The 64,459-nt window shown below is 38.3% G+C and overlaps 4 protein-coding genes and 1 pseudogene across 5 annotated transcripts; 4 read left to right on the top strand and 1 right to left on the bottom strand.

The window, feature by feature from the left end:
• Nucleotides 1–12,805: 12,805 nt before the first annotated feature.
• On the top strand, nucleotides 12,806–18,921 carry LOC144989065 (uncharacterized). The gene is made up of 5 exons (XM_078940937.1): nucleotides 12,806–12,994; nucleotides 15,006–15,610; nucleotides 16,677–17,007; nucleotides 17,090–17,265; nucleotides 18,532–18,921. The coding sequence occupies exons 1-5, from the start codon at nucleotides 12,887–12,889 to the stop codon at nucleotides 18,764–18,766; spliced, it is 1,455 nt and encodes a 484-aa protein (XP_078797063.1). The 5' UTR covers nucleotides 12,806–12,886; the 3' UTR covers nucleotides 18,767–18,921.
• A 334-nt stretch (nucleotides 18,922–19,255) lies between these two features.
• On the bottom strand, nucleotides 19,256–22,323 carry LOC144989100 (uncharacterized; annotated as a pseudogene).
• Nucleotides 22,324–25,449: 3,126 nt separating this feature from the next.
• LOC111946857 (uncharacterized) lies at nucleotides 25,450–32,222 on the top strand. The gene is made up of 5 exons (XM_023951843.2): nucleotides 25,450–25,580; nucleotides 28,259–28,861; nucleotides 28,947–29,277; nucleotides 29,362–29,537; nucleotides 30,492–32,222. The coding sequence occupies exons 2-5, from the start codon at nucleotides 28,281–28,283 to the stop codon at nucleotides 30,712–30,714; spliced, it is 1,311 nt and encodes a 436-aa protein (XP_023807611.2). The 5' UTR covers nucleotides 25,450–25,580; nucleotides 28,259–28,280; the 3' UTR covers nucleotides 30,715–32,222.
• A 1,841-nt stretch (nucleotides 32,223–34,063) lies between these two features.
• On the top strand, nucleotides 34,064–46,759 carry LOC111946856 (glycosyltransferase family 92 protein F13G3.3-like). Of its 2 annotated transcripts, XM_023951842.2 has the most exons (5): nucleotides 34,064–34,378; nucleotides 44,238–44,852; nucleotides 44,938–45,268; nucleotides 45,353–45,528; nucleotides 46,099–46,759. In XM_023951842.2, the coding sequence occupies exons 2-5, from the start codon at nucleotides 44,260–44,262 to the stop codon at nucleotides 46,319–46,321; spliced, it is 1,323 nt and encodes a 440-aa protein (XP_023807610.1). In that variant the 5' UTR covers nucleotides 34,064–34,378; nucleotides 44,238–44,259; the 3' UTR covers nucleotides 46,322–46,759. The 2 variants fall into 2 exon arrangements, with proteins under 2 accessions (XP_023807610.1, XP_078797064.1); XM_078940938.1 differs by lacking the exon at nucleotides 44,238–44,852 and having other exon boundaries at nucleotides 34,137–34,378.
• A 5,283-nt stretch (nucleotides 46,760–52,042) lies between these two features.
• Nucleotides 52,043–61,193, top strand: LOC101167664 (uncharacterized). The gene is made up of 5 exons (XM_023951840.2): nucleotides 52,043–52,335; nucleotides 56,175–56,789; nucleotides 56,872–57,202; nucleotides 57,279–57,454; nucleotides 60,757–61,193. Exons 2-5 carry the CDS (start codon nucleotides 56,182–56,184, stop codon nucleotides 60,986–60,988), a joined length of 1,347 nt encoding a protein of 448 aa, XP_023807608.1. The 5' UTR covers nucleotides 52,043–52,335; nucleotides 56,175–56,181; the 3' UTR covers nucleotides 60,989–61,193.
• Nucleotides 61,194–64,459: the final 3,266 nt, after the last annotated feature.

Raw genomic sequence — 64,459 nt, 5'->3', positions numbered from 1 at the left:
TGTGGCCCCCCCATTGCATTTGCTCCGCCAACAAATATGATCTTTTTCAAACCGAACTTTTTCATCTGCTCCTGATTCACAACATTTTGAATAAAGAAATACTCAAAAATCTTAAACCTAATCATCTTTGTACATGTCCTCTGTCACAAGTAAAATACCTCAAGAACATATTAAAAACACACAAAAAGAAAAAAACCCATTATATCTGTGTTTCTCTTTAAGCTGCTATCATTTTATTTTGCTGGCTTGTTTGTTTTCTATATGATCCACTTTGAAAGAGGAGCATGGTAAAGTTTTATATTTGAGCTTTTTGCTCTTAAAGTTTTTTGTTTTGATATTAAAGTCAAATATTCCTTTTCAGGTCAAATCCATTCTTGAAGTAAATCGATCAAATGATGAGATACATAAATTTTCTTCGAGAAGTGTGTCTGGTGGGGTCACACTGAAGCCTTCCTGCCCAACACTCAACATTCAGGCATTATATTGTGTTTGCTTGTTTGTTTGTTTGTGTGTTTGGCGGTGGGTGGGAATTTACAGCCCCTGCTACAGAGTTAGGATTCAGAGCTTGATTGATCAGCAAAAACCACGACAGAGGAGTTGACCTGTCCTCCTTATGTGCAGGGGTCAAACAAGTACCAGAGCTGCTTTAACAGCAACAAAACAGCTCTGACTATAGGAAAATCATAACACTGTGACTGAGGGCTGTTTCTATTTTTGCAAAAAGCTCTTAAACAGCAAAGTAAAAAAAAAAGAAATTTCTGGTTTTTCACATGTTTAAAAAACGTGTCTAAAACATTGGAAAACATTTTGAAGGTAAATAGAGGCTGAACCCATCTAGTGGCTGTTTTATGTTTCTGCATCTAATCACATGCAGAACTTTAGCATCACAAAACACAACCAATATTTAAATCCACAAACATGATGCCTTAGCAATGATAAATGAGCGAGAGTATCTTAGATAGATCTTTTGCTGGAACTAAACAGCCAATCTTTAAAATCATAATGTTTAGCATAAATGGTTAACCTTCATAAAGTAAACATACTTTCATTAACTAAACCTGTGGGCCTGTGAGACTGGAAACTCTTTGGTTGGATTCCTTGGTATGTTTGATTATTTAGTTTTAGAAAACTGTTGCATAGGAAAGTGCAAAAGGTAAGAATAAATGTCACTTTCGTTTTGTTTGTATGCATAAAACAGGTGATCACAGGAACACTCACTCCATGGAAACAAAAATTAGACAGGACAGAAACAGACTGATGCCATCTGGTGGCTGTAACCTTTCTCTGCATCTCATCAACACAGAAACTTCAGCAACATACAAAACGCAGTCAGTGAAACGCACAAACATGATGCATTTCCAGCTAATCTGATTAAACTCTGATACTGCAGAGACCAAATCCTGCATTTTACCTGCACCAAAATCTCTAAACAGATTCAAGGTGGATAACACAGAAACTGGAAACCACAACAAATCATAGTACGGTAAATCTAAGAGGAAACCACAAAAATCATACTAATGTTTTCGAAAAAGAACAGAAAAGACAAAAGTTCCCTCTGTGACACCTCAGTTATTCAAAAGAATTTTATCCTTTGCCATCAAACATATGGAAGAAATTTTATAAAATGTTTTGTTTAGACCACATCGTGGTCTTATTTAAAAATGTGAACTACTTAAATAAAATTAAAAAAATAGTAAACCTATCATTCTGGAAAAATGTGGTGGTGGTTACTATGGTTACACACCATCTTAAAACTTATCTGAAGCTGGTTTATTATAGCAGGTTCATGTTTAATTTTCAGAATGCAGAGTTTAGCCTGACATACACAGTACTACTGTGAAAAAACATTTAAAACATTTCCAAATTATTTAAAATAATTCAAAAAAGTAATCCGAGTAATCCTTTAAATGCACATGCAATTCAGTGATAAAAATACATAAGTTTAATATCAAAACACTAATTTCAAAAAAAAACTTTTTGAAGTTGTAAACAGGCATCTTAAACGTCGGTTTGCATAGATGTTTGGGTTTCATTTTTAGGTAGGCTGCTGCAGGTAAAAAAATAATAATAATGAAATACATCATTGCTGCTTCTGCTGCAGTTTTAGGGGACAGATTTTAAAAGTTTTACAAAATACTTCTCAAATTAAGATTATGTAATTTGTTGTTTTTTTTTTCTTTTTGTAAACATGTTTACTCTTTGATGCATGTTATTGCTGCAGAAATACAAATTATAGTACTGTAAAGTTTGTGATTAATTCTTGTGAATTTTTAGATTTATTCTTGTGTGTGATTTTCTTTTTTACGCTGTTTTTCAAAATACAACGAGAATTTCTTTGGTAATGAAACTGAACGGTCTTTACTTTTTTAAGTTACAGAAAGGCCTTTTGAAAAAGTTTTATTTATACCTTCAGAAACATTCAACAACCATTGTTAACCAAGGCAAACGACTCATCCAGCTTCCACAGAAATTTACTTTCCACATCTATAAGAACACAAAATAATCAGATAAGATACTCTACCTCCGGGTCACTGTCCGGGATCTTTCACCGTCTGCCCCCCCAGAGGCAAACAATGGAAAAAACCCAGATACAATCATCATGGCAAACACATCCATCAGGTGTCCCTCATAACCACGCCCATTTAATTATCCCAAATGTGGACACTTGCATGTGTGCATACGAATTATGTCTGGATTTGGATTTTTTTAATGTATTTATTTCTTGTTCCTAATTTTGTTTGGTAACTTCATCATCTTATTGAAGAATGAAAATAGTCGTGTTTTTTTTGTGTGGCATTCTCGCATCATTTTTCTCACATTGGAGGATTTATATAATGATAAAATACAATTGGCAGTACACAAGCTCACTGCTCCACTCCATTTCAATGCATCCACTTGTAGACAAATATAGATCAATGTACGTCTTCATTTTCCTCATCTCAGCCGGCGGCTAGATAGCTCCAATCTGGTTGTGAGAGGTTGTAAGCTAGAGGGAGACAGTGTGAACAAAGGTATCATGGGAACACTCCCGACAACAATTCAGAGGTGAATTTCTAATAAACTACTGCTGCTCTTCAGAAACAATGTTCTAGAAAACATCAGTTTTTTTGTTTGTTTTTTGCCAAAAACAGTATAATCATAATTGAAAGACCACTAATAAAACATTAAAAATAAATGAAAAGATGATCAAAGTTGGACTTTCAGACAAATATGAGGGATTCTCTTGAGAACTTTAAAAGAAAATGTATTATTAATCCAGATTTTCACTATTAGATTTTATTGTATTTTTCCTTTAATATTGATGAAATTGTTTGAAGTACATCAATAAATCAATCAAATAAGTGATAATGTGAAATGTTATTTGTAATGTAAAAAAGTGTAATTGTAATGTAAATTGTATTGTATAACTGAAATGTAAAAAACACAATATTAATAGTAAGTCCTACTTCAGTCCCCCTCCCTCTGTTATTCCTGCCCTGGGAGTCTAAGCCAGACCACCCAGGCCAACATTCATTTTTATGCTTTATTTGAATTTAATTTAAATCTGCTCCTAAATTTAAAGGTGGTGTAAACCTCCAACAGGAAGTTAGTTTCATAAAAGAGGATCCTTTAGCCTGAGGGCTCTGTACCCCCTAGATTAGAAAGTTCTAACAGACAGAACATTTCTGTTCGGTAAACATGGAGCTGTGGATCTGTACAAGACAAGATCCATCTTGAACATTTACAGCTTTCATGCTGGTGAAATGCTTTTAAAACTAATTCCCCATGGCAGAAAAAAAAAACAGAACTGAAACTGGAGAAATGTATGTAATCCTGAACTCTGGCTGCAACATTTAAGGTCAGCCTGTGAGCAAAGGATGTGAAAAATACTTTTTAGAACATCCTCTTTATAAAAACTTACAGTTGTCTAATACTGAAGAAACAAATGCCAACACATCACTGTCACTCTGAGACACAATGTTTTAGAAGTTCTGCAGAGGTGAAAAGATGATGTTCCAGGAAATGAATTTAATTCTTAAAACTGCTCCTGGATCAGTGAGAGCTTGATTGTTTCGTTCAAGATGATAAAACAGAAGAATTTTCCAGTAATTGATTTGACTCAGTGATGAAGGAGAAAAAAAGGAAAAAGGTGTTTAACGTAATCATAAGGTTCATAGATTGATGAAAGATTTCACACTAGTTGGTTTAAAGGCATAGGTATGCGTTCGTTAAACACTATCGGTTTTGTGTACATGTTGACATGTGAACATTTTTTGCTAGCAGGTGTGTTGATAACATTTGAGTGTGTGCGAACAGGCCCCGCCCTTTTTGTACTACATTTGAACCGTACCGTAATGATAAACAACCAGTAAACCTGTCTGCTTTATGCTGCTTCATGGTCTTACCCCCCCTCTCACTATCCCCCCCCCCCCCCCCCCCTCTCTAACATCCCTCTCTCTTCTTCCCTTCTTTCCTTTTCCGTCCGGTCCAACACCAAAGATTTTCAAACGTGGTTGAAATTAATAAAGTTTGGCCTCAATTACAAAAGGGGTTTATTCAGTCATACCTTTGGTATTGTCTGAAGATTAATAACCCCTCTTGTTAAAGTAAAATATGTCCAACACAAGAGGCCCTCAGCTCTCATCTGCCTGCCTAGCTGTTGGACAGGACAAGTTAAAAACAAGAAAAGATGAACGAACATCATCCAATCAGTGATGTCCCATAATGCCTAAAAAAAAAAAAAAAAAATCCACAAAAGGTGCTGCAAGTGGAAACTGACAAAGCAATAAAGGTAAAAAAAACAACTGAAAATAAATGAATAAAATTCAGACCTTGCTTTTATGAAAAAGGGCTTTGACAAAATTTTGTACATTAGGAACGCACTAAATTATTGTGTGGTATTTATTTAGCATTACAAGTGCCTTTAGTCATTCTGCCAAATGAATAAGCATAGACTGTATATGAGGATTGGACAGAGTGTGATGTCACCATAAAAAATGGCTTACTTCCAGTTCCAACAAAATGAAGTCAATTCAGTCGCCAATTTTTCGAGATATGACCGCCGCCATGCTGGAGCCAGATGATGTTACTAATCAGCAATTGGGCAGAAATCTGTCAATCAAGCGTTTTGAACCTTGGATATCGGGACCACATACTTTTATTGAGGCATCTGATTGGTCAGTTGGACTACAATGATTGGAGTAGGGCTTTAAGGTTGAAGAAGAAATATTTTAAAATGTACTTTCTTTTGTGTTTGAGCCAAAATGGACTTAATTAGAAACAACCAAGAATGACATCACAGCTGAAATTAAGTCATAGAGAAAGAAAGACTGGAATCAGTCATGATTATTAATGATAAATCACAAAGCTCATGGAAAATGTCTTTTGGACATTCGATTTTTGACAAGACACATCCGCTCTAAGTTCATAAATTCAAAAAAATAAGCTAACTAATAAAACATGACTATTCCTACTGTGAAACATGGCGGCTTGTTCCAAACTGCATCCCACACATAGTACCTTTAATCTGTTCAGAGTTCAATTAAACCTGAAGACAAAACATTATTGAGGGCAAAGTGCTGCCCAGTGTCCAAGTTTGGTATTAGTCGCAGGTCATGGGTCTTTCAACAGGATATTGTGTTTCTACAAAGACTGTATGTTTCAAATTAGATTATTTTAATAATTAATAGACTACATTAGGAGAATATGACAACTGCATCAAGCAGTTTATTACAAAGTTTAGGGTGAGGGAATGAATTAAATTTGGCTTCAAAGAAGTTTTACATTTCACTTTTTATTTAGCAAATATAGATGTTAAGTTGTGATAGTACTCTTTTTTTTACATGTGTAACTGCTATAAGAGTTTCTCATTTTTTATGTTTTTAATTTACAAACTTCCTTTCTTCAGATTTTCCATTTCAGATTTCTCTGTTGCTCACGTGTGTGAAGCTACTGTTATTTTGACTTCTGTTAAAGGCTGAAAACCCTCTCAGGATCAAAAGGTCAACCCAAAGCTAAGGCTTGCCTGGCAGCCAGCTGTTCCTGTAGTTTTGACCTTCTAACAACACCAAGCACTTCCTGGTGTCAGCTTTCAAGAACCAGAGACTGAAGGGTTTTGACATCCGCATCATTGGAGCAATCAGCAGAAGCTCCATGCATCCTGTGGACATGATGGTAATCACCAGCTGTGGTCCTGTACTTGACCGGTTCCCGAAGGGCTGAAGACTTTGTTGAAATGTTTTGCTGCTCCTCATTGCATGCCTTGATGTGAACAGAGAGCATAGAGTAAATTTCTCTCAAAAATGTTCATGGAATGACTTACATTTGGATGCTGTGGTTGCGACGTAGCCATTATAGAGGTCAGGTTGTCATGTTGCTGCAGGGTTCCTCCATGTACTGGAAATCTCCATCCTCTGGATAAATTTGGATACTTGCTGACAGGCAATGGAACCATCTCCCCCAAGAAATATTTGGAAGCCAAGTGGAAGATTTAATCTTCTGAAGAACATCTATAGAGAAGACCCAGATAGGAGGATACATATTTATTGCAAGATGTTAGTTCAGCCAAGGTTACCTGACTTTTTCCTTGTTCAGAACGGGGCGGCCTAATGAAACTGCGAAAGTAACTGCATAAACACTAGATAAAAGGTTATTGTAGTAATGAAAAGGTGCAGTTGAAACTTAAAAATAATTATCTTTTCAAATATCAATGCATCTATCCACTTTCTAAACCCACTGGATCCTTTCTAGTCACAGGAGATGCCACCATTGGGCAAAGGTATGGTTCACCCTGACCAAGGTCAAACAATCACACAGGGACAATTTTTAGAGTAATCAATATACAAATACAGAAAGGTCCTGGCTGGGATTTGAACCATAACTGCCTTGCTGTGAGACATAAGCACTAACCACTATCCCACCACAAGTAGCTCTGTTTCCTGGATGTCAGAAGTGAGGTTTAAACACGTGCCTCATCATGAGGCTGCAACCTTATGCACTCCATGTCTTATGGTGCATTTTCTTTTCTTTAAGATGCAAAAACAAAACATATTCAAATGTTTTCCATACATTAAAATAATATCATATATAGCAGTCAACACGTCTTGAATAATAAAATTGCCAAAATTGAGCTGCTTTGTTCTGGGCCTCCTGCAGGTGGAACACATTCATATATCAAGTATAGGCTCTAAGACACCACAGGAAAACGTCACAAATACCAGGGGCACAGAAAAGCTACAATTGGAGGGGCAAGCAAAGGAGGAAGTGTGAGATCTTTCAAAAAAGATTAATATTGTCAAAGAATCCGAATAATGCGCTGAAATTGCTAAATTCTTGATAAACAAGGAAAACTTGTCCTTGATCATTAAATAAGTTACTGAAAAATGCAGAGCATTGTTGCAAATACTAACATTTACTCTAAAACACATTCAAACAAGTTACTTTTAGTCCATAAATCTAAGGAAGCTGTCTCTATCACTGTTTAAAACTTTTTCATTTATTGTGTCATTTAAAACTAAAACTAAAAGTCTACAAATTAGCTACACAATGCTCTATCTATATGGGTTTTACCTGATCTGAGGCTGAAACCTCCTGATATTTATGCGCTGACCTGCAGCTCTCCGCTGATTAAACTGAGTCATTGCTGTTCAACTGTGTACCTATACCCATGTGCAGACCTTTTAGCAATCCACTCAGAATAGCAGTTGGTAAAAATGTGAAGGTGAGGTTTGTCTGACATTTGGCAGAATAAAAGAAAACAACACACAGTACAGTGTAAAGTTTTTTTGGTCTTTTGTGGCTATGGCATGCGAAAGTGAAGTGTGAGAAGGCAGGTTAGACATTGCTGACTTTCTGGATTGTGACAGGTTAGCAGCAACAGATATTGACCTCTGCAGGTTAAATATATTTCATGTTAGTCAAAGCAGGACAGTGTAAAGCTGTAATCAGTGCTTCACCTGCATGAGAATACAGACATGCAAAAAAAGCGGTTTTACAACAAAGAAATTGCAGTAGGTGAGTCAAACGAACAGGTTAACCTGTCAGTGAAACTGATCATTTATGCCATCGGGGTAACATGAGCAACTGCTTCTGCATTCAATACAGCTCAGAAAGTCCACAGCAAGTCACAAAAATCCCTCTAAGTGTCAGATAGTTGCACAGAATGTTCATAAGAAGGTCCCTCTGGCAAAACTTGAGGGAAGGGGTGCAGGTGAGGGTTCGTACACAACATTTTCAGAAACAATGTGGGGCAAAAAAGTACTTAGTAAAGCCACCAATTGTGCAAGTTCTCCCAGTTAAAAAGATGAGAGAGGCCTGTCATTTTCATCATAGGTATACTGTATTTCAACTATGAGAAAAAGTTTGAAAAAATCCAAAAAATCACATTGTCTGATTTTTAATGAATATATTGGCAATTTATGGCTCTCACTCAACTGTAACTTCTTCTGTAAGAGGATCCTCTGTCCTCCATTCGTTACCTGTATTAATGGTACCTGTTTGAATTTGTTATCTATATAAAAGACACCTGTCCACAACCTCAAACAGTCACACTCCGTCACTATGGCCAAGACCAAAGAGCTGTCTAAGGACACCAGAAACAAAATTGTTGACCTGCAGCGGGCTGGGAAGACTGAATCTGCAATCTGGCTGCATAGAAATCAACTGTGGGAGCAAATATTAGGAAATGGAAGACATACAAGACCACTGAAAATCTCCCTCCATCTGGGGCTCCCCCGCATGAGGGTCAAAATGATCAAAAGAATGGCGAGCAAAAATCCCAGAACCACACGGGGGGCCCGAGTGACTGACCTGCAGAGAGCTGGGACCAAAGTCACAATGGGTACCATCAGTAACACACTAAGCCGCCAGGGATTCAAATCCAGCAGTGCTAGACTGTCAAGAATGAAAACGTTTGACTGCTGTCATTGCCAACAAAGAGTATATAACAAAGTATTGCGGTGAACTTTTTCTATTGACCAAATACTTATTTTCCACCACAATTTGAAAATAAATTATTTTAAAAATCAGACAATGTGATTTTCTGGATTTTTTCCTCATTTTGTCACTGATACTGATACTTGAGGTAAAATTACAGGCCACTCTCATCTTTATAAGTGGGAGAACTTGCACAATTGGTGGTTGACTATATACATTTTTGCTCCACTGTATGCACAATGCTGTTGTCAGTTTTACTGCAGGAGATCCTGCTGTTACTGGTAATTATGGTGTACTCCAGTATTCTCTTGTCTCCTGCGGTTGTGCTGAAGGCCTAATGACTCAACAAAAGGCCTTCATGTTTTGTTTAACTGATGTGTGCTGAACAGGATCAAGCATTTTCAGAAAAGTGCGCATTATAAGAAATTAACACACGCTGTGAAAACCTGAACCGTCTGTCGCAAAGTGCGTTAATTTCTGATAATGCACACTTCGAAGGTCATTATCCTGTTTTTATCATGGTCTCTTCCAAAAGAAATAATTATTCCATTAGTTTTTAGTTCTTTATTCTTGTTTTTTTATAGAACATTTAAGCCATATAACCGGAAATTATTTTTTAGGCGTGCATTATCACTTTTTAATCCACACCCAGCAGTCAATCAGAATCGAGTATTTACCCACAAAGGACCTTTTTATCATGAACAAAAAGTGAATTGCTTTGAGTGAAGTGACTTTGATGCACCTACTTAGTATGTTCACAGAGTTCACAAAAAAAGTTAGCAACTGTTGGTTCAACAGTTGCAAAACCAGAACCAAAATGTTTCAAATTTCACAAAGTTGCAAAAACTAAAACTACATTTTAACCCCAAGACCTCCTAAATCTGTCTCAACCTGCTAGACCAGGGCTTTGCAACCTGAGGCGCTGGAGCCACATGTGGCTGTTTTACCAGTCCATTGTGGCTACAAAGTTGTTAATTTAATTTAAAGTAACTGTAAAATAAAAAGTGAGTAGTAAAGTAAAAAGGAAAAGTAAATTAAACTAAAACTTTATTCATTTCATTCACAAACAGCTGAAACAGCTTTTGTTTGTTCCTTTGGTAACATGTAGAAAAAACTTTACAAATGGCTGGATGCTAAACTGGTAACGAAAGTTATAAAGGAAACTGTGAAATGTGTTTTAAGTTCCACTGGAAATAGTTAAAACAGGTTGATACAGTTTATTTCATGTTAAATTCTTGACGATATAAGTTTTTTTCCTTCCCATCAGTTTCAAACAAACAAAAAAAAACCTCTGGGAACTAAAACTCAGTGCAGCGGCGTCAGTTTTCAGTATAGTAGTTCCATCATGACAGAGTACAAAGTATATCCAGAAAGACACGGATGAACCAGTTTGACTGATCTGCACAATTCTGACTTCAGCCACAAAGAACAAATTTGCATGATTTAGGGTAAAGGCTTTGAGCCAAGCCTTCTTCTCCTGCATAAGTGTCCAACATCACAAATGATCTTCTGGAAAAACAGTCAAACAGTCTCATTACTCCTTAACCTGAGAAAATTCTTTACAGAAGATCTGAAACTTTTTTATCTGCAAGGGAGGTGCAAATCCTATGAAACCCCATTGATTATGCATAGAATTAAACTTAATTTATCTCAAATGCCAAAAAAAATGCTTTTGAGATATTTTCATTCATGACATTGTGTCACAGTAAAAGATCAAAATACAACCCAAAAAGTGGCTTTATGGAGTATTTCTATTATAACAGACTTCCAACCTTTACTTTTATACTAAAAATGGGGATTCTGGAACATTTAAGAGCAAACAAAACGAAACACAAGAACAAAACATGAGGTCCAGAGTGCTCAAATGTAAAGAAGGTTGCTTCCGCGGTAATTTCTGATAATGCATACTTCGTCGACCACTATCCCTTACATAATAAACACCTCCTACCACCTGTATCTCTAATAATACATAATAGCTGTGGCGTTGTGGGCTTGTATGTGTTATTTCATTAAGTTATGTTCATGAAATCCCTTTAAAATATAAAACTGTCAAACGATCTGTGTTTAAATACCATTGCAGTTTAGAGAAATGCCGCAATTATCAAAAATCCAGTTGCACAAAAATTATGAAAATGTACTGTTTTATTTCTGTCACGTTTAGGCAAGAGAGAAAACCCAGATGCAGGGAAGGACCACAAGCACATTCAATTTTCAATTTTTTTTCAATTTTATTTGTATAGCCCAAAATCACAACAACAGTCGTCTCAATGGGCTTCGAAGTAAAACATGAAATCAAAAGGATCACAAATACAAAGAGTTCAATAGAAAACATTAAAATGAACTAACAAACTGACTAAGCTATACTGGCATCCTTGCCCTTAGACCCCCCTTCGCGGTAAGGAAAAACTCCCAAAAAAAACGGATTCCGGAAAAAACGAAGAAACCTCAGGGGTGCCCACATGAAGGAGGGATCCTCCCCCAGGACAGACAGGCGATTTACCAGAACTCTTAGAGAAGAATTAACTTATCTAAATCTACAACTACATATATAAAAGTCCAGCAGACGAGCTTCATCCAGCCGTGGTTGTGGGGACAGTCAAAGGCGCGAGTCGAGCCGGAGACAGGAACCACAGCCAGGTGTAGGAGCAGGAGCAGAGACGAGGTACTCGGTCAGGTACAGAGCAGAGACGAGCCAGAGATGAGCCAGAGGCAGGATCCACAGCCAGGTGTAGGAGCGGGAGCAAAGGCGAGGTAAACGGTCAGGAACTGGAGCACGGATGAAACAACTGGAGTCTGGAAGCACTCCCACTCCCCAGGAGGGGAAAGGAAAAGAGAGACAATACATGAATCGCACTGTACCAGACAGAGGCATGGAGAACTAAATGATAAATTATGATCAAGAATAGAGGAGAGGAAGGGTAGAAGTAGAAAAGAAAAGAGGACAGAACCCCAGTGCACCATAGTTACCCCAGCTTCAACTTCTAGCAGCTAGTCTGACAATAAGTCTGTCCAAAGAGGAATGTTTTCAGTCTAACTTTGAATGTAGAAACTGAGTCGGCCTCTCTTACATGAGCTGGGAGTTTATTCCATAAGACAGGGGCGTGGTGGCTAAACGCTCTACCTCCAACCGTACTTTTACTAATTCTAGGAACCACAAACAGTCCTGCATTTTGCGAGCGAAGTGTTCTCAATGGATGGTAAGGGACTATGAGGTCCTTAATATAGGACGGGGCCATTCCATGTAAGGCCTTATAGGTTAACAGGAGGATCTTGAACTTGATTCTGGATTGAAGTGCCCTAACCCCAAAGATAAACTTAGGTAACATAAACTCAGGGGACCGGAAACCACACAAGACAAGCCGACACTAAGGGCTCAGAGAGAGTTCCTTGGATGCAGTCAGTGCTGAATAACATAGTGCAGGCAGCTGTGACTGCTCCAAGAATCACCAGGAGAATGGGTGGAGTCACAGTCAGCCTGTGCAAAAACCAGAGAAAGCAAAAATGAGCAATAACAAAACCAAACCAGAAAATCATCACTATTTCCAACACTAGATATATCCAAAACATTTTTTTTCCAATATATACTGTACTTAAAAAATTGAATGTTTTTTTACATGACAGCTTCATTTGAACATCAACAACATATAAGTCACTCTAATGGTCACTTATAGCGTTCTGCTTTGTTCTGACAGATAGCAGAAACGATCTTTGGACCACATCCTAAGGCTCCTACAGAAAAACTGATCATCAGTTTAACATGATGCAACACAAAGAGGCATTAAAAGTGTTATTTTTCCTTTAAAAAAAAACACAAAATCAATATTTTAAAGACAAATTCAAATGGGTGTTACTTTTTTTCATTTTTTATTTGTTCATTTCAACCATTTTCCTTTGACATTTTACCTTTAAGACAAAAAAAAATAGTTAAATTGGTGGCCCTATTCAGAATAAAAACCAACCACTGAAAAATTTGATGACTCATGAAAACTGTAAATTCAACCAGGGAGACGCTTGTTTTCTTCGCCTCTTGTTCTCAGAAAAAAGAAGCTGCAAGTTACACGTCAGCCTCCAGCAAACCTTTGTAAGTTTATCATTTTCATTCTAATTTTTACAGATAAATAACCAAAATTGACTTTATTCCAAAAATGAAATAAAATGTTTAGATTGTTTAAATATATTTTATTTGTGCTCATTGAATTTTTATGAATTGTTTTAAACAAGGCAGACAAAAACAAATAACTTAAAACTATTTAAAAACATTTTTTTACTTGATTTCTGTTAAAGTCTTGTTGATTGTCTTACTTCAAACTTTCATCTAATATTCCTTCCTACCATTTTGTTATGACTTGTAACTTTTTAAAGTATTTGGATCATAACAGATTTGTGTCGAGTAAAGACTTGTCAATGAAATGCAACAAAAGTTTGTTTTAGTTGTATTTTAAAAGAAAATATAACACCCAAAGGTCTTTCAAAGACTGGATGCCATTATTTTTAACAAAAATGATGAACCTATTTCAGACATGTAGGAAAGAATATCTCCTTTTTTTGTGAGGTTTTGTCTCAGCGATTAGATGAAATGTCAGTGCACAAAAAAATGTCTATGATTTCACAAGTGAAACAAATCTTGGTGTTTAAAGGGGATTGTTGGTTCCTTCACAATTTATAAGTTCGGTTTCTGTAAAGGAACACACAAATCCAAGCAAAACAATAAAGAAAACTCACACTTTTTATTTCTGTATTATTGTACATTTATGAAAAATTGATTGTGTTCTTTAAGCTGGCATGACAGCTAAAGATGTTGAAAATGTAACTTTTCAACATAGTTATGAAATTAATGTTCAGGAGGAATCTACCTCTCTGGAAACAGTGAGGAATGAAGATGTTTGAAGAGCCGATAGGCCCTCAAGCATGATTTGTTGCATAACAAGAACACGCTGAAATCCATTTTTGTACATTTAATTCGTTTGAAGGAGAACAGACACAACCTCCATTGTTGGGACCATAGTGCTGTGTAAGAAGAGGAAACATAAGAGACCTATTCCCTTTTTAATTTGAAATGCCACAATTGATGGAAAAGCGTGTGCACTGAAAAAAGAAAATAGTGAATTCAATTTAAATGAGTTGCTTAAATGAATCTCTGTGCCACCATTCTAAAAAACATACCTTCTGTCTTTCACAGTTGAAGTGTTCAGATGAACATTACAGACTGTTCTCATTCTTTTAATGGAGCAGCTAACAGCCAAATACTTGTATGCCCTACTGTGGCAGAACCCTGTATGTATAAAAAAAATCTGTCTGACTTGGAGGCACTCAGTTTGTTTTTCTCTGCTGATCTACACTACAATGTCTGCTAAACTCAAATTTATCATTCAGTTATAATGAGCTGAGACATTAAAGATCCACTCCAATGAAAATTGCGTATTTGTGGAGGACAGATATTACAAAAATTTAGCCCAAATACATCAAGTTTCAGCACGTTCCTTTATTCAAATTCTGCTGAATTTGGAGCAGACAAACTTAAAAAGAACTCATTTGTCACATAGAAAATACCATAAGCTTTTTGCTCCAAGCTCTCAGCAACGGGGAGTGGGGGTGGGGTTGCTCCATGCCAACGCTCCCACAACTCAGAGGCAAATTTCTACAGAACTACTGCCGCTCTGCAGAAACTGTGTCCTAGAAAATGACACGTTTTTTGATTTTGGCTAAAAGTAGCATAATCATGATAAAAGGTCCCTGCAAACTCTTACTATATATCAAAAAAAGGATTGAAGCGGATTTTTAACCACATCCATTTATTTTTCAAGGGTCACACAAATGGGCATGGCATTTCCTTGGACTTCCTTGTTTAGCAGGTTTCAATTGGGAAACCAATTCTGGTTAGGGAATTCTGGAGGCCCCATAAAAGCAAGGATACTTAATTGCTTGCAAGTAAACTGAAAATATCGTTGACTGAATGAATGTTGGCTAGTTTTTGAAATGATAAAACAAACGAATGATTCAATGAAAGCCTTGTTTTTTATCAGACAGGAAGCACCAACGTTAAAATCAAAACTAGATATTTAACTGCATGTTCATTCCTGATTTTGTTACAGGTTGGAAACATTCTCAGTATGAAAAAGACAAAAAGCACAATTGTGATTCTTCTCTTCATTGTTGCATACTTCTTAATTTTCATAAACATATTGCCACCTAAATCTAGATGGGTATTCCCAGAAGTAAAGCTTGTCCTGCAGCCAGTTCCTGCAGTTTTGACGTCCCAGCAGAGCATCACTCCCCTCACCAACACCAAACACTTTTTGGTATCAGCTTTCATGGATCAGAGAAGGACGGGTTTTGACGCCCGCATCATTGGAATATTCAGGAGAGACTCCATCCATCCTCTTCACTGTATTTTCTTCTGTGCTGGATTCTTTAGTAAAACCACATCCGCCTCTGTTCTAGTGCACTCAGATCACTTTGGTTTTCCCTTTGGAGCTACAGATGTTCTGTGTCGCATACCTGAAAGCTGTAATGCAACTCACGTGACACTTCTGACCAAACAAAATCCTGTTAATATATCTGACCAACTTTGGCTGCCAATAAGAAACAGAAAGACCCACAACAAGGAGACCAGACTGAACTTCACTGTCTGCATTTCTACCCTCTTTGGAGATTACAATAATGTGCTTCAGTTTACACAAAGTCTGGAGATGTACAAGTAAGTAATTTTTAAACTAATCCACAATCTTTAGCTCAAGTAGGACTTGATCTTTTGGTCCAGCTGTGATTGTCTCTTTGTTTGAGTCTTAACTGCCTCTTCACAAAGCTCCTACAGCCTGCTTTTTGCTGTCTGCTGTTTCGAAACTAGCGGTTTCATAAATCCTCTGGTTCCAAGAGGCAGAATTCTGATTATCAAACATCCAAATAGGTATACGTCTTTAATTTTTTATGCTACGTTCAAATCAGGCATTTGAGAGACTACTTCCAATAGAAAACTCAATGTAAGGGTGCATTTTGGCCTTCTGCATTCAAAATTCTCAAGTTCACGTGGCACTACAAAAGTTTTGAAGTCAGTTTTCAGGCTCCATGTACAAAACACGTGACCAATCATGGACTCGATTTCGGTAGTGACCTATGCAGAGTTTTTTTTTAACCACAGAAGTGCCAACCATTTGAAAATCGATCAAGAGGGAGTTTGTGCCCAGACGGAATCATATGACAACAAGTCTTTTATATATTGGAATAAAGCTGTGAGAGAAAAATCCAAGAGGAAAATTTGTGAGATTTGTCCCGCTTTGACTTTTGCACCAAGCCTCTTTCAACTGTGAGTACATGTACTAGTATCAAGTAGCAATAGACCTGTGTGAACACCATTTGTTAAAATGCACGTTTAGCAGCCTATTGAGCGCGCCACACATGCCTGGTAGCTTTACAAGGACTAGTGAGATAAAAACCACCAGCCTCCTCTTGCGTCATGGATAGTTGATGTGTCCAGCTGCAAAAGGTCTGGCCGGGCAAAACACCTTCCTGTTCCTTAGAATGAAAAAAATATCAACCAAATTCAAAGACCAGTTAATCAATTTCCTTTTCAGACTATATAGTACACAGGAATGGGAGAAAGACAGGACAAACATCCTGGGAGTGACATAGATGGAGAGAGATGAAGTGTGTCTGACTCTAACAAGACCAAAAGGAGGGTCTTGTCAAATTAAAGCATTTTAAATGATCACGCAAAAATGTAATTCCTCTCAAAATGATGACAAAGCTTGAATCATTTATCCCAGGTTGCTCGGGGTGAACAGAGTGGTGATCTACAACACCAACTGTGGTCCTGATCTGGACCGTCTTCTGAAGAGCTATAGCCAGGAAGGTTTTGTTGAAATTGTTCCATGGCCCATCAATCAGTACCTGAATCCATCCAGAGGCTGGAACTTCAAAGAACATGGAGGAGACCTGCACTATTTTGGTCAGATCATCACCCTCAATGACTGCATCTATAGATCCATGGAGCGTTCACGCTACGTCCTGCTGAATGACATAGATGAGATCATAATGCCATACCAACATGACAACCTGAACTCTATGATGGATATGCTGCAATCACAGCATTCAAATGTAAGTCATTCAATATATGTATGTAAATGTAAAAGACAACATTACTACTATCAATTCATGGCAAACTCTTGCTGTTCTGTAGGTAGCAGAGTTTCTCATTGAAAACCACATCTTTTCCAAGAAACACTTTGAACCAAGTGGAAGATTTCATCTTCCTAGGTGGAACAAGGTGCCAGGAGTTAACATTTTGGAGCACATCTACAGAGAAGACCCAGACAGGAATTTTTATCACCCACTTAAGATAATAGTTCAGCCAAGGTAAGCTTTGTTTATTTATAGATATGAAGTCTATTTTCTTTGGTGATAAGTAAGTGATAACCATATATTATAAGCAGACGCAAAAAAAATGTCTAGAATGTGTAAAATATGTTAATGTATAAATACATTGGTTGCGTACACCAAGTACTGCAAAAAACTGTATCCAGAATTGTGGGGCTGTCTGGTCAATCTTTAACCTTGTCCTTTGGGGAATCTGGAGATATTATTCTTTAGCTCAACCAATACAGCCAGACTTTTTTCAGATTTACTATGAAAGATACTATCTCCCGGATTGGCATCCGTGCTTCAGTCTATAGAAGAAGCCAGAATGGGGCACATACAAATGGACAGCAAAAAGAATGAGATACAGTTTATTGTGTGAAAATTGTGTCCTGCAAACCTGATCAACTCTACGCGAAGGAAATGTGCATGAGGCACATGGTGGTCACACTTAATAAAACAAAATGGCACGTTTCAGAGTGGCCTTTTATTGTGGCCATTCTAAGACAGACCTGTGCAATAATCATGCTGTCTAATCAGCATCTGGACATGGCACACCTGTGAGGTGGAAGAAATTATCTCAGCAAGGGAGAAGTGCTCACTATCACAGATTTAGAGACATTTGTGAACAATATTTGAGAAGAATTGTGATTTTATGTTTATAGAAAATGTTTCAGATCTTTGCGTTACTCTCATTGCAAATGGGAGCATAAACAAAAGTTTGTTCAGTTTGTTCACCACTTAAAAAACAAGACAGACAAACTGAGCAGATTGAAACCTTGGCCAAGTATAAAATAAGACAGGGAAGCAACTGTCCTGGAATCAGACGCCCCTTGCCAAAAGCGGTCTCACCAAATCCAAACTGAAGAACAAATGAAGCTCACAAATCAAGACTGCTGAAGCCCAACCCCAAGCTATCATATGCATAATAAAGAAAATGCTCTCTTCAGGAGCCACATGCAAAAAAGTCTAATTAAGATTGAATGAGTTTCTTTTTTTCCCGATTTTTTTCACATTGAACAAAAGAAACAAAATTTGTATCTAGATCTTCATCTTTTGATTGTTATTACTTCAGTCTAGAGTTGTCTGAATAATATTTGAGGGTATTCTTTGCTTCAAAAGATAACGATGGTGTCCCTGTGTGGGGCTAGTTTATCAATACAACATGTAAAGAATTAATAACATTTTAAGCAGGTTCGATTGAAGTCAGTTCTTTAGATGCACTCATACAATTTCATTTTTATGTGACTGTTTCTTGTCTAACAGGTTGGTGGAACAGACATCAGTGCATGAAGTCTTAAAAAAGTTTGGACAGCGGTTCAAAGTTCCAATGGGGGTTTGTCGCATCATTTACATCCGTGTGGCCCTGCGAGGATCCCTGAAGCTGGAGCAACTTCATGAGGACAAACGACTGTGGGACTTCCAGGAAAAACTGATTCCTAACGTGGATAAGGCTCTGCGGAGAGCAGGACTGCTGAGGGAGGAGGAGGAGCAGAGTTGAGGGAACAGACAAAAAACGTTGTGCTTTTCCGATTCGTACTCATGGATAGCTCTTCTGTTTCATTTTAAATATGGTTGTGGGGAAAAAGTGTGTTAAACTGCAAGGCAGGGGTTATGGCTTAATAAATATAACAAATAAAGGAAACATAAACTGAAGAACTTCTCTGCATCTGAATGTGTGCAAAACATTTTTACAACTGCAAACATGATAGTCATCTGAAAGGTCAAGAGTAGTAAAGTTTCCTAAATAATCATTACAAACTTTTGAGCTACAAAACAAAAGGGATTTGTAATGACACTCTTGATTAAACAATAACTGTTTACTCCTGTTGTGAGTTCATTCTGTAAATATCTATTTAGAGTAACTAAGTAACTAAATACACCAACTGGTGCAGCTCGGACACATCCTCAGTGATGAACCCAGGGTCTTGGGGTGTTTCGGGTCTTAGATCATCATACACCCTCACCTGGGCGACCCAGCTGGGGGTGATCAGTCCCCAGCTTGTGTCCGAGCAGCACTACACCACGAATCTGCCCTCTTGATCCACAGCCACCTAGAGGCTCTTTCTGCTGCCTCACTGATGGTTTTGGTGGCTTTTCTCTCCTGCAACCCTCGGGTGCCCAGGAGCTTGAGTACTCGGTGCAGGGATTGCCCTGGGAAACCCCTGCAGCCCACTTCAAATGGCTCACAACGTGCCCTCCAGGCACTCATCTTACAAGCCTCCACCAGTTCCAAGTATTTGGCCCTCTTCCTCTCGTTAGCCTCGCACATCCGATCTTCTGTGAGTTCCAGCAGCACCACTTGCTTTGTGGCGTCCGATGTTAAAACCAAGTCTGGCCTGAGGGAAGTCTCTGCAATGTGCTCTGGAAACTTAAGCTTTCTCCCCAGGTCCACCTGTAAACTCCAGTCATAAGCTGAGGCTAGCAGCCCAGTTGAGGTCTTACGCTCTGCTTGTGGTTTCTCTCCTGCCCTGACAAAAGTAATGTTGTGCTTCTCTGGGAGCTGGTGTTTGCTTTGCTGAATTCCTGTACAGATGGTGGCAGCCACTGCCCTCAAAACCTGGTCATGTGCATTGCTACTGCTTTGTTGTAACGTTCTTCTTCCACCTCTGTACGGATCTCTTCCTGCACCAGCTGCCGTCTGTCCCTCCCTTTGGCTCTGTCGAATTTTGGTCTTGTGTGGCTTCCAAGACCTGCTCTACCCACTGCCACGTTGCCAAGCAATACACTGTGTCTCAGCCTGGCTTCTGCGCAAGCAACTGCATCTTGAGCCTGCCACTTCCTTCCTGTTCGCACCATGATGCCTGCAGAGGAGACTCTGGTGTCCTTCGAGTCTCTATACAGTAGCACCTCTCTGGCTCTGGTGACTTTGAATTCTTCTATCAGGCTGGTGAAGGGGAGTTGCCGCTTGTTGGAACGGCCATAAAGAGTTATACTGCTTAAACTCCTTGGCAGACCCAGCCATCTGCGCAGAAACTGTGTGATGCTACGTTCAAAGCTCTCCACGCTGGAAATTGGAACTCCATATATCAGTAATGGCCACAAGAGTCTCGGTAGAATTCCATACTGATATATCCATGCTTTGAACTTTCCTGGAAGAACTGACTTATCCACTACTAATAGCCAGTTTTTCAGCTCCTTGTGGGTTGACTCTACTGCTGCCTTATCCTTCAGTGTAGCGTCAAAGACTCTCCCCAGGCTCTTCACCGGTTGTTCTGACACTGAGGGAATTAGGACTCCATCCAAGCGGAAACGGAACTTCTCCACCACTTTTCCTTTCCTCAGAACAAGGGACCTTGATTTAGCTGGCTTAAACATCATTCTTGCCCAAGCCATAAGCCTCTCGAGCCCTTGGAGGAGCCAACGACATCCTGCCACTGATGTGGATGTGACAGTCAAATCATCCATGAAGGCACGAATTGGTGGTTGGCGTGTGCCTGATCTGGATAGTGGACCCCGACATTCTGTTTCAGCTGCTTTGACCGGCATGTTAATCGCAAGGGCAAACAGCACCCCGGATATGGTACAACCCGTGATGATGCCTTTCTGCAGACAGTGCCATGCGGATGTTACTGAGCCTGAGGTGAATCGCAGACAAAAACTGCTATAGTAATCCTGTACCAGATCTCTGATCTTCTCTGGAACATGATATGTCAACAGGGCCATTGCCACCACCTTGTGCGGAATGGATCCATAGGCATTAGCAAGATCAAGCTAAATGACTGACAGATCTCCTTGATTTTCTCTTGCCTCTCGGACCAACTGGGTAACAACTCCTGTATGCTCTAAGCAGCCTGGCATGCCTGGAACCCCACCCTTCTGCACTGTGGTGTCAATGTACTGATTTCTCAGGAGGAACTCAGTCAGCCTGCTTGCAAAAACCTTAAAGAAAACCTTGCCTTCCACACTGAGCAAAGAAATGGTGCGGAACTGTGTGATGTCACTATCATTCTCTTCCTTCGGAATCCAGACACCTTCTGCATGTCTCCAACGCCTGGGTATCTTTCCTCTCCGCCACACTGATCTGATGATTCTCCACAGCCTTGCCAATAGTTTTGGGCGGCTTTTATACACTCTGTATGGCACTCCGCTGGGCCCAGGGGCCGCACCAGCCCGCGCCGCTTTAATTGATTCTCTCACTTCGGCCATGGTGGGTTCTTTGGTGTTAAAATGGATAGAAGGCTCTTGAGGTCTGATAAGCTCCCTACAGGGTGGGAGATTTTCCTCCCTTCTCTCGTCCCTGTAGGTATCAATAAGGTGCTGGTTAATTTCCTCCTCTGAGCACACAAGACTCCCGCTGTCCTTCTGTCCTAGCAGCTTTTTGGTAAATCCAAATGGATTTGCTATAAAAGCAGTCCGCTTGCGAGCTTTCTCTCTGGCTCTTCTCCTATGACATTCAGCACGTCTTAGGGAGATGAGCTTCTCAAGATGACCCGGAGCTCAGTCAGGGCGGGTTTCTCCTCCTCTCTTGCATTCATAAACTGTTGCTTTAGGGCCTTCAGCTCTTTCCTTAGCTTGCCAATCTCAGCCTCACGCCGGTTTGGGCGAGTCGGGTGCCTCACCTTCGGTTGTTTGATGCCAAACCTCTCTGCACCAATGTTGATAATCAGCGTACACATCCACTGTAGACGCTGATCAACTCCTCCTCTCGTCGTTGCTTCTAGGGCTGCATCCACGTCGTCATCAAACTGCCGCCACTCAGTCTCCTTGTTTGCGGCAGGCCATAAGACTCGACGGTGTTCAGATGGTCTGCTAGATGCAGGATGCAGGGCTTGGAGGTTCTGGTCGCTGTGGGGTGATTCCGGGACCTGCTCCTCCTCCGCCTTACCAGAAGTAGTGCTATGCACTGTCTCTGTGCGTTGCCTTGCTTTCTTACCCCTTGTGCAGCCCATCTTGGCCTGGTGAATCTTCAGACCCCTCAAGTTCTTACAGGACTTGCCGCAAAAGCAGGTTGCTCTCATTGTCGATAATCCAATGCTAGTATCTTGTACCGGGAAATCCGTCCGTGTGAGGAGCTCATCCTCCCCCCCTCTCGGGCACCTCTGGGGGTTTCTTTCTTTAGGGTTATTCGTAGCTTAGTGTGGGTGCTCCCTCACGGGAGCTGCAGCTCGGGATGCTACCCCTAACTGCCCCTGTTGCCGTCTCTCCGTGCTGTCCACTGTCTCTCCAGTTGTCTCCACCCTATTTGTGGTCGTCATCCAGCCTTTCCTGGACGTCACTGGTCAGGCCAGATAAAAGTAACTAAATACACCAACTGGTGCAGCTCGGACACATCCTCAGTGATGAACCCATGGTCTTGGGGTGTTTCGGGTCTTAGATCATCATACACCCTCACCTGGGCGACCCAGCTGGGGGTGATCAGTCCCCAGCTTGTGTCCGAGCAGCGCTACGCCACGAATCCTCCCTCTTGATCCATAGCCACCTAGAGGCTCTTTCTGCTGCCTCACTGATGGTTTTGGTGGCTTTTCTCTCCTGCAACCCTCGGATGCCCAGGAGCTTGAGTACTCGGTGCAGGGATTGCCCTGGGAAACCCCTGCAGCCCACTTCAAATGGCTCACAACGTGCCCTCCGGAATCAGAGAATGTAACACCTCAAATGCTGAGTTGGACCAGAATGTCTCTAGGTTCAGAGGAGCAGTAGAATAGACTAAAGAAAATAAATAACCACAGACCACAATAATGATTTTTAACTTTTAACTTATTTATAAATGGATGATAATTAACAAAAATACATTTTGCTTGTTGTTAACAATCTACAGCAACCACAAAATAAAGGGATTTTAAAACAGAAACGTCTCGGCGTTGGTAGAACCGACGTGCGTCTCTGCGTGGTGCGTTCACTGAGCTTCGGACATTAGCGAAACCCAAACAGCGCAACTCAGTGCGATTCTATATGGTTGTGTCAGTTTTCTACAGACCGCAGCAAAAACAAAGCAGTTTGTCAGAGAAATGTTGTAAATGTCGAATTAAATTAAATTAAATTAAATGAATTATAAATTGATAGGTTTTTCTAGTGTTCTGCAGGCAGAGACGCTCGTCGGCCCTGGGTCTGTTGTGCGCGGCTTTAAGGAAATAAAGGGAGGGAGGGCTGGAGCACGAGACGGAATTAAGGCGTTTGAGAAGCTTAGATCCACTAACAAAAAGTTAACTAAAAAAAACACCTTTGGGGAATGTTTTCTTCTGCTGTTTTTAACCACCAAATAAAGTGGTAGAAACAGTCCCTTTCTCGTCTCAGTGCAGGAAAGGGAGAGAGCGACGCTCCAGTATTTTCTTCATTACTATCTTGTAATCACGAGAAAACATTAAAATAAAGTAGTGCAGGCCGTTTTCGGCTCCCGTAATTAAAACATAACATCGTGCGTTTAACCAGATAGCCACAAAGGAGGGGTCAAAGAGCCGCATGTGGCTGCGGAACCTCAGATCCTTGCAGATCCTTGTTAGACCTTCTCAGCGCTGAATATTTTAATTTTAAAAATGTTTGTGAAAAATGCAGAATCAGCGAGCTTCTGCAGCAAGGATTCCCCATGTATGTTGATGGATGCAAAAATCCTGGAAATCCTGGAACATATTGAAAAGTTCAAGGAGCTGATGGACCAAAAGTCATAGGTGGAAAAAGCTGAAAACGCGGAACATTTTAATAGTTGAATGGTTAAAATAGATGAAAATTTGTTTTTGTTAAGCAGCAAAAAATGGCGAAAGATTCTATAACAAACAAATAAATAAATAAATAAATAAATAAATAAATAAATAAATAAATAAATAAATAAATAAATAAATAAATAAATAGAAACAGGAAAACAACTGGTGGAATGCTTTATAGTATTAAATTAATGCTTTGTAGCATTCATCCAACAAATCTACAACCTGTTTTAATCTCAACAATGAGATGGAATTCGTTAAAACTATCAAGTAAAATTTTTTTTGAATAGGTTAATATAAATTTTATTTGGCCAGATTTACGTTTTAGTTCATTTTTATAAAGAGGATATATTTTTTTTGTCTCTATCAGTTTTGTTCACACAAAAAAACCTCTAGGAATGTAAACTAACTGCAGGAGAGTCAGGTTTCAGTATTGCCCCTCCCTGTCCCATCATGACAGAGTACAAGTTACTCCAAAAAGACAGATGAACTGGTTTGGGTGAACTTCACAGCTGTGACCTCTACCAGAAAGAACATATTTGCATGATTTAAGGCTGTGAGCCAAGCCTTCCCCACCAGCATCAGTGTCCAACATCACAAATGATCTCCTACAAGAGGCCTGGCAGAACTATGGTCCAGGTTTCACATGGGGGCCAAACTGGAATAAAAGTTATTCATCATCCTTGATATTGTCTTTTTTTTTATTATTATTTTTTGTCTCCCTAGTGCTAAAAAGAACTTGATCTTTGTTTGCACTCATGTGGTGTTGGAAAATTTGTTGCTTTTCTGTTGTTCCTCGTCGTTTTCCGAGTCGGATAGGCATTTTTCCAATTATTCCAACACCACATGAAGGAAGCATTTCTTTAAGTTTGCATATTTCACTGAGGAACATCCATTGGTGCAATTGGCAGAATTTATTGAATTTTCATATGAATTATGTCATTATAACCTAAACCTGCTGAGTTGAGGGATGACCTTTTGGCCCAATTCCCTCATGGTCATTCTGTAAACCAACGCATACTAAATAACTATGGCCTGAATCTCATCAGAAATTATTGCCGTCTATCTGAGTCCAGGTCTTGATGCAGGTTTGGGTCTTATTTGCAAAGGGAGGTGCAATATCAATGTGTACCCCATTATATATTGATGGAATTTTATCCATTAGGTCAATGACAAAAATACTTTTTGTGAACATATGTTCAGTTGGTGTTCAATTTACTTTCAAGTACTATGTTGCATGAATTACATATTCAATTGATCCTACCTAAAACCGTGTCAAACTATATATGTTTTTAAAAAAATATTGCAATTTAGAAAAATTTCCGCCTCATTGAAATTCAGGTCGAAAAGATGTTAAATATTTCTGCCAATAGGTGTCGCTAAAACAACACTTTATTTATTTATAACTAACACATTTTATGTTTTTGCATTAAAAGTTCCCTTTGAGAAACAAAGAAATAAATACAAGTGAAAGTACAAGTGTGTATTTTCAAAAAAAATTCCTATTGTGTATTCCAAAACAAAAAGTTTCATTGGAGATAAAGCAGTGCGCTCAGAAATAAAGCCAACAGTTGAAAGTGGAGTCACTCAAAACCGAGTAGACGCTCGTCCTCTTCCTGCACCTCCTCAGAATAAAAAAGGTGTTGCAAGCCACACGTCAGCCTCCAGCCAACCTTTGTAAGTTTTGCACTTTTTCTTTAATATATTTTAAAAATATATAACCGAAATTGAAATTGTCATTATTAGTAATGTTTGCCGTTTTTCTCCTCCAAGTTGCAAATGTAATACTTCAAAATAATTTAAACATATTTTAGAGTATTTCTTGGTATTTTTTTTAACAATTTTTTAACTTTGACGTTTTAAAAAACGAAGGTATAAAACGAAATAACCTAAAAACTAAAAAATGTTCATTTATTCATTCATTCATTCATCTTCTTCCGTTTGTTACCTTTGGTCACGGGGCTCTAAAAAATATAACAAACGAAATAATTTTGTGGATTAAATGTTAAATGTTATCACTGAAGTACAGTAAAGTTGTATTTTAAAAGAAAATGTAACACACAAAGGTCCTTTGACGAGTGGATGTTAACATTTAAACACAAACTTGAACTTAATCCAGACATTTATAGGGGGGGGGTCTCCTGTTTTTGTGTTTTTTTTTTTGAAAAGTTTATTTAAAGATTTTAATTTTTTTTATAGAAACACACATACATACAGTATTAAAAGCAACTTTAGAACTGTACAGTTGTAGAAGGAAAAAAAAAACAAGTATACACATATTTATGTACATATTAATGCCTATACAAATAAAAGTAAAATAAAACCGGCCAACCAGTGGCATGTGAAACAAAACTTGCATATAGATTTCACTTGGCAAATTTTTATAAAACAGACAACAACCACAGCTGTTTTATGTGACACTAAAGCAAACAAACATAATGCATTCAGTAGCCTTAAACAGGATACACAGCAAAAATAAGTGGCTCTGTGTTTCTCTATCACGCCAAGAGGATATGGATGCAAATACTGTTCCCTCCATCCCCCTACACTTTTTTTCTTTTTTATTCCCTTTTTTCTTTGTAACTATCGCTACAGTCGGCTACCAGTTGGCCTACTCTATCTGTGAGTTAGCGTTCTTGATTTTGTTATTTTCCATCCATTTTCTCAACCGACTGTATCCCTTTTGGAGTCTCTGTGCTGCTGGAGCCTTTCTTTCATCATTCTCTTATTATCATCTCTTTTTTTGACGAACGTGGACTTTTTTTTTTACACCTAATTCACCTGCTGCTCTCTTTTCCCACCACTTCAGGGTCCGCTACATTGTTTATTCGATCAGCTTGTTGTTGCCTGACAACAGAAATATGGTATCAAGATAATTTCTCTTTTTTTAGTTTAAAACACATTTAATAAAAAAAAAAAATAAACAGAAACATGACAAGACCATAGGAGCAACATAAAAGGCGACAAAGTAGAACAGATGACCTGACAAGGTAAAACGGAAATCTAGACACTTAATTGCACTGGGAAATGAAAACAACTGTGGATGATCAACATGATCCTGGAGTGACTGATAGGGCAGCAACTCCAAACATGACCAAAACTAAGAACACAAGCACAGAATCTTTACATGGCACCAGACCGAAACACTACGTTTAACGATTGCAATCCACCCGATAAGCATGAAAATAATATACAACACCTTCATCTCTGTTGCCAAAAAGATGTACAATTAAAGACAATTCAATTAGAACTAGTTCAATGAAATTTATTGATGGGTCCTTGAATATCTACATACATGGATATATTCTCATCTCTTTCTGAAAAAAAAAGGATCAGAATTTTTTTTTTATTTGTTCATTCCTTGTGTTTCTTGCCTGCATCAGTTTGTTAGTCCCTCACTTTTTGTCAGTAAAAATAAAAGTTTGTTAAAAATGTAGGTGCAGCACTAATGTTTGAGCTTACACTCACAAGTTTAGCTGGGTACTTGGAAAGAAAAGACATCATAATAATGCTACTTTACTGAGCACAAGAATTGTGCACAATATTGTTTTATAAGCAGAAACTGGAGATTTGACTTGAGAATTAAGAATTGGGACTATGTGAATATTAGCAATTTATTTTTGTTCTGTTTTTCTTTTCTCTGCAGGACATCACTGCAGGGCTAAAGGTTTTCTTTGCACTGATTTTGTAGAGACACGAAAATCCTGTTTTGTGTTCATGTAAGCTGTTAAAAAATAGTTAAATGACAGTTTGATTTGAATCTTAATTATCACCAAATATTTGTAGCTTCACAAACACATTAAATGCAGAGGCTTCAGGCTTGACTTAGACTTGCAAAAAGACACTTGTGAGCATATCAGGTATTTGACTCTCTGGGATTTCTGTTGTAGACCCTGACAGCTTAGCTCCTGGAAACTAAAGGGTCAGGGTCTTTTGCGCCTGGGAGAGTTGGGGCTCGCAGGCAAGCACCTGTTGCCAACGCCCATGGGCCAAAGTTGGGTCCAGCCTGGAGAGACGTCGTGGGATCACTCTCCCATGGGCCCAAACGTACAGGAGAGCATGATAGGGGCCGGTGCAATGTGTTTTGGGTGGTAGTCGAAAGCAGGTTCCTCTGTATAGCCTGAACCCCGGTCACCTGACAAGAACAAGGATCCCTAATTGCTTGAAAGTCAACAGAAAGTGTTCCTGACTGAAAGGGTGTTGACTTGTTTTTGCAAAGATAAAACAAAAGAAGAACTCCTCAGCTTTTGTGGAGTCTCTAGAAAGCTCTAGAAAGGTGTCTCATGTTGTGGTAGGATTATTTTTAACACTAGGCTTGTTCTTCAACTGCATGTTTGTTCTTGATTCTGTTCCAGGTCGGAAACCTTTTCAGCATCAATGGAAATAAGAAAATCCCGAGCAGTGATTTTTCTCCTTATGCTGGCATACTTACTCATTACGGTCTTTGTCACATCACCATCTAATACAAGCTGGATTGTCCCAAAGCCAAAGCCATTTAAGCTTCCATTTCTGACGTCCCAGCAGAGCATCACTCCCCTCACCAACACCAAACACTTTTTGGTATCAGCTTTCATGGATCAGAGAAGGAAGGGTTTTGACGTCCGCATCATTGGAATATTCAGGAGAGATTCCATCCATCCTCTTCACTGCATTTTCTTCTGTGGTGGATTGTTCAGTGAAACCACGCCCGCTTCTTTTCTATCACACTTTGCTCACTTTGGTTATCCCTTTGGACCTGTAGATGTTCTGTGTAGCATACCTGAAAGCTGTAAAGCAACTCATGTGACTCTTCTGACCAAACAAAATCCTGTTAATATATCTGACCAACTTTGGCTGCCAATAAGAAACAGAAAGACCCACAACAAGGAGACCAGAATGAACTTCACTGTCTGCATTTCTACCCTCTTTGGAGATTACAACAATGTGCTTCAGTTTACACAAAGTCTGGAGATGTACAAGTAAGAAAAGCTGTTTGTAAGGGCTAAAAGGACATAAATGAAACGGATTCCAGTATATTTAATAAGGAATTGTTGTTTTTTGCAGGTTGCTTGGTGTGAACAGAGTGGTGATCTACAACAACAGCTGTGGTCCTGAACTTACGCGTCTCCTAAATGGTTACAGTCAGGAAGGTTTTGTTGAAATTATACAATGGCCCATCAACAAGTACCTCAATCCATCCAGAGGCTGGAGAGTTCGAGTACATAAAGGAGACCTGCAGTATTTTGGTCAGATCGTCACCCTCAATGAGTGCATCTATAGATCCATGGAGCGTTCACGCTACGTCCTGCTGAATGATATAGATGAGATCATAATGCCATACCAACACGACAACCTGAACTCTATGATGGAAGCACTGCAACCAAAATATTCAAAAGTAAGTTAATCCACAAATAAATTATAGAGCAAGTCAATATTTACTCCAAACTTTCTATTTACATTAACTCTTCATCTTCTGTAGGTAGCAGAGTTCCGCCTTGAAAGCCACGTCTTTCCCAATAAATATTTTGAGCCAAGTGGAAGATTTCATCTTCCTCAATGGAGCAATGTGTCAGGAACTAACATTCTGGAGCACATCTACAGAGAAGACCCAGACAGGAAGAAGTTCCTTCATTACAAGATGATAGTTCAGCCAAAGTAAGCTGATGTTTTTCTCATTCAAACCTGAAAGCCAATGAAACTGTGGCAGAAACATGAAAATAAAAGGTTATTGCAGTAATTAACTCTTGCCGTGAAAGCGTCAAAATACTCAAATTGTTCCGCCTTCAACACAGATAAAACTCATTCTACTGAGGGTAATATTAGCCCTTGGCCTATAATGTTTTTTAGTCTTTCTGTGACCCCTGCAGGTGGAATCCATTTGAATTAAAAAATACTCAGAAATTAAAGACCCAAAGAGTATTTTTAACGTGTTCTTGTAGCATTTTTTGGATGAAATATAGAAGGAAAACAAAGCTTAAAATTTATTTTCTGAGTATTTCTTTAGTTAAATCAATGTGAATCAGGAGCAGATGAAATAATGTAGTTTAAGAATTATGTTAATTAAGTTGTAATGTAGAAGCTACAATCACCGGGCTGCAAACTTCCTGCTCCACCCCATTTTGATCCTTCCACTTGTAGAGAAACAGATCTATGTACGTCTTCATTTACCTCGTCTGAGCTGGCATCTGGCTCAAAAGTGTACAGCTGGATAGCTCCAATATTTCTCAGGATTTTTGTTGCACTGCTAAAGTTAGGTTGGGGTTGTGAGCAGCTATAAGCAAGAGTTAGACTCTAACTCAAGCTTATAGCTGCTCTAACTTTAGAGTGTGTAAACAGATGGATGGTGAAAAATTGGGGTGGGCTTACTCTACGCCAACAGTTCCATCCACAAATCAAATGTCAATTTATGATGAACTGCTGCTGCCCCGCAGAAACTATGATCTAGAAATGAATGTGTATGTATGTGGATTAATTAGAAGTTGGGGCTGTAAAGGGCCTTCATCAAACAAAATGAATATATGCCATCTACCATTACATTGTTGCAAAAGCACAATTAGCATTCATTTAACAAACAAACTTCTGCTAACCTTCATTGTATCTGTGTAACAGGTTGGTGCAGCAGACCTCTGTGCATGAAGTGCTCAGGAAATTTGGAGGAAGGTATAAAGTTCCATGGAAGCTTTGTCGCTTTATTCATATTCATGTAGCCCGACGTACATCGTTAAAGCTGGAGCAGCTGAATGAGGACAAACGACTGTGGGACTTCCAGGAAAAACTGATTCCCAATGTGGACAAGGCGCTGAAGAGAGCAGGACTGCTGACAGAGAATTAGACACTCTGGAGCATGGCTTTAGCTGTTGGATTACCCCTCTCTGAACAGCAAAAGGGGAAGCTTTATAAAAGTTTGCAGTTGTTTCAGTTAAAATACATGTTTTTTAACATTTCTAAGACTTATCAACTACTGAAATCTAAATCAGGAACAGTATGAGTTGAGTTAAAATAGTCATTCATTGGAAATGGCACAATTTGAGTCCCTCTCTTTTCCTATTTCAAATTTGGTCATCAAAATTTATTATTTTAACAGCTTTATGAATACATTGAAATGGACTCTTTAATAGGTTTTTGAAATAAATAGGAAATCATATGCTTTAATGTTGTTAGGACCCTTAGTCCGGCCTGCATGTTTTTGTTGTGTTGGATGTGTGTGTAGGTGCATTTGTTTGAGTTTTAGCTCCTGCAGAGGTCTAGCTCCTCCATTGCTGTTGACCCCGCCCCCCTGCAGAGCTGAACGAGGCTGCCACTCTCCACTTTTTAACTTGCAATGTTTATTTTCTGTCAAAATTAATACTTACCCATTGATTAAAATAATTTTTTGTTGTTCCTGAGTTACACCCCAACCCCATAGCACAAAGGATTCCCCCCTACCAAATACATGATCCGTAATAGCATTTACATCAGGAGGGGCCAACACTGAAGTCTTATGGACCACTTGACGTCAGAGGGAGGCGGGTCAGTTCTTGCCTTTTTGTGTTTTTTGTCATCTATTTTGTCAAACTGATTTGGTCAAACTCAGTGGCTCAATACTGCAACATAAGAAATAAAATAGACAGCTACTACTTGCAAAAAAGGTTTTTAGTTATTTAAATAAATATTCTTAACTTCATGCATACCATACGATTGCTTTATAGTGTTCAGTAAATGAAGCAGCGATTATCTGAACCCCATCACACTCAACTCCTTGATGTTTTAGTGTAACTGGGTGAACAAACTGTGATGAAGATGAGATTTTAATACTTTGGTTTTTAGACTGTCCAATTATTTTAAAAATGATCTTTTATTACAATCAAAATTATCATACTGCATGCATGCTGAATACGATTTTTGTTCCATATTAAAGATTTGAATGGCCGGGAGGGAATGCTAATGCGACAAAATCCTCTGGTAAAGTCCAGAGTTGAGTGCTTTCTAAAATATGATGACGCTTCCTGAGTGGTGGTGGGTTGCTTGTCTCGGTCTGGGAGTGCTCTCCTGGGGCGGGCCCCCGCGTTGGAATGAGACTATGCACCAAGTGGACATCCCGTAAGAGGTGTGGAATCAACTCACAAGATGCATTTTATTATTTTGTTAATAAAGTTTGTTAAATAGGTGACTTTTACCACACCTCTCATCAGACTTTATATCTCTACACAGACATATAGACATCCCACTCAAACATAGACAGACACATACAATCACTACAGATAGTTGCACTTGAGCAATTCATGTTGTGGTTTACCTGCTGTTGTGGTTGTTTTAGCTCTGGTTTTCTTATGGTTATAAAATTAAATACATAATGCTAAAGGAAAGACCTCACACTTATTTTAAGATTAAGAAACTATTAGTAAATCAGTATCCTTACTTACAAGCCCATCACTGTTTCAACACCGTAATACCAACATTTTCCGACATTATTTACTAAAAATGTAAACAAAAACATAATAATGTTTGTTGACTTCCATAATATTGAGAACTAATGTATATTCAGTGTTTTGATTTGCAATTCTTCAATTAATCTATTTTTTCCCATAAGAATGTGTTTTACCAATTAGTTACATTTTATGTACATGGTTTGGCCCCTTACCAGCTCTCACTTGCAAATGATCCTACTTCAAGCTGAAATTAACAAAGCCTGGAAAATTAGTTATAAATAAACCTTAATGTTGAGGCGACTATTGTAGCCTCCTAAGAAGCCAATGGGTTCAGTTTAGTGTCTGATGAGCTTTTGTCTAGTAGACATGCAGCACGCCATTGTCTATTTGTATTTACAAAAATAAATTGGAGGGACAAAATAATAAATTGACTTTATAGGAGTTGAGGAATATGATTGACCAAGGGCAGAAAAGGGCACTGCAAAGATACCAGTGGCCTGAAAAAATAGCAGTCAACAGAAACAAAAGCCCAAGCTCTCCTCTCCTCCTCCGTCCATTGTGCAGGTAAGCTTATACAACCTTTCACCCAAGTGTCACTATTAACAAATTAAAAAAGGTGAAATGTGCCAAGTCACACAAATGTAGTGTGGAGTTTGTGTGTAAAACGGTTGCAAAAAATTTTATGTGAAAAATTAGAGGGAAAGGTTGCAGGAGTTCATCATAAAACACATCAACAGCATTAGGGCTTTTGCAAAGCAACTCAACATTTGAGGAAAACAGCATGACGTTGTCTTTAATTTTGCTACAAGAGTTCTTTGTTAATAGTTAAAGTTTAATCCAGTATTTTAGGGCAACATCTGGCAGAATTATTTTGAGAACTCAAACATTGTATGTTCAAAAATGCTAAAATTAAATACTAAAACCTTTCTTTGGTAATCTGCAAGGCAGCAGTGACAAAAAGGAGTAAAAGTATTTTGATCTTAGTTAAAACTATCATAAATATTTTTGAAATTGGTTAATATGGCTTGTTAATTAGGTTTTTTTTCTCCATCAGATTTGTTCACAAAAATCCTCCAAAAACTAAAACTCACTGCAGGAGTGTCAGTTTTCAGGACGACCACTCCCTGATCCATCATGAATACACACCAGAGTACAAAGTATGTGCACAAAGACACGGATAACCCAATTTGACTAATCTGCACTGCTCTGACTTCAACCAGAAAGAACATATTTGTATTATTTAAAGCTGTGAGTCAGGCCTTCTCCTCATTAGCATTTTAGAACCCTTTGCAGCCCACGAGTCAAAATAATTTGCCCACCCCTGATCAACAAACAAGTAAAATATCTCTTAAAATCCTGAACCTGAGTAAACCCTTCCCAGAATATCTAAAGCTGTTTTATTTGTTTGGGAGGAGGAATTTCCTCTCTGGTGGAAAATTTGAAACATTGTGTATTGAAAAAAAAAACACGTTTGAGAGTTGGTGTTCAATTGACTCTCACAAACTTATAATATTATAAATAAATCAATACATTTAAAAAAAAACTGTAAAACTATTTGTATTTAAAAAATATTGCAATGAAGAGAAATTTCGACTCACTGAAATTCAAGTTGCAGAATCATCAAGAAGATGTTATTCCACAATCCCCCACTAGATGTCGGACAAAACGATTTTATTTTATTTCCTCTTCTTTTTAGGCTTTTTTAAGGATAAATTCCTTATTATTTAATCTGTCACTAATTGCAACAGAAAAAGTACCGAACTTTCACCGACCCCCACCTCCTAAAGGCTTCTGTGTGAAGCAAATCCTTATCAGTTGAGGAAGATGCTGGACAAAAACGCATTACAACTTTCTTTTGAAAAAACAAACAAACGAAGGAACAAACAAAACCGAAATTACCATCGTGCAGTTTTTTCAGTCATTTTCCCATACTATTTTCGAAAACACAGAGTTTCAATGTTATCAGTGATAAACTGGTAAAATGGAACCAATCGCCGAAAAAAGGTCATACGCAATTAGACGTTGGTCTCCTTCACCTGTTGAGAAAAAAAGGTGTACAAGCCGAACATCAGCCACGGGCGACTTTTTGTAAGTTTTACATTTTTTATTTGACATTTTAACGAAATAGAAAGTCAAATTTGTCGCTTTGGTTTTTTTCCCTCCAAATTGCAGTCTCAAATTTAATCCGGAAATTAAACAGCAGGTGTTGTAGTTTAAACAAATTTTATTGTGTTTGTTGTTGGCATTTTTTTATGTGCTATAAACTTTCTTTTAAATCTAATTGTTTTCCTTAATATTTGTATCTTTTTTTAAACTTGATTGCTGCTAAAATTATTGTTTAACTTAACATTTTCATATTCCTACTTAACGTTTTTTAATGACTTGGAACTGCTGAAAATGCGGAAAGTTTTGTGGATCAAATATTACGTTTTATAACTGAAGTGCAAACAAAGTTGTATTTTAAAAGAATAAGTAACACACAAAGGTCTTTCAATGACTGAATGTTTAACTTAATTCAGACGTTTATTTAAGGAAATCTTTTTATTTGTATGGCTTTGTTTTGCCGATTAGGTGAACTACAAGGGCACAAAAAGCACAGTTTATGTTTAGTTTCTTTAGAAAATTAGGTGAAGCATGTTGGTGTTAATTGCTAGCTCCTTGTAGTTGTAACTTTCAGGTTCTCAAGATTTAAAGATTTTGTTTGTCATTCCACACATAGTATTTTCAGAGAAACACGCAGGTGAGACGAGATGTTGTTTCCCACTAGCATGACAGTGCAAAAAAGCAGCAATAATAAAAAGAACATGATGCTGTCGACCTTCTCCACAGCAGCACCGTTTATGGTTAGATGTGAGTGGTGGTGATTGCCAGATGTCCTGAAGTCGATCACCATTTCTTTAGTTTGTCCACGTTGATCTGGAGGTTATGGGATGTACACCACACTGCTAGCTGCTCCACCTCCATTCTGTGAGCAGACTCGTCATTGTCGCTTATGAGACTGATCACTGTTGTGTCGTCTGCAAACTTAACAATGTGGTTGGTGCTGTATCGAGCTGCGCAGTCATGCATGAGCAGACTGAACAGCAGTGGGCTCAGGACACACCCCTGTGGTGTGCCTGTGCTCACTGAGATGGGCCTGGATGTGTGGCTGCCGATCTTGTCTGACTGCAGCCGGTCTGCAAAGAAACGCACAAACTCTACAAACAATACAATCAAATATTTGTTTGACCCAATAGAAAACTCACATTTTTATGTTTTGCATTTTTGTTCATAATGAAAAATGAACGTTTTCTTCATGTTCTTTAGGTAAAGATGTTGAAAAGTGTAACTTTGCAACATGGCTATGGAATTATAGTTAAGGAGGAATCTAGCTGTCTTAAAACAGTGACTAATGAACATGCTTTGAGGAGCTGATGCGCCCTTAACCCTTGTGCTATCCCAGGCACTTTAACATTGGGAGTGAGGTCATCTAGACCCACTAGACAGTGTGCTGAATCTTTTTCTTCAAAATGTGTGATATTTACTGTTTCCATGGATTAGATGAAATCCTCTCCACCTTTATCCACCTTTGTCATGGTAGGAATAACACGTCAATGGTCATCTTGACCCCCATAAGATAGCACAAGGGTTAAGCATGATGTGCTGCAAAAAAATAACAGGTGGAAATCCGTCTGGAATTCTGTATGTATGATACTTTTGAACGGGAAACAAATACAGGGGTTTTCTTTGCCTTCTGGGGGTCCAAGGATCTATGATTTCTCAATGGAACAACGCAGCTTCACCCACTGTATCACACTAGATCCAAGATGTGCCATTTCATCTGAAACTTCAGAAAATAAGGCACATACTTAGTATTTCAGAATATAAATTTGACCGTTTGGAGGGACTTTTTAAACTTTCTTTAATCGCCCACAAAAGTGACAGTAGGACCTTCTTTCCTTTTTATTGTTTTCTCAAGCTGTTATTTATTTATATTCTATTTTCTTGTTATTTATTTAAGGACAATACCCAAAGAGGAGGTTTAGGGATGCAGTGAATAAAGACACAAAGGTAGTTGGTGTTAGAGTTAGAGGATGCAGAAGACAGGGTTAGATGGAGGAAGCTGATTCGCTGTGGCGATCCCTGAAGGGAAAAGCCGAAAGGAAAGAAGATCCTGAATAAACATTAATCCTTGCGGCAATTATATTTTGTGTAAATATTGACAGTAGAGGGAGGTGATCGTCATTGTTTTTTCTTTTTTCATATTTGAAAATGTAACATAAAAGAAACCTTTTGATGTATTATTTTCTTCTTGAAACTTCAGCCATTTTTTTCCATTAATTTCAGCAACCTGTGGCTTCTCCTACGGGCGTTCTTCCATTTCTTCCATTGCAAAGTCATTTCTTGAGCAACGTTTCCCTTCCTGCTTGCAACCCGCTCTGCTTCAAATTTCCAATTTGCAGTAGTTAAAGTGTAATTTGGAGGATTTTTGGCTTTGAATAATTAAAACGCTGTCCGGACAGGTGACCTCTATCATATGTGGGATCTTTCATTTTCTAAGTGTGGTGTTGCTACATTCTTTACCTTTATAGCGTGTTGTTCTTGAAAACTGCAGGTATGTTCAATTTTAATTATTCAATGTTAGATCTCATTTTGAAATATTTGGCTGTATTTCATTGGTGTTATTTTATAAACTCATTGTCAAGAAACGTTGGCAGCATTTTTTTGTGCTGTTTACCTTTTCACTCTGTAAATTTAAAAAAAATCACCCAACAATGGTTTGATTTAAAAATCAACTATCCCTTTTTTTTCCCATGAGACATGTCCTTCTTGGATTAAGACATTGATTGTACGAGAGAGCTGGACTAAGTGACTCATCCCCCATCGCATTCCAAACAGGACGTGTCTGCTGGCTCCAAGAAGCCAAAATCTTAGACTTCTTTTGAGAAATTAACTGTTGCTACTCCTTCATTATTTGTTAAAAGAATGTTCTTGCTAATAATATTTTTTTCCATTCCATTTCCATTTCCATTCCATTTCCAGATATTTTTTATTTAAGTTATAAACTGACCAATCAGATGGTCTTACGTCAAATGTTCCAAACATTTGATTGACAGATTCGCCCGCTTCGAGTGAAGTAGGGGTGTAGTCTGGGGAGGAGGCTCTGTTTTAATTTTCGTGCTTATTTTTATTTATTTATTTTGTTTTGTCTTAATGTAAAGCACTTTGTGTTATGTTTTTATAGGAAAACTGCTATAAAAATTTGGGTCAGTACAAACTATCATGCATTAAAGTTTTATTGCAGCTTTTAGTAAATACACCTTTTCCATTAGTTTCCATCAGTAGCGGTTTTAGGCAAGGGCAATACGGGCAATTGCCCGGGGCGCAAAATGAAGGCCTGCAACCTGGCGGCGCCCCCGCCCCGCGCTCTCCTGTCTTTGAGAAGACGACGCAAATGTGTGTGAAGAAGGAAAAGGGTAGAGGGCGCGGGGTGAAGGGCGCAGGCTGCAGCCAGAGGTAGTTGGGCTGCGAGGTGGAGGAGGAGCTAAAATGGCGCTCCGTCCGGACAAATTTTTGTGAGCTGCAGCGGTCTGATCCCAAAATATCCATTTTGACCTCGTTTTCAAACTGTTTAACTAGTTTTTACTTTATTTTTCATTACGCTCAAGTCTTACCACTGGAAAGAGGGAAGAAGGAAATAAAAACAACAATATTAAGAGCTCCTAGAAAATAAGAATGCCACGGGAAAAGCCTGTGGAGAAGCCAACTGCCGCATCCAAAAACCCAGAGATGACGACACATGACCACGAAGACGCCATGTATCCTTGCTGGCTACTAAAAGAAAAACCCTGGTTACACCCACCAAACCCTCCGTTCCACCTAACAATGTAGTCGTCTCCAACAAAAGTGATGCCGAGTTGTCAGCTCTAACTACCACCATCGAAAAACTGATGGCGAGGTTTGACGGAAGACTTGGTGAAATCTCTGATTCTGGCTAATCTGAAAAAGATCCCTGAGGTAAACGCTGCTGATATAAAGGACTGCAAATCCAAAGTGCATAATCTGGAAAAAGAAGTTTCTGTGTTGAAAAAAGAAAACAATGACTTAAAAGAGAGGGTGGTGGAAATGAAGCGCTATAAACGGCGCTGGAACTTGAAATTACATGGCTTTGAAAGAAAAAAGCGAGGAAAACACCCGCAAAGAAATTCTGGATATCCTAGCAAAGATCATGCGGATACAGTACATCGCCTTGGGAGGAGAGAAACCGGGAGACACCGCCAAATCATCATCCAGTTCTCCATGAGGCACTACCGGGATATCTTCTGGAAGGTTTCTAAAGATGCAAAGGCTTGTAAAGAGCTGGGAATCTTCTTCAAGCAAGATTTCTGCAAATCAGACCGATGTCTGGCCCAAAATGGAGAAAGTGAGAGCTGCTGGACAGAACGTCGACTATCGGGGCCACATCGGGTACACTAACTGAGTCAGTTTTTCTCCAGAGTAGCTGTGTTTTTTTTTTGTTAAACTGTTAAACTGATAAGTGGGAAATCTTTAAATTCAAAGTACGTCAAATTGCCAAAAAAACATAGCAAATTAATAGCAAAACATTGTGAGCAAAAAGAAACTGAAATTATGACTGAGTCAAATCAGATTTGTTCCGAGCTTGTTTTCAATGATGAGGATAAACAACGCAGAAGCATTTTGCAGTGTTCTTTTGATGATCTTTATATTAAAAAAGCAAATCAGATCCCGAGCAAAGTGGGTGGAGCTTGGTGAAAAGAGTACATATTATTTCTGCAATCTAGAGAAGAAGAGACAAGAGAAGAATGCTACAAAAAAAACGTCATGTTAATAATCAATTATGCTCTGATCCTCGAAAGATCTCTAAAGAAATAAACTCATTTTATAGTAAATTGTACTCGTCATCCTATTCCGAATCCCACACTGACACATTTTTCCAGACAAATAAAGATTTGATTCCTAAGAGTGATGACAATTTTAGAAACTCTTGTGATTCAGAAATAACTTTGCAAGAATTAGAGAAGGCTTTAAGCTGTCTGTCCAATGACAAAGCTCCAGGATGTGACGGACTAACCAGTCATTTTTATAAATTCTTCTGGGAGCATATCAAAGATTTAATTTTTTAAATGTTTAAAGAAATAATTTAAAATGGGTCTCTAAAACACACAATGAAACAGGGTGTAATCACCCTTATTCCAAAGTCGGGTAAAGACCCAACGTTTCTAGATAATTTAAGGCCCATAACTATTTTAAATACTGACTATAAACTTCTAACCCATATATTTGCAAACAGACTCAAATCAGACATGATCCAAATAATCTCTGAAACGCAGTCCGGTTTTATTAAAGGTCGCTCAATTCATAATAACTTAAGACTCCTTCTGGATCTGATTGACTATGAATATCTCATAGATACAGATGGTTTTATTCTATTTTTTGATTTTTACAAGGCTTTTGATATGATTGAACATAATTTCATGTTTCACACTCTGCAATTTTTTGATTTTGGTAAAAAATGTATTAATGCAGTTAAAACTTTTTACTAAGACACTAGTAGCGTTCTGTTTGTGTACCTCAGGGGACGTCTGAAAGATTTAATATCAACAAAGGTATAAAACAAGGTTGTCCCATTTCGCCTCTTCTTTTTATTGCTGCTGCAGAAATGCTACCTTTGCTCATTAAAAATACTGCCTGTCAGTTGCAAATGTTGAATTTTCAATCAGCCAACTAGCCGACGATACAATTTTCCTGAATAATCTACATGACATCCCCAAAATTCTTAAAACTATTGACATATTTTCAAAAGCTTCAGGCCTCAAACTGAACCTAAACAAGTGTGAGATCTTACCCATTAAACCATGTACATTATCGAATGCTTATAATATTCCGATTAAATCCACAGTTAAATACCTCGGAATGCATATTACTAAAAACAAAACAGACTTAGAAAAACTCAACGTTTGGGACAAACTAGAGAAATGTTCCTCTCTGCTAAACAACTGGGGACAGAGAGATCTTTCTATTTTTGGTAGAATTCTCCTCACCAAAATTGAAAGCATATCAAGATTCATATATCCGACCTATTCTATAGGTGTCCCTAAACAAGCATTTCAATCTATTAATCAAATCAATTTTAACTTCATATGGAAAATAAAAACACACAATATTAAACTAGGTGCGCTACCTAAAAAATATGAAGATGGCTGAGCCAAGCCTTAGATTTAAGCTGCCTTAATGGCACCTTTAAAAATAAACTGGTTAAAATCATTTATTAAAAATCAAAATAGTATTTGGTTTATTGTTCCTAATAAAATATATTCAGCCTAGGAGGGATCACATTTTTACTCAGTTGAGAGTTTGACAGTAACAAACTTCCCATCCAACTGTCATCTTTTCATCAGCAAGTTCTCCTGTGTTGGAAACTCATTTATAAACATAATTACAGTCAACAATCCTCTATGGAACTGCCGATACATCACTATTAGAAACAAATCCCTATTTGTTCCAAAATAGTTTGAAAAAGGAATTTGGTTATTAATGCATCTTCTTCATGAAAATGCTAGTATCATGTCTTTTGATGATTTCACAGCCAATTATGGTTCACTAACAAATAGAAAAGATTTTGAAAAAATTAATAAGACCATTCCACAAAATGTTGTAAACTGAGTTTCTGATCTGTGTCAAAATGACATTTACAGACATGCTACTGTCCCCAAGCTTCTGATTAATGGACACAATATAGCAACTACCAAACTCCCCAACCATCAAATCAGAGAATATTTTAAAATCAAACCATATTTATTTACATTTCATAAAGAACTGTGCTTTTTTTTCTTTCATTCGTAAACGTCATGGAAAACAAACTTGCTATGGAACTTCAAAGTATCATATGTAACTTGCATCTTTTTGATAATCCCCTATATTAAGAATCATTAAAATGTCTATGTAACCCCCTTTTTATTTTATTTTTAATTTCTTTCATTTAAGTTTTTTTTTCTATATTATTGTTTAAAAATAATTTTGTCTTGCATTTGTTGTTTTTACATATCGTTTACATTGTTCTACTTTTCTATACTTGTCATAATTGTAGACAACTGTCACAAATTGTAAATTTAATTATATAAATATTTTTATATATAATTATATATAATTATATAAAAAAAAAGTTGGGCTGCGAGGTGAGCCGCCGCGATTGCGCATGCGCAAAACCTGGCTGGTTCATCTTTAAGTGCTTGATGAAAAAATAAAAATGAAAAACTGCGACTGCGCCGATATGTAGCGAATTGGCGCCACTGACTGCAGCTGCATGCGCTCCTTCTGGAAATGTGTGAAGAAAAGGGGGAGAGCTGCGGGGAATCCGTTCAACTGTGGGTCGCTTCCAAATGAAGTGGCCAGGTGGGGGACAGGGGCGGGGGGTGGAATTTACTTTATAAAACTTTTTTAAAAGTCAGTGATACGGTGACATTCTATTACTTAAATTTTAATAAAAAAAGTATTCAAAAAAATCGTCCTTTTTGGGGTTAATTTTTTGTGTGAAATGCCCAAATAAAAATGGGAACACAAAAAAATGTCACTAAGGTGACAGTTGGTTTAGTCGACGGACTTGATGCCTTCGTGAGGACGTTTATTACTAAACGCCAAAAACATTTGAAATATTGACACAAAAAAAGGTCAAAGCCATCTGGTGCCGAATTTAGAGAGAAAAGGGATAAAGAAAAGGGTATGTCCTCGTAGCTAGATGCACGTTTTCTATGCTACCTGGCCCTGCAACAACAATGTTGTCGATGACCAAAACTGAAGATGTAGGCCCAAAATGTAGCAAATATCATAAAAAATAAATAATGACGTTATTATAACGTCATTATTTATTTTTATGATTTTATTCTTAAACGTTTGCTCTGCCTTAGCCTGTAACATTAGTTATGATTCGTGTGTCTGTTTGCTCTGTAACACGAAGGTTTTGTTGTATAATAATTAATTCATAAATATATAATGAGCTGTGATGGTTATACAGCATGCTGCTGCTGCCATAACATGCTAGTGGGGAAATAACTTCAGATTGGCCATTACTTTAATAATCATTTCTGGCAGCCTAAACGTTTTCTCAAGTTAACTGGGGATTTAGGGGTTAATTTTGAGACTGCATGTATGAAGTTTCTTTTTTATTTATTTACAAATGTTGGGTTATATTATTAGTCAATAGAATTTTCATAAATCTGTTGTTAGTTTTAAAGATGAATATTTACCATTTACTACAACTTTATGGTGACAAAACATAATTTAACAGGTCATAACTAAAAATGTGGCACTCAAAGGATTGAGGATAGGAAACATGAGCTAATTTAGCTTCTCTGAAGTAGAGATCGGTATAGAGCATGACAATTTAAATTTCCAATTCATAAATGTTTTTTATAAGGCCTATATTGCAGATGAGGATTTGACGAATCAATGCAAGGCACTAGACGACATACTGCATTTTGAAGGGAACTGTGATTTGGACAATTGAGAGCTTCTTTGGGAAATCAAGAACTTGCCTAACTTGCCATCAACAACTCTAAGTCTCCTTGTATGGAAGTGATTCTGCAGCATAATTGAAAATGAGGCAATACCAGAAATGCTTTTTCATTTTCAAAATGAAGCTGCATGAAGCTGCATTTTGTGACTCAAAATTAAAAATCAATACTTCAAAATTCTTTTGTTATTTTCTACTTAAATGCAAAGAGAGGATTGAATTTTCATTTTCACATCCACCCCGCGAATAGTGTCGCATTATTCAATTCGACTTAGCATTCCCAGAGGGGAGGCTGGGCGATGAAGTCAGTGCTATCTCCGTGTGTCCGGCTGCTAAGAGACGCATGCCAAGAGCAGTGCGGCCAGGCTTGTAGCTTTGTGTTAGCAGCAGGAGAGAGGGCTTTGTGATGGCTGTGCACTCCTGATGATTGTACACAGCTTCTTAGGGTGACATAGCAGCATTTCAGCCTTCCGCGGTTCGTCGAAACTTTCCCCGGGAATAGCTTTGTCTTCAGACCAGCAGCCGCCTTCTAGATGAGTGCCTGGTGACCGGGGCTCCTCCCACAAGCTGTGGTTGGGTTCAGCCTAAAAAACGCTGTGGGATCTCATCCCTGTGGGCCCACAACCTACAGGAGATCTCAAAAGGGGCTGTGTAATTTAGTTTGGGTGGCAATAGAAAGCTGGTTCCTCTGCGGCCCAAACACCAAATTAGGTCCCGTATACAAGCAGCCGATATTAGCTTCCACTGTAGGGTGGCTGGGCACTCTCTAGATATAGGGTGAGGTGCTTGGTCACCCAGAGAGAGAGCTTGAAGTAGAGCTGCTCCTCTATCTGGTCCGTATCCCTCCTTGACGTCTCCATGGGGGTGTGTTTTGGGCATGTCTAACTGGGTGGAGGCCCAGCTGGTCTGGGAATGCCTCGAAGTCCCCCCAGAGGAGCTGGAGGAAGTGGCCAGGGAGAGGGAAGTCTGGGCATCTTTGCATAGACTGCTGCCTCTGCTACGCGATCCTGGATAATAGGAAGAAAATCCATGGATAGATGGATGGTGTTTCTGTTGGACTGCCTGTGGCACCTTCAGGGTGGCCCCTGGCAGACTTTGGTTCACTTAAAAACAAGGATCCCTAATTGCTTGAAAGGTCATCCTGAAGTGTTGATGACTGAAAGGGTGTGGACTTGTTTTTGAAAAGATAAAATAAAAAACTAACTCCTGAGCTTCTTCGGAGTCACTAGAAAGCTTTATATTTTATCAGACAGGAAGCATCAGAGTTACTAACTTTGGTTTTCAGTTTAGATTTGTTGGAGGTTCTTTGTTGTTACTGTGGTAAACAATAGTTGATGAAGTTCCTAGCTATAACAAAGATGTCTCATGTTGTAGTAAGATTATTTTTAACCCTAGGCTTGTTCTTTAACTGCATGTTTGTTCCTGATTCTGTTACAGGTAGGAAACCTTCTCAATATCAATGGAAATAAGAAACTACAGAGCAGTGGTTCTTCTGCTTATGGTGGCATATTTCTTCATTACCGTCTTTAACACGTTACCACCTAAAACAAACTGGGTCATCCCAAAGCCAAAGCGCGTCTCGCAGCCAGTTGAGCCTTCATTTCTGGCGTCCCAGCAGAGCATCACTCCCCTCACCAACACCAAACACTTTTTGGTATCAGCTTTCATGGATCAGAGAGTGAAGGGTTTTGACGCCCGCATCATTGGAATATTCAGGAGAGACTCCATCCATCCTCTTCACTGTATTTTCTTCTGTGCTGGATTTTTAAGTGAAACCACATCCGCCTCTGTTCTAGTGCACTCAGATCACTTTGGTTTTCCCTTCGGAGCTACAGATGTTCTGTGTAGCAAACCTGAGAACTGTAATGCAACTCATGTGACTCTTCTGACCAAACAAAATCCTGTTAATATATCTGACCAACTTTGGCTGCCAATAAGAAACAGAAAGACCCACAACAAGGAGACCAGAATGAACTTCACTGTCTGCATTTCTACCCTCTTTGGAGATTACAACAATGTGCTTCAGTTTACACAAAGTCTGGAGATGTACAAGTAAGAAAAGCTGTTTGTAAGGGTTAAAAGGACATAAATGAAACGGATTCCAGTTTATTTAATAAGGAATTGTTGTTTTTTGCAGGTTGCTTGGTGTGAACAGAGTGGTGATCTACAACAACAGCTGTGGTCCTGAACTTACGCGTCTCCTAAATGGTTACAGTCAGGAAGGTTTTGTTGAAATTATACAATGGCCCATCAACAAGTACCTGAATTCATCCAGAGGCTGGAAAGTCCAAGTAGATAAAGGAGACCTGCAGTATTTTGGTCAGATCGTCACCCTCAATGAGTGCATCTATAGATCCATGGAGCGTTCACGCTACGTCCTGCTGAATGATATAGATGAGATCATAATGCCATACCAACACGACAACCTGAACTCTATGATGGAAGCACTGCAACCAAAATATTCAAAGGTAAGTTGATCCACAAATAAATTATAGAGAAAGTCAATATTTACTCCAAACTTTCTATTTACATCATCTCTTCATCCTCTGTAGGTAGCAGAGTTCCTCCTTGAAAGCCACGTCTTTCCCAATAAATATTTTGAGCCAAGTGGAAGATTTCATCTTCCTCAATGGAGCAATGTGTCAGGAACTAACATTCTGGAGCACATCTACAGAGAAGACCCAGACAGGAAGATTTATCACCCACACAAGATGATAGTTCAGCCAAAGTAAGCTGATGTTTTTCTCATTCAAACCTGGGAAACCAATGAAACTGTGACAGAAACATGAAAATAAAAGGTTATTGCAGTAATTAACTGTTGCCGTAAAGGCTTAGGGTTAACTCATTCTACTCAGGGTAATATTAGCCCTTGGCTTATAGTGCATTTTAATCTTTCTGCAACTCCTGCTGAAGGAACAAGATCATATTTACACAATTGAAGACACAGACACAACATGAACAAAGCCAATCAAGCCAGGGGCATAAAACAAGTCCAAGATATGATGAAGAAGTGAGATCTCTCAGAAGTAGAGGAATATTGCTGAAAAAGTTTTAGAAAAATCTTAGTTACATGTTAAATAGGGTCGAGATACTGCACACACAGATAGATGCTCCTGGTGGTTACAGGTTGGTGTTTGCATAGCATTGGAGCCCCTATCAGTGTATAAATGTGTGTGTACGTGTACTTCATCAAGGTAGAACAGCACTAAATGAATATATGCCATCGACCAATTACATTGTTGCAAAAAGTACTCTATTAAACTGACTTCTGCTAACCTTCAGTGTATCTGTGGAACAGGTTGGTGGAGCAGACCTCTGTGCATGAAGTGCTCAGGAAATTTGGAGGAAGGTATATAGTTCCATGGGAGCTTTGTCGCTTTATTCATATTCATGTGGCCCGACGTACATCGTTAAAGCTGGAGCAACTGAATGAGGACAAACGACTGTGGGACTTCCAGGAAAAACTGATACCCAACGTGGACAAGGCGCTGAAGAGAGCAGGACTGCTGACAGAGAATTAGACACTCTGGAGCATGGCTTTAGCTGTTGGAATACCCCTCTCTATTATTTAGAAAAGGTGAACAGCAAAAGGGGAAAGCTGATAAACGTTTGCTGTTGTTTTGCACATGCTGTTTAACATTTCCGAGACTTATCAACTCATAAAATTTAACTTAAAAACAAATGAGGTTAGTTAGAAACTCTCACAAAGAATGAGTAACTCTTTTGAGGATTCAATTTGTAACATTTATTTGACATGTACAGAAACGGGTGAGGTGCCACGACATACGGTTCCTGACAGTGACATTTAGCCTCCACCTTCTGTTCCCAGATCTAAAGCAAAACCTAAATTAACAAAAGCTGCAATTCCCCAAAACATCACTGGAGGCTGGTTTCAAAAAGAAGCAACTTTCTATTGACTCCTATGTCCAAATGTCTATTAAAAAATAATGCACGGCCAATTTGACTTTGTTTTTATTTGAATTCAAATTTGCAGGGGTGATTGGCAGGTTGTGTGTGTGGCTGCATTAGATTTCCATCAGAGCAGGGACGACAAACATTGAGAGCACTCCACCATTATCCTGCAGACTGCTTTTGTCTGTTTGTCCCTCTGTTGTGGCTGTTTGGCTGTAAAGAAAAATGCTAAAGTTTTAAAAGAAAAACAAAAGGCATTTGACACAGGATGTATTCTTTTTTTAAATGAATTTATTTGTGCTGTTGTCTAAAGTAAAAAGAATTTAAAATTGTATTCATTAATTTTATGAATGAATGGCTTAACAGCCGCAGAAACATTAATAAGTTTGATTTTTACTAGAATCTCGTTGGGTTCTAGTCTAATGGGAGCAAATGGCCCCTGGTCTACAACAAGCAGTGCCACTTTTTGATGAGCACTGGCACCAGTTGATTTACCTAAAGATCCCTGCTATAAGTACACACTGATGTCATCTAGTGGCAATTTCCTAATTCTACATCTTACCAGCAATGACACTTCAGATGGGTTATCTGATGCTACATGAGGAAGACTGGAAATTGTGAGCTGAAACCAAACAGCCCACATAAAAAAAATACAATGTTGTGCATGAATGGCTTGTTCTTCACAGACATCTGTAAAAGAGTGGAAACTCTTTGATTGGATGTCTTTGTAAATTTGATGTGATGATTATACTTTAGAAAATTGTCATAAGGATAGTAAAGCTTCAAAAGGTAAGAAAAAAGTTCAGATTAATCTTGCTTGTACATAAAACATAACTTTCATTGAACCAGTTGCTCCATAGGAAACTATAAGATGGGACTGAAAAGACTAGCGCCATCTAGTGGCCATTTTGTTTTTGAGCTTTAGCAACATGCCTAACAGCAAGATCCATAACATGATGCATTATTTACTGATACAAGAGCAAAGAAAGAACAAAAGGAAAAAGTATTCAAACACCATCATCACCTAGGTTCATATCTGGTTAAACCCACAATGGACACAGATGAGACCAAATCTTGCATTTTATATTCTTCACCAAAATCTCTGACAGGTTAAAGCATAATGGCTCAAAAATTGTGCATCAATAGAGGGGGCACCCACCCTCTAAGCCACTTCTACTTGTATCTGGTAGAAGTGGTGCTGGGGGGTCGGCCGGCCAGCGGGGGTAACTGTGTGTTGTCGGGTGGCGGGGGCCAACCAGAAGAATTCGTGTCAGAGTGCATAGGTGGGGACAGGCCTGGAGGCTACCACGCCGTGGCCCGCTGGGGCTCACCCAGGCAGGGGTTGAGGAAGGTGTTGGGTGAGGGGGCTGTAGAGGATAGTGTAGTGTCTAGGGGGGTAGGGGTGGAGCTGTGGTTGCGTCGTGATCTTTTGGCTGCTTGGGTCATGCGCCGAGGCTGGCCTGCAGTGACGAGGCTCCAGCTGGGTGGTGGGTCCTCTGGGTCCTGGCTCCATCTTTGGCCCATGTCTTGGTGTCCATTGCCAAATGGCCCCAATAGCTGCCGTCCAGTGCAGCTGAGTGTGCCTGACCTGTGACCTTGGAGGCCCAACGCCGGGGTCACCCGTGGTCCCTGGTGCTCTGCGCCTGGCTGGTTGGGTGGCTGGTCCCCTTATCTCGGGCTGCATGGGTCCTTTTGCCAGTGGTGCTCCGGGTCCGGGGGTCTTCTGCCCCCTCTCTCCTGGTCTGACCGGTCGGGTGTAGGAGGATCTGCTCCCCCTAATAAACACATGGTACATTTCAGCAGTGTGCTTGCTTCTCCCCCCGTGCACACTTGCACGTGCACACTGTCACACTGCTCCCTGTCTATCAACAGACATCTTCTGCTTATCTTAGTGTCAGAATTTCACTCTTGGATGTAACATTTGTCTGTCTAGCAGATCTAGCATAAAAGTTATGAAGCCAGGTTATCATAACCTATTCAAATTAACAACTTGGCACTTGTACCCCCTCACTTTCTCCCCCTCTCTCTCTTTTTCTTTTTTTTCCACACTTTTCCCCTCTCTCTTCTCCCTGTAAAAAAAAGAAAGAGGTCCCCAGGTGCTGGTCATGGTTGCATTCTGTCACCAGCAGGGCTCCACTGCTGGGTCTGTCACAAAACCGCCAGCAGTTCTATGTCTTTATGCAAGTCTGCTGATGACACTAGAGACAAGTTCACCTGCAACATTTGACTGTCTGCAACCAACCTGGAGGTGCGCTATAACAAGGTGGCGCTGTTCATCCGGAGGCAAATTTCTGATAGACTTCTGTTGCTCTGCAGAAAATATATCCTAGAAAAAAAAAGTTATTTTTGTTCTGGCTATAAACGGCTTAATCATGACTAAAGTACCACTGGGAACATTTTTACAATAACTCACATTGAAAGATTGCAACTGCAGTTCCAATAAACTGCTTTTTTTGTCCATATTTTTGCATCTGAAAATTATAATGTTGTGAGCAAAAACTTACCATATCACCCCAAACATGATAATTAATACCATCTATATCTCATAAAAACATGATATAGCAAATTTTGCTTCAGTATATTTCAAAGGGTTTAAAATAAACATCTTCATATCCATTAATTTGAATTTTCTGTCAATTCTTTGCAGGGTTTATAAAAACCCAACATATAGTTGTTGTTTTTTTATCTGCTGCCTTCAAACCTGCATTTACCATGTAAATCTATGTCTCATATGGAAGAAAAATAAATGAATATCTTTACAGTAGTTTTCTTGTTGCTGTTAATCATGACATCACATTCTCAGTGGAGCTTTCAAAAGATTCATTTAACAACAACAACAAAAGGGCTGTTTAGAAAAAAGAACAAAATAATTTACACAGATTTAAAAAAGTAAGGAAAAAGATCGCAAGGACATGAAATCTGTGTTAATCAGAAAACATTTGATGTAATGCACAATAGTACAAACACTGTAAGTATGCTGACATCACAGCAGGACTGAAGGTCGGGGGGATTTGTGCAATATCCAGTCTTGATACGTTTTTTCCATGTTCTATAACATTTCTAAACGTTTGCTAATAAAAGAGCCCAAGGACTCCTTTAATACAGAAACGTGTAGCAAAGGTCACACACTTCTGTGAATGTTCATGGAAATCCTAACTGCTGCAATCCTGGTTAAACAATAAAGATTTACTGCTCCTGTAATGTGTTTAATGTTCATTTAGAAAACTCTTTTAGGCTTGTGTCTCACAGGGAAACTAAACGTTATTCCTGAATTTTGAAATATTAGTTTGCAAGAAGCATCTCACAGTTCCCTTTCTTTCAACATTAAGTTATTTCTAAATTTGGCAGTTATTCTCCCTAGTTTCTGTTTTTTCCCCCTATTGCTCATAAAACCACATCCGCACCCTTTTCACACGAACATCTGCCTCCTCCTCTGAGATTCTTGGTGTTACAATATGTTTGACTGTTCGAAAACTTAAATGTATTGAAATGTATCTTATATATTTAATAAAATCTTTTTGATTTTATTTAGATTTTTGATCTATTTGAACATTTTAGAATAAAAATATTTCATCAGAACCAAAAAATGTAATTGTAACTATAAAAATATACTAAGAACCTGTAAGCATAAACATCTAAAAAAAACTGTCTCCTTTGTGGACAGGCCCCGCCCCTTTTAGATGTGTTATACATGTACGTCTGACAGAAATGATCATAAACTTCCAGCAACCTGTTGTGTTATGCTTTATGATTTCACCCCCCCCCCCCCTTCTATAATCATCCTCCGAACACACCCCCCCCCCCCCCACACACACACACACACACACACACACCCAAACACACACTCTAACATCTCTCTCTCTTCTTTTCCGTCAGGTCCAACAAAGAACGATTACAAATATAATTAATATAAAAAAAAAATTTGTGTAGATTTACAAAAGGGGTTTATTCAAATCTACACGCTGTGTGTCAGAAGATTCATAACCCCAGGTTGTCAAATTAAAATATGTCCAATACAAGAGGCCTTCAGCCATCTGGTTGCTCAGCTGTTGGGCAGGACAAGTTTTATTATCTTTACTCTGTGTGGAATATGAGGAAGCAGTTGTGATCAGGTGTATAACAGAGGTGTAACTTGCATTTTCTGCTTCAAAAAAAGGAAAAAAATAAAAGAGATAAATAATTGCCATAAGAACAGTATGCGTGCACACACAATTACTCTTCCAACTGATCCCTTGTTGAACCCTGAGTTCATAAGTGTCCCTAAAACCTGATTCATAAATCCATTTCTCCACTTCCTTGGGGCAACGCTATGCAGTAGAGGGCTGAATACTAAATATTCATAATTGATCAGTAAAATAGAAAATTGAACTAGGGAAACCAGAAAACTCCCAACAAACCTTAAAAGAATAAAAATGCAAAAATACTTTTTTTTGTAGCTAAAAAGATGGATGAAATTCACTTAAAGACCCACTCCAGTCATCTTTTGATCTGTCCTAAAAGTGTTCCCAGCATTCTTTTAGTTATGATTTTATCGTCTTTTTGTTTTTGTTTTTTGGCTAAATCAAGGACTTCCCTCCCATTTGGTGACATACAGCCATACAGTTTGAGCCAGACTGGATGAGGAAAACGAAGACGTACCTGGATTTATTTGTCTGCAGGTGGATGCATCAGAATGGGGCACAACAGGGAGCTTGTAGCTTGCTGTGGTACCTTTACGTCACAAACATAACCTTTTTTTAAACTGCATTTTTACGTCTGCTCCTGATTCACAATGATTTGAATCAAGAAATACTCAGAATTGTAGTTTTAATCTTAAATTTTATTTATATATGTCCTCAATCATGAGAAAAATAAGACAAGAAAATATTAATAACTTCAACAACAACAAAAAAATGTCATCAGAGTGGATTTTTAAAGTAATTTCTATTGAGGGCCATTGAAAAAAATACTTTTTGAAAATATATGTGTTTCAAAGTGAGCTTTTATTTGACTTTCACAAAATTCTATCATTAGGTTCAACAAACCGCATAAACAATTGATCTTATATCAAACCCCTTTAGATGATCTGTTATCAAAATCTCTGCAATTCTTGAGATTCAGTTGCACAAGATGTGACACTAGGTTTCCGCCACTAGATGTCCCTAAAACGAATGTCAGAATTTCAATTTTGGCGAATAATTTATCTTCTTTATTTATTTAGTTTTATTTTATTTTATTTGGCTAATGACTACATCTTAGTCACCTTTACAGCGTTCTGTTCCGTTTTCACAGATAGAAGGGCTGAACTTTGGACTCCACATCCAGATTGCTCCAGTCCAACTGGGCGAAGTATAACTATTATGATCAGTTAAACAAGATGCAGGTGTGCGCGTGCGCCTAAAGCGCTTAAACCATCATTCTTTTTTTTTTTTTTTTTTAGAAATAAGAGAAACTAATTCAAAAGTATTTTTTAAGCTTTATTCCCATGACGTTTTCCCGAACATGAAGTACCAAACCAGTGCGCTTAGACGTGGAACCACCCGCCGAAAGTGGAGATGGGTCACGAGAACTACAACTCTAACTAAGGAAACGCTCAGACGTTCTGAGCTCTGACAAGCCACACATCAGCCTCTAGCGAGCCTCCGTAAGTTTTATTATTTTGTTTGTTTTTATATAAATAACCTTAATTCCACCTTTCTTTTACTGTATAGTTTTGTCTTATTTAGTAATTCTCAAATTAAATCTTAAAATTAAGGTTTTATTGGCATTACTTTAGGTGAATTCTTAAAAAATAAGACGGACTAAAACAAAAAACTCAAGTTTTGAAAAAACGTTTTCCTCAATCTCTTAACTTATTTTTCTGAATTTCTACTCTCTTGTAAGCAAATCTTAAAAAAGGAATTGCAGCATTTTTTAATTACTAACGTTTTTCAGATATTTAAAAAAAAAACGATTGGAGCAGTTTTTTGGATTAAATGTTACATCTTAATCACTGAATTGTAACAAAGGTTTTAGTTGGATATTAAAACAAATTGCAACAAATAGAGGTTGAAAGTTATCATTTTAACAAAAAGGAATGAAATGGAAATGTGTGTTGTCAGCAATGCTTTATTTTTTTGTTTGTTTGTTTGTTTCACTAACTAGGTGAGCTAGCCTACAAGTGTAGAAAAATGGACAAGTCTATGATTTTAAATACCGGTATTCATTTAGAAAATTAGGTGGAACAGATTTGGGTGTTTTTAGAAGTGATGCCTTTGGTTTTTATTTGGCAGTTTGTGGGAAGGAACACAGTTCTGTATCATTTTTGTTTTGTAACCCTATGCATTGTGTTCAGTAGGAAATATTTATCTTTTTATTGTAAGAAAATACATGCAAGCTGTGGCAAATTCCTGGTTTTTAGAAAATTGATAGACCATAAGGAAAAATGTATGCTATCAAAAATGGTGTAAAGATGGTTTTTATCTTTATCTGCTTCTCCTGTCACCCGTTAATCTTTCATTTTTTTCTATATGCAAATAACATTCCCTACAGTCCTACTCTGATGGGCCCTTTGAATAGTTTCATACTTGGATGAATAAACTCTCACCTCCTAAATAGGGGGTCATACTTCTTAATTCTTTTTTTTTTTTGGTTTCTCATTTTGTTTTTTTAAATGCATTATTTTTTTTTTGTTTAACAATAGACATGTTGCTGAGTGCAAGGCTAATGCTTTAGCTTGCAGTCACAGGTTTAGTTGCATACATAAAGTATGAAGAAAAGATTCCTGAATAAGGCTACTTTATACGTTAAAAATATCACCCATCCGGCTCTTCCCTTGGCACACAGATCAAGAGAGGATCCATAGAATCATAACAATTTTTAACAAAAAAAAAGGAAAAATGTGACTAGAGTATATTTTAATGCTTTTTGATTATGCATTTACTTGATTCCATGTATATGTACGAATATTGCATTGTGAAAAATGGTTGCTTGCTTCAAAATCTACGTGCATTACCAGAGAAGATGTACTGAGGTCAGTGCAAAGCTGTGATTCCTGGTCTCTGTTTTATTTCTGTGCTGTGTTGTTTATGGAACAGAGATACCTGTGAATTTCCAGACTAGACTTGGATCCTTGACAGGCGCAGAAATATTTTGCACGTACAGACACAGTCTAATTTTACATTTTCACATGTTGCCTTGCTTGACAATACAAAACAAGCTTTTCTGCTTTGGGGCAGGAAGAGAGAGCGGGAACCGATGGAGCCCTTTGTTGTGGTTTTTTTTTTCATCTCTCCACTTTTGCAAATGGATTGAAATTTCATGCAGACTCTTGTGTGATTGTTTTTTTGTTTTTTTTCAACCACACATTATATTTTCAGTGTCCTGAACCATCCAGACCTGTGAAGGCCATATGGGGTCAAAACAAGAGAAAGCTGCTATTAGTAAAACCTGGATAAAGAAAAGAACCGATAATCTTAACAGTTAACTAGAAGGAGCTGCATTTCCAGGAGAAAACGCAGGGTTGAATGCTATATTACTGAATGAAAATGAAACTTAAAGGCTAATAATTGACAAAAAAGAAAGAAAGAAATGATCAAAGTTGACCATAAATAAAGTGAAAACAGCATAACAAAAAATATATATTTTTTGCAAGAAAAAGCCAGCGAGCTTCTGCACCAAGGATTCCCCATGTATTTCAATGGAGGCAAAAATCCTGGAATATCTTGAAAAGTTCCCGGATTTGAAGGACCAAACGTCATAGCTGGAAAGAGCTTAACATTTTAATAGTTGAATGGTTAAACTAACTGAAAAATTGCAGAAAAAGAGAAACAGGAAAACAATGGGTTGGATGCTTTATAGCATTGCATTGAATACTTTGTAACTTTCAACCAATGTACAAATATAAAATGAGCTATAATGTGGTCAAATTAGGTGTTTGATGAAGGAACTAAAACACTGAAGTTGAGTAAAGAGTTTGCCAGAAACACACCGATTAAATAACTCATCAAAATAGGAAGTATATTAGCATTATTCACATAACTGAATATACGTTGAGCTATTGTCATTTGTGGTTGTGCAGCTGCTCAGCACAAAAATCAAGGTATGAACTTGCAGTGTTGTGCTTTGAGGTTTCTGTCACATGAGGCACAGACTCTTTAGAACAAACGTATGCACCCGAAATGTTTGCCAACTAGCGATTGTGTTTCATATCTCATATCAGCAGTCTTTCCAAACATAGCAGGTTCATATTAGTACGAGGAAGAATGTAAAACTGTATAGCGCTTCAGTATGACTCCAAATACAACAAGGTGGATGCTACAGACAGACCACAATAAAAGATACAGCACCATGGCTCATGCTCTCTCACGCACACACACAAAGGATTTGGACTCTTCATTTACCTTGTAAATATTGAATGTATATGAGAGCTGGACTTAGTGACCACTACCCCATGGCTTTCCAAACAGGAAGTGTGCTCGGCTCCAAGAAATCAAACTCCCATAGCTTTCTATTGAGAAAATAAACTTTTACCCTTTCATTCTTTTCATCAGAATCATCATTCTTGCTCTGAGGCCTATTTTTAACTCTTGCTTGCTAGCTTTTGGTATAATTATGTGGTCCAAATGTCATGTCTACTGTGTAAACAGTTTATTTTAAAGGGATTTGATATTTTTAGGGTTGTTGCATGGGTCTCTTGGCTCATAATTCTTGGTGAAATGAAGTAGGTAAAATTTTCAAACGGCTTCCCTGTGCTCTTGAGTAAAGTCTGGGTCCCTGTTCCTCTTCCTCCTTTCACTCTCAATATTCTGAGATATGTACGCCTCTCTCTTGACATACAGTCACTGTCAAAAGCTTTTTTCATTTGCGTATCTCTATTTTGACTTGAAGCACTTCCTGCTTGAAACTCAAAGTCAGAAGGATCTTTGAAGCCCTGCTTTCATGGTCTAAATTACTGAAAATCTATGAGATCACAAACTACATTAGTTTTTTTACTTATTGAAACTTTGGGAGCATGTTCTTATTTCAGTGTTGAATGCTTAAAAAGTTGCAAAAAAAGTAGTTGATTGTCGTTAAAAATTAAATTGTTAATGTATTTTAGATTTTGATCCTTTTTTTATATATATATATATATATATATATATATATATATATATATATATATATATAACTTCCATTATCAATTTAATGCAATTAGCTAATTGCATTAGGAGCTAATTGCATTAAATTGATAATGGAAGTAAATCTCAATAGACCAAACTGCAAAACAAAAGCCATACTGTTGTTGTTGTTGTTGTTGTTTTTTCTTGAAGTCAGTAGAAATACTCATATTTTTATGGGACAGGAAGTAGTAATCTGGTGTTAAGAGTTTAGATTTGCTGGAGGTTCTTTATAGTCATAAGTGGTAAACGGTGGTCATATCTAGGACATGTCTCATGGGTGGTGAGATTAATGTAAACCTAGGCTTGTACATTAACTGCATGTTTGTTCCTGGTTCTGTTACAGGTGGGAAATGATCTCAGCATCTATGGAAAAGGGAAACTACAGAGCAGTGGTTCTTCTCCTTATGGTGGCATATTTCTTCATTACTGTCTTTAACACCATACCACCCATAACAAACAGGTTCGTCCCAAAGCCAAAGCGCGTCTCGCAGCCAGTTGAGTCTTCAATTCTGGCGTCCCAGCAGACAATCACTCCCCTCACCAACACCAAACACTTTTTGGTATCAGCTTTCATGGATCAGAGAGTGAAGGGTTTTGACGTCCGCATCATTGGAATATTCAGGAGAGACTCCATCCATCCTCTTCACTGTATTTTCTTCTGTGCTGGATTTTTAAGTGAAACCACATCCGCCTCTGTTCTAGTGCACTCAGATCACTTTGGTTTTCCCTTTGGAGCTACAGATGTTCTGTGTAGCAAACCTGATAACTGTAATGCAACTCATGTGACTCTTCTGACCAAACAAAATCCTGTTAATATATCTGACCAACTTTGGCTGCCAATAAGAAACAGAAAGACCCACAACAAGGAGACCAGAATGAACTTCACTGTCTGCATTTCTACCCTCTTTGGAGATTACAACAATGTGCTTCAGTTTACACAAAGTCTGGAGATGTACAAGTAAGAAAAGCTGTTTGTAAGGGCTAAAAGAACACAAATGAAACGGATTCCAGTTTATTTAATAAGAAATTGTTTTTTGCAGGTTGCTTGGTGTGAACAGAGTGGTGATCTACAACACCAGCTGTGGTCCTGAACTGGACCGTCTTCTGAAGAGCTACAGCCAGGAAGGTTTTGTTGAAATGGTTCAATGGCCCATCAATCAGTACCTGAATCCATCCAAAGGCTGGAACTTCAAAGAACATGGAGGAGACCTGCAGTATTTTGGTCAGATCGTCACCCTCAATGACTGCATCTATAGATCCATGGAGCGTTCGCGCTACGTCCTGCTGAATGATATAGATGAGATCATAATGCCATACCAACACGACAACCTGAACTCTATGATGGATATGCTGCAATCACAGCATTCAAATGTAAGCCATTCAATATATGCACATAACGGATAAGTTTCCTCCTTTCTGTTTACATCAAACTCTTGCTGTTCTGTAGGTAGCAGAGTTCCTCGTTGAAAACCACATCTTTCCCAAGAAACACTTTGAACCAAGTGGAAGATTTCATCTTCCTAGGTGGAACAAGGTGCCAGGAGTTAACATTTTGGAGCACATCTACAGAGAAGACCCAGACAGGAATATTTATCACCCACACAAGATGATAGTTCAGCCAAGGTAGGCTGGGACCTACAGTACAGACCAAAAGTTTGGACAGACCTTCTCATTAATTTGAATGAGAAGGTGTGTCCAAACTTTTTAACTTATTTATTTTTAACTTAACACTGTAAAAAAAGTTTGTTTTCTCTGTATTGACCTTTTTTGGCAAAAGAGGTTTTTGTTTCATAAACTTGATTTAATACTTTTTGGACAAAAACCTTATCGCGCACACAGAAACTTGGAGACACTTAATCAGGATTAAAGCAAAGAGATTAGCATCCAGGAATTGAAAACTGCCTTTGATATGAAGGTCTTTCTACACTACATGATCATAGAATAGAAGTTCTTGCATGTTGGGTTTTACCACACAAGAGTCGATGCAATGGCCTGCCACCCGTGTGAAAAGAGCAACTGAAATGGTGAGTTTAGAGCAGCTCAATAAAAGTCCTTTTTCAGGTATAGAAAAAAAAATCTTTTAGACAACTGTCTCAGGTTGTCAGAGTTTCATGTATTTAACTACAGTTACTGCAAGACCACTTAATAATTTTTGACCGTTTACCTTTGAAGAAAGTAAGTACAGATGTGCACCAGACCAGTTGTGTGAAATTGTAAGTTGAATTTATTTATTTTATACATCAGAGTTAAACACACTTTATTTCAAGACCCGCTGTTACGTCCACAAACGTACAGGTCCAGGGCTGGAGTGTACGTAACATAAGCACACACAATGAATAAGTTTTTCTTGAAGAGGAGGAGGGGAGGTAGGGACCAAGGTTGGGCTAAAGGAATGAAAAAAAGAAAACAAAACATGGCCTAACTATCACTGCTCCAAAACAGAACCAGAAAACAAAAGTCTCACTGATTTTTCTTTTTTTTTTTTTTTTTTTTTTTTTTTTTATAAAGAGGTCATAATACACAAGGGGTGGTACCAACCAACTTGCCTAGTGTGTCTAACAGAAAGCAAGCTACATGAGGTGTACAGGGTACCCTGTCTTTCCTGTCCAAAAACCTCCCACAATCTCCAACATAAAGAGCTGTTCACATTCATCTGTGTTGTGATCCAGAAAGAGCTCTTTCCTTAAGTGATCCACTGGAGCTTATATGCAGGCCTGGTGGCTGGCTCTGGGGCCTGATTGCACAGCTCGTTGGGTCACCACCACGTGTCTTCCCTCACAGGAAGCACACGCAGAGGAAGGAGGGAAAAAACAGTGGAAAAACTCCTGCATGAAACCCCCACTCCAATGAAAATTGTGTTTTTGGTGTTGAAACATGTTCTTGTGGCGTTTTTCTGAGGATAGAGAACACATTTAAAGAAAAATTAAGATCAAGATTGAACTTCTTAGTATTTCTGCATTCAAATCGTGAAACAAGCGCAGTCAAAAATATGTAGTTGGAAAATACCTGTAGGTGTGACATTCGGTGGGCTACAAGCTGCCTGGTCTGCTCCATTCCAATGCATCTGCTTGTAGTAGATCCATGCAAGTCGTTTTTCTCGTCTGAGCAGCTGGCATCTGGCTCAAAACTGCGGGGCTGGACAGCTCCAATATTGTTCACCACTTCTGTTGCACCGGTGATGTTAGGTTGTCGTGTGAGGGGCTTTGCCTGATTTTCAAGTCAAAGCAGGGGTACTTAAATAAGTCAAACTTCTCAGTATTTAAATGTGGGAACTACACCCCCACACTTAGTTGACTCACAGACCCTTAAGAGGCTTTGATTCTATGAGAACCTCGGTGCAACAGACCAAGCATGTTTCATATAAAAGTATAAAATTCAGGTTGTGTTTAGTGATCCTTTCCTCCTGGAAAAACGAAAGGCAAAATTATTTAGACCATTATATAAATCTAAACACATGATAGTTGAAAATAAAGTCTGATTTTTCTTTACTGAAACTGTTTTAAACCCATAAGAACCCAGACCCATTTTCCCCCAAAGAAAAATGATGTGGGATATACCACAGACCATTGATAGGCGGGCCCTTTAATTTAAGTCCCATCGGCTGTTGAAAAAGAAGAAAGAAAACGGAAATACTGGGGGTTTTGCAAGAGCGACGTTCCTCTGGAACGCTTTGGGAGAACCAATTTTTTTCCCCCATGTTTTCTGGGTTTTACCCGCTTCATTATTTCAACTCTTCCTGTAAAGGATAGACTCCACTAGTAACATCTGGGACATTATCCAGCCAAATATCTGCCGGAAACCTGGCTCAAATTTGCAACGCAAATAATGGACCAAGAAAACAACAGCTTTCTAAAGAAAACACAGAAACAATTCTCTAAAAAAAGAGAGGACAGTTGGAAAACCTGAAGCGGATTCTCTGAACAAAGGACCAGACACAGGAAATGACCATTGACTGTGTAAAAGTACTGGATGGAGTCTCTGATTGGTCAGCTTATAACTTGAATAACTTGTGATAAAGAAAAAATATCATGAAAATTAGGATTAGCAAGAGCATGTCAAGAAAACTGCATCATAGCAACAATGGGTATTCTGAGAAATAAAATAACTGTTGCTGTTTATTTCTCTATAGAGGTGTATGGGATCTCGGCTTCTTTGGGCGAGCGGTTACTTCCTATTTGGAACCCGGAACAGATTTCTAAGGAGTACCGAACCAGTCCTTTAATCCCGGAAAAGAAAAAAACAAAGACACTAAAAAGGGGAAGACTGTGTGGCCTGGTTTCCCTGCTGTCTTTCAGCAACATCCCTCTCTAAAAACCACTAAAAAATAATAGTTTGAAAAAACTTTGGACCTTTTGTGTGAAGAGCCAACCGAGGGTGTGGAGAACTTCATCCGTGACACAGAAGGATTTTCTTATCTTACCTTTTCTTATCTCAGGACAAAGACCTGGACGGTACCTCATGAAAAGTCATCTACAAACTCTCTCACCGTGGGCCACAGAACACCTTTCGGATGTCTTTCTGTTTCACTGATATTACCATGGGTTCTTATGGGTTAAGAAAAACGACAAAAAGAATACAGAAGAATCTGTTCACTTCAGAAGCCACATGCAATAAGCATATAAGGGAAGATTGAATCAGCTTTAATATTATTTGTGGGGTTTCATCAAAATCTATAAGTTGGGCCTATTTACTCTATTTTACAATTTCCCTGGCCAAAAGAAATAAAATCTTTATTTTATTCTTCATCTTCAGTAAATCTTCGAATATTACTTCAGTTTACAGTTTTCCTTTTTATTAAAAAAAGGTTGTGTATGGGGCTAATTTATCCATACAAGAGGGCTCCAAAACTTAAAGAATTACATTTTAAGCAGTTTCAGACTAACATGTACACACAATTTAATTTTTATGTGACTCTTGTCTAACAGGTTGGTGGAGCAGACATCAGTGCATGAAGTCTTAACAAAGTTTGGACAGCGGTTCAAAGTTCCAATGGAGGTTTGTCGCATTATTCACATCCGTGTGGCCCTGCGAGGATCCCTGAAGCTGGAGCAACTTCATGTGGACAAACGACTGTGGGACTTCCAGGAAAAACTGATTCCTAACGTGGATAAGGCTCTGCGGAGGGCAGGACAGCTGAGGGAGGAGGAGCAGAGCTGAGGGAACAGCAGGTGAAAAGATGAGCGCGGTGTGAGCCAAGTTAGTTTTCAATAATACTGTGAGTCTTTTGTAGTCTGTTCACTTTTGGAAGTCAAAAAGATCCGTTATCTTGAAACGTTAATTGTTTGTATGATTTTTGTTGAAAAGCAGGGATTGTGAAATTGTAGCCGGACAAATGTTTAATTAAAGAACATTCCGGCTCTCATTGGGTCATTCTTTGCTTGTGTCGTCTAATTCACTGTTTCTTAAAAGACTTGTTTTAAGTGGTTTTGTAAGTTTATGGTTAAATCTGCAGCTGTGGGAGAATTTTGTTAATTTCTACTGGTTATCATTTTAAAAACTTCCTTTTGCTTTGTAAATGTCCTTTATGATGTGATATCAAAAGTAAAGTCACTAACTCTGATTAAATTTTAAATGATAGTTGTATCATCGACAGAAATACAGCAGCATACATGTGAATATGCCATTAATTAATGACTATACATCAGTCAAGTTCAATAAAATACACAATGAAATGTATGAAAGGGAGTGCTTTAAAGATATTAAATTCAACTTAGTACTACCTCAAAAACTAGAATGTACAGTAAATGTATTCTTCTTTAATTTTTTTATATTATGAACAAATATGTTTTAATAGTTGTACATGCACATGTATTTATACTCATATGTATATGTATGTGTAAAGGTTAAATATTACATATACTTGGTTTATGTTTTCATTGACACACCTACAACTTTTGACATCTCTAATATTTGACATGTCATACTGACTAATATGTATGTGTAATATAGTAAATACTTTATAATACATATATGTACTCATTTATACAAATACACCTAAGTGATCAATGACCCCTTGTTACTAAAGCTACGTTCTTGTGTTTTTGCCTATATATTTGTATACAAGTTGCAGCTGATCTTTATATTGCATTGTTTCACTCTACCTATTGGCATACAAAACCTATATTTAGTTGGTTGCCCTGAATAGTTAGTTGTTTTTTTTTCCATCATATAATCTTTTTGGGTTTTTTGGGACAAATGTTGGTAAATGGCGTATACTTATATAGCGCCTTTCTTCCTACAAGGACAAAGCGCTTTACAGTCACAGACCCATTCACCCAGTCACACACACATTCACACACACAGTCACACACTGGTGGTCGCTCCGCTGCCAAACACAGGCGCCCGCCTACCACCAGAGGCAAGGTGGGGTTCAGTGTCTTGCCCAAGGACACTTCGACTCATGGGCGTGCAAGGCGGGAATCGAACCTGCAACCTTACGATCATGGGACGACCGCCCTACCGCTGCACCACGGCCGCCCAGAATTTAAAATTAGAGAATTGTTAAAATTAGAGAACCATCGTTTTTTACCATAGCTTTATACTGCATAAATCTACTTTTACAAGTCACTCAATAACAAAGGGCTTTTGTATGACATCTTTCTGGTCGATCTAATATCTTTACTTAAATGATCCAGTTTCTGTGTCCAAAACAACAGTTATACTGCTGGTAGCCTTGCTGATGGAGTCACTTGGCTCCTCAGATGTAACAACAGTTTTTAGATTTGGGTGTTTTTACTCTAATCCTTGCATATTTTGTATGTGTGAACTGCCTAAAATATGTCTCAAGAGTAAAAAAAAAATTCCTCCTCCATCCATGTATTGTTTTACTCATTACCTAAAGTTGCCAGTTCTGCAGTGTCTTTGTTGAAAAATGGAAAATAATCCTCCTCTTTGTAAATAAAAATAACCCTTCCTTTTTCTAAAGTTTATTATTGAAAGTTTTTAAGCTGCATATGTCAAATGAACTTACATTTCTCTCCATCAGAGTACAGCGTAACCCTTGTGCTATCCCAGGCACTTTACCATTGGGACTTGGGTCCAATGAGTTATATCACTAGAGGAAACACGCCCGTTTTAGAAGCCTAGCCGATGGTGGCGGAGCACGACGCCATCTTGGTGAGGTCGACGACGCCCACATGACAATGATTTCTATTGCTTTTAGAGGTGTCTAAGTAGCTGTTATATACTATATATATTTTTACATTTATATATATTTATACATATATGCAAATATATTTTATATATAATATATATATATATATAGATACATCATTTGTTGTTAAAGAGCCGTAAAAGCTCAAACTTTAATGAAAATGCAGTTTTGCAGGACTTCTTACAAATAAAAAAATTATTACAAGGAATTTAAAAAAAATAATTTGTAAACATTTAGGAGTTTTAGACCTCTTTGACATGTAATTTAAATTATTTAGAAAAACCCAACAATAAGTCAATAATAATAAATCAATAGTAAGTCAATACAAACAATAAATAATAACAATACATAAATAATAAGTCAATAAATAAGTCTATTAATATTAATATAAATAGTAATAATAATAACAAAATTAATATTCAAAAGAAGTCCAAAAGTTAACAATAGATTTACCCTAAAAAAAACAACAACAAAGAAAAACTATAGATTTGTACTGATTCATGTTAGTGATCAATTTGTGTAACACAGATGTTATGGTGTCGGGTTTCAAGCAAACAGTCTGGCCTCTTATCTAAATGTGTTTCCACAAATGTTTTGAACAGATCCAGACTGTATTTGGTACCACAGTGATCCATCTGGGTTAGCTCTTTTTATTGCTAAGATCCACTTTTTCCTTAAGTCTGAATCCATTGGAAACCTGCAAGAAAAGTTCAGTCTCTGAGTCAGAAATGTATAAATCTATATTACTATTATAGCCTAGCATGCTGTAAACGAGTTTAGCAAAATAAAATGTACATTTATGTCCACAGCAAATTATACATACATCAGGCAGCATGTTGATAACAGTCCTGCAGCATCATGAATGTCAACATGTGTATGATTAATGAAGCCCCTGCAGAATTAAAAGAAAAAAATTATAGTACTTACCTGTGAAATGATATACCTTCCTCCTTCATGGATTCAATTCTCTGATTTTGGCAGGTGAAACCCGTACAATGAACTGGTATTATGCAAAAAATGTGTTCACATGCATGCACTGCAGCAGTAACTTGACCTCACCAAGATGGCGGTGCTCTCCTCCCATGAGGAACCACGTGATGTCTCCTCTAGTAATATAACTCATTGGTTGGGTCATCTAGACCAGGGGTGTCAAACATGCAGCCCGCGGGCCGTATCCGGCCCGCCAGATGGTTCAATCCGGCCCAGTCATGAAGAGTAAAAAATTATAAGAATGTTTAAAAAAACAAGCACGTTTCTAGTCCATTCCTGTGGCGAGTTATGATTTTTTTTAAAGAAATAACCGAAATGCGCAATTCTGCCACTAGGGGGAGCAAAGGCTAAGCAAAACAGGTGAAAATGCATGTCTTTGCACCTGCCAAAAGTGAAACCTAACGGCTCTGTGTCTGTATACAATGTAGTTTGGTTCCCCACACGCCCCACTGCTGTTACATTGTTAAAAGAATGATCAGTAGTGA

The sequence above is a fragment of the Oryzias latipes genome, chromosome 22 (genome assembly GCF_053564925.1).
Source record: "Oryzias latipes strain Hd-rR chromosome 22, Olatipes_Hd-rR_3.1".
NCBI lineage: Eukaryota > Metazoa > Chordata > Actinopteri > Beloniformes > Adrianichthyidae > Oryzias > Oryzias latipes.
Note: the sequence above shows the minus strand (reverse complement) of the source record. Positions and strands in the feature narration are given on the sequence as shown.

Bases quoted from the DNA above. Each gene is read 5' to 3' on its own strand.
- LOC144989065 (XM_078940937.1), top strand. From the start codon at position 12,887: ATGACTCATGAAAACTGTAAATTCAACCAGGGAGACGCTTGTTTTCTT. The intron at 17,008-17,089 runs GTAAGTCATTCA...GCTGTTCTGTAG, and splicing joins TGCAATCACAGCATTCAAAT to GTAGCAGAGTTTCTCATTGA. The intron at 17,266-18,531 runs GTAAGCTTTGTT...CTTGTCTAACAG, and splicing joins AAGATAATAGTTCAGCCAAG to GTTGGTGGAACAGACATCAG.
- LOC111946856 (XM_023951842.2), top strand. From the start codon at position 44,260: ATGGAAATAAGAAACTACAGAGCAGTGGTTCTTCTGCTTATGGTGGCA. The intron at 45,269-45,352 runs GTAAGTTGATCC...CATCCTCTGTAG, and splicing joins TGCAACCAAAATATTCAAAG to GTAGCAGAGTTCCTCCTTGA. The intron at 45,529-46,098 runs GTAAGCTGATGT...TCTGTGGAACAG, and splicing joins AAGATGATAGTTCAGCCAAA to GTTGGTGGAGCAGACCTCTG.
- LOC101167664 (XM_023951840.2), top strand. From the start codon at position 56,182: ATGATCTCAGCATCTATGGAAAAGGGAAACTACAGAGCAGTGGTTCTT. The intron at 57,203-57,278 runs GTAAGCCATTCA...GCTGTTCTGTAG, and splicing joins TGCAATCACAGCATTCAAAT to GTAGCAGAGTTCCTCGTTGA. The intron at 57,455-60,756 runs GTAGGCTGGGAC...CTTGTCTAACAG, and splicing joins AAGATGATAGTTCAGCCAAG to GTTGGTGGAGCAGACATCAG.
- LOC111946857 (XM_023951843.2), top strand. From the start codon at position 28,281: ATGGAAATAAGAAAATCCCGAGCAGTGATTTTTCTCCTTATGCTGGCA. The intron at 29,278-29,361 runs GTAAGTTAATCC...CATCTTCTGTAG, and splicing joins TGCAACCAAAATATTCAAAA to GTAGCAGAGTTCCGCCTTGA. The intron at 29,538-30,491 runs GTAAGCTGATGT...TCTGTGTAACAG, and splicing joins AAGATGATAGTTCAGCCAAA to GTTGGTGCAGCAGACCTCTG.